Here is a 72,089-nt window from a genome sequence, read left to right on the forward strand (position 1 = left end):
TCCAGGCGAGGGGGAAGAGCTGTTTTCCATCCATTACTTTCCCGGAGTCGGTCTGTGGTTGGCAGTCGACCTGGTTCTACTGTCAGGACCAGGCGACCCCAGGACAGTCGACTGGTCTTCCTCCTTTCTCCCTCGACCGAGCTGAAAAACCCGCTTCTCTGAAAGTGACGCCGGAGGAAAGGGCCCAAGTCTAAGTGTTGGTCGGTCGAGTGGTCGAGCTTGTCCGTGAGGGTGTGACTGGGATGGACCTGCTGGAGGTCTTCCTCCAGAGGCGCATCTAGCCGCTCCAGGCCCGTGACCACCCGATGTGGTTGTACTCTGGCCTCGATGACACCACTCGGATCCACCCGGAGGAGGTCACCGACGAGATGCTGGAGGGGTGGCTGTCGAGCATCACGGGGAACAAGGACAACCCCCGAGGGGCCAGGAGGGTAACTCCACTCAACAACTCGTATGAAGTGGACCACGTATGTCTTTATGCTCCCGACTGAAATCTTGTTTTCTGCATTGGTCTTCTTTGAGTTGGTCGATTGACTTTCGTCTTGTCTATTGCTTTCCAGCCGACCACCGAGATGTACTCGACGCCCAACAGGGCTCAGGAGCCAACTGAGGAAGGGGAGGCGAGCGGAGGTGAGAGTGGGGACGACCAAGGCGAGTGGGAGTCCGACGGCAAAGGAGAGGGAGACGACGCCATCGACTCCAGCGAAGAGGAGGAGGAGGAGGTCGAACCCCCCCCCCCCCGTGCCCAGAGGGGCGGTCCAAGCACACACACGACCCAGCGCGGGAACGTGGCAAGGCGACTGCCTCTGTTGGGTAGTCGTCGAAACGCCCTCGGACCTCTTCTCCTACGCCGACTGGGAAGGTTCCCAAGCACCCACGCACGATGCTGTCCAAGCCGCCCAAGGCTCTGCCCAAGATGAAGATAGCTGTCCCTACCATTTCCGGGTAATAATAAAACTTGTTTTCCTTTGTCGACCGTGGACGGATCCTTGGTCGATCCATTGAGCCAACCGACTGAGTTTCGAGGCTTGCAGTGCTGCTACTTCTGAGGTCTCCGCCAAGGACGATGACCAAGAGATGGAGGATGCTGTTACCTCCAACCCTGGTACGATTACTGACGTTCTGCATTGAGTCGACTGATCATTTATTGCAACTCTGGTCGATTGAACTTTTCCTTTGTAGCCCATCCTCATGTTATCGACCTCCCGGATGACGACGACAACGGTCTGTTGAGAGTGAGGAGGCACAAGAGGGCGTCGGCTGACAAGGCCCCCCAATCCGCTCCGGCGTCCGAGGCCGTGGCTCGGGATGGTGGTGACACCACTCGGGCTTCTGTGACCTTCGCCGTTCCTCTGGCGAGTGCGCGGCCCTCGTCGTCGACTGCAGATTCGTCTTCACTTTTTGCTGCATACCACGTCCCTGAGGACCAAGCGGCTGCTGCGAAAGAGGCTATACGCCAGGCGGGGATCATGATGAAGCAAGTGAAGATGGCTCGGGAGGCTAGCCAAGCAGCCTATGACGCGAGTTCGGCTCTTCAGAGCAACGTCCAGGTCAGTCGACTCAACACTTGGTCTGTTATGATATGCTGTTTGAAGAGTCTCTTTTCCGAAGATCTTTTGTATCTGCATCTGTACACCCACTGGGTGTGTCTTCCAATTCTTGGACGAGTGGGGGCACGCTAAGTGCACCCACTGGGTGTAGTCCCCGAGACTACGGTGGACTGCTGGCAGTCGACTGTAGTCTTTACATTGTGTTGCTGTAGCTGTATTTCTTCACTCGGTTTGGTCGGGCCAGGTCGAGTGGAACTGTATCCGGTCGACTGCGGGCAGTCGACTTTTCTCTTTCTTTTTTTGGTCGAACCAGTGGGGGCACGCTGAGTGCACCCACTGGGTGTAGTCCCCGAGACTACTGTCGAATGTTTTTGATTCGGCTGTGGTCTTAGAAACGTCATCATTGTCTCTTAGTTACTCGGAAGCAACTTATCTTGGACGTCTGTCGACTGATTTTTCTTTTTACAGAAATCTTGCGAACTTGTAGCTCGCTATACTGAGTTGGAGAATCAGCAGATCCAGCTCAACCTTAACTTGAAGCTTGCTCAGGAGAATCTGAAGAAAGCGCAAGAAGAAGCAAAAGGTATGGCTGGTGAGGTTCTCCATTCTTAACGGGTGGCTTTTCTTTCTTGTCCATTCTTGATGTTGGTTCCACTCGACGCGCCGCAGATAAACTGGAGGAAGCTCTGAAGAAGAAGGATCAAGACCTTGCAGAGGCACAGAAGGAGGCCTCGAGCAAAATGAAGCTCGCAGAGGAGAAATTGGCTTCGGTCGGAGCTCTTGAACAGGAGAACTCCAGACTGAAAACTGCTCTCGAGGCAGCTAATCGAGATGCCAGTCGACTAAAGAAGGAGAAGATGGCTCTGCACGACAAGGCGGGCGAGCTGGCGGGGAAGGCAAAAGACCTGGAGGCTTATCTTGGAGGACTCGCCAAGAAGCTGTTCATCATGCTCGAAGGTAATTATTCCAACCCGGCTGTCTTGTAGTTGCCGAGCCCGCGTACGGCCACTGTCTTATTCTTGAATCGTGTTTGCAGAATTCTGCCAGAGCTTCAAAGAGGAAACCAGTCGAGTGGAGCCAGGCTTGGATCCCGCCAATTCTCTCGTGAAGGACGAGGCTGCCATGAACGTGCTCCGACTGGAGTCTCGTGTTACCAGCGTTGTTGATTATCTGGCTCGGCTGAAAGTTGCGATGTCGCAGATCGACACATCACTCTGGCCTGGGACGACGCTTCAGAACGACCTCGAGTCTCTGATGGCTCGACTTAACGAAGTCCTAGGTCGAGTGGCGGAATGGAAGAAATCTTCTGCTAGATGTGGTGCTGATGTCGCTCTGTCCCTGGTCCGCGTCCATTGCAAGGAGGCGCGAGAAGAAAAGCTGGCGGCCATCCAAGTTGCAAATACCAGGAAGCACAACTTTCAAGACTTCATGGAGACTTTCATCGCCGCTGCCACCCGTATTGCCGACGGGATCGACTTGGATGAGTTCGTCGCCCCTTCCAGTCCTCCTCCTAAGGAGTGAAAAACTTTAAATTTACCTCGGAGTGCCGAGTGGATTTGTAACCGTTAAACTCTGCCGAGCCGAGGGCTCGAGTACTTTGAGGTCTGGGACCTTTTAGGCTTTATCTGAAATTGATTTCTCGTTAGATATCTTCATGGTTTGATTCGTCGAGTGGAACTTGATCTTCACTCGGAATGACCTTGTATTTGCGGCGCAGCTCCGAAGGGGGAGTTAGCAGTCGACTCGCGAATTGGGTTGAGTCTTGTACTTAGGTGAGCACTGGGCTGTAGCTAAGCCTCCGAGTGAGAGGTTTGCTCTCCACTCGGTAGGATTTTTAAACACTTAGGCGAGCACTGGGCTGCAGCTAAGCCCCCGAGTGGGAGGTTTGCTCTCCATTCGGTAGGATTTTTAAGCACTTAGGCGAGCACCGGGCTGCAGCTAAGCCCCCGAGTGGGAGGTTTGCTCTCCACTCGGTAGGATTTTTTAAACACTTAGGCGAGCACTGGGCTGCAGCTAAGCCCCCGAGTGGGAGGTTTGCTCTCCACTCGGTAGGATTTTTTCAAACTTAGGCGAGTGCCTGACTGCAGCTAAGTCTCTAAGTGAGAGAACTTAGGTGAGTGCTGGACTGCAGCTAAGCCCCCGAGTGGGAGGATCGCTCTCCACTCGGTAGAATTTTTTCAAACTTAGGCGAGTGCCGGACTGCAGCTAAGTCTCTAAGTGAGAGAGCTTAGGCGAGTGCTGGACCGCAGCTAAGCCCCCGAGTGGGAGGATCGCTCTCCACTCGGTAGGATTTTTTCAAACTTAGGCGAGTGCCTGACTGCAGCTAAGTCTCTAAGTGAGAGAACTTAGGCGAGTGCTAGACTGCAGCTAAGCCCCCGAGTGGGAGGATCGCTCTCCACTCGGTAGGATTTTTTCAAACTTAGGCGAGTGCCGGACTGCAGCTAAGTCTCTAAGTGAGAGAACTTAGGCGAGTGCTGGACTGCAGCTAAGCCCCCGAGTGGGAGGTTTGCTCTCCACTCGGTAGGGTTTTTTCAAACTTAGGCGAGTGCCGGACTGCAACTAAGTCTCTAAGTGAGAGAGCTTAGGCGAGTGCTGGACTGCAGCTAAGCCCCCGAGTGGGAGGATCGCTCTCCACTCGGTAGGATTTTTTCAAACTTAGGCGAGTGCTGGACTGCAGCTAAGCCCCCGAGTGGGAGGATCTATCTCCACTCGGTAGGATTTTTCGAGCTTAGGCGAAACGGATTCGCAGCTAAGTCACCCACTGGGGGATTTCGTAAGCAAACAGAAGTGACAGCAATTATTGGAACACTCTTGTCTTTGATAAAAATAAACTGCAGAAATTTTTCTTATTACATCTCGTCCAAGGGAGAGCTCAAGTGTAAAAGGGGCGGAGTAGTTCCGCATTCCAAGCTCGTGGATCGTCGATTTGGCGATCAACATTGTAGAGGTGATACGCTCCATTGTGGAGGACTCTGGTGATGATGAAGGAGCCTTCCCAAGTAGGAGCAAGCTTGTGTGGTTTCTGTTGATCCACTCGGAGGACCAAATCTCCTTCTTGGAATGCTCGACTCTTCACATTCCGGGCGTGGAATCGACGCAAGTCTTGCTGATAAATGGTCGATCTGATCATGGCCATCTCCCTCTCTTCTTCTAGGAGGTCGACTGCGTCTTGTCGGGCCTGTTCTGCTTCATCTTCGGTGTAAAGCTCGACTCGGGGCGCGTTGTGAAGAAGATCACTTGGCAGAACTGCTTCGGCTCCATAAACCAGAAAGAATGGAGTTCTTCCAGTCGACCGGTTAGGGGTGGTCCTCAATCCCCACAGAACTGACGGAAGCTCGTCGACCCAAGCACCTGCCGCGTGCTTGAGATCACGCATCAGTCGAGGCTTTAGTCCTTTGAGAATCAGACCATTTGCTCTTTCAGCTTGTCCATTCGACTGGGGATGGGCGACCGATGCGTAGTCGACTCGAGTGCCTTGAGAGGCGCAAAAAGCTCTGAACTTGTCCGAATCGAAGTTTGACCCATTGTCAGTGATGATGCTATGCGGGACTCCATATCTGAATGTTAGCCCTCTGACGAAACTGATAGCAGTGCAAGCATCAAGATTCTTGATAGGCTTAGCTTCAATCCATTTGGTAAACTTGTCGACTGCCACAAGCACATGAGTGAAACCACTTCTGCCTGTTCTCAGTGGACCAACCATGTCTAGTCCCCAAACAGCAAAGGGCCAGACGAGTGGAATGGTCTTCAGGGCTGATGCAGGCTTGTGTGACATGTTGGAGTAGAACTGGCACCCTCCACACTTGTCGACTATCTCTTTTGCCATCTCATTTGCTCTAGGCCAGTAAAATCCCGCTCGGTATGCTTTAGCCACAATGGTCCGAGAGGACGCATGGTGACCACAGGTCCCCGAGTGGATATCATCAAGGATTATCCGACCTTCTTCTGGTGTTATGCACTTCTGACCGATTCCAGTCGCGCTTTCTCTATACAACTGCCCCTTTATGACTGTGAAGGCCTTGGATCGGCGGACGATCTGTCGAGCCTCTTCCTCGTCCTCTGGGAGCTCTTTCCTTAGGATATACGCGATGTACGGTATCGTCCAGTCGGGAGTGATTGCCAAGACTTCCATGATTAGGTCGACCACAGCAGGAACTTCGACTTCAGTCGGATCTGTGGCACTTTTCGGTTGTGGGGCTTCTTCTGTGAAAGGATCCTCCTGGACTGACGGCGAGCGGATGTGCTCCAAAAACACATTGCTGGGAATGGCTTCTCTCTTGGAGCCTATCTTTGCCAGATCATCAGCTGCTTGATTTTTCAGTCGGGGGATGTGATGAAGCTCTAACCCCTCGAATTTCTTTTCTAGCTTTCTCACTGCATTGCAATAACCAGTCATAGCCGGACTTCTGACGTCCCACTCCTTCATCACCTGATTAACCACCAAATCTGAGTCGCCATAGACCATGAGGCGACGGACGCCGAGTGAAATGGCCATGCGCAACCCGTACAAAAGTGCTTCATATTCTGCTTCATTATTGGAGGAATCGAAGTGAATCTGGAGAACATATCTGAGCTTATCTCCTCGGGGGGAGACTAGAACTACCCCAGCACCGGAACCATTCAGCATCTTAGATCCATCGAAGAACATGGTCCAGTGCTCCGAGTGAACTTGAGTCGGAAGTTGCTGTTCAATCCACTCGGCGATGAAATCTGCGATTGCTTGGGACTTGATAGCCTTCTTTGCTTCAAACTTGATATCTAAGGGAAGGAGTTCAATCGCCCACTTGGCCACTCGACCAGTTGCATCTCTGTTATGCAGAATCTCTGACAGTGGGGCGTCGCTGACGACTGTAATGGAGTGGTCAGAGAAGTAATGTGCAACCTTCTTCGTGGTCATGTAAATCCCATATACAAGCTTCTGATAGTGAGGGTATCTTTGTTTTGAAGGGGTCAAAACTTCAGACAGATAATAGACTGGGCGCTGAACTCTGAAGGCCTTTCCTTCTTCTTCCCGCTCGACCGTAAGTACTGTACTGACAACTTGTCCTGTGGCTGCAATGTAAAGCAGCAGAGGCTCTTTGCTGATTGGGGCAGCAAGCACCGGCTGGGTGGAGAGCAGAGCTTTGAGCTCTGCAAATGCTGCGTCAGCTTCTGGAGTCCACTCGAACTTGTCAGACTTCTTCATCAGTCGGTAAAGAGGCAACGCCTTTTCACCGAGACGAGAAATGAATCGACTTAGAGCGGCCAAGCAGCCTGTAAGCTTTTGGACATCGTGCACGCGTACAGGACGCTTCATCCGGAGTATGGTGCCAACTTTTTCAGGATTGGCATCGATCCCCCGTTCGGAAACGAGAAAACCGAGTAACTTTCCACCTGGAACTCCGAACGTGCACTTTGATGGATTGAGCTTGATATCATACCTCCTGAGGTTGGCAAAGGTTTCAGCAAGGTCAGCCCGCAGGTCGGAACCTTTCCGTGACTTGACCACAATATCATCCATGTATGCCTCCACATTCCGACTGATTTGAGTGAGTAGACACTTCTGAATCATTCTCATGAACGTGGCTCCGGCGTTCTTGAGGCCGAACGGCATGGTGACGTAACAGAAGCATCCAAATGGAGTGATGAAAGCTGTTTTGATCTCGTCGGGTCCATACAGACGGATCTGATGGTACCCGGAATAGGCATCTAGAAAAGACAATCTCTCGCACCCCGCAGTCGAGTCGACTATTTGGTCGATGCACGGGAGGGGAAAATGATCTTTCGGGCAGGCCCAATTGATATGTTTGAAATCAATACACATGCGAAGTGACTTGTCCTTCTTGGGGACCATGACAACATTGGCGAGCCACTCGGAGTGGTCAATCTCTCGGATGAACTCCGCTACTAAGAGCCGAGCCACCTCCTTACCAATAGCTTTCCTCTTCTGGACGGCGGACCGTCGAAGATGTTCTTTCACGGGCTTGAACTTCGGGTCGACTCGTAGACGGTGCTCAGCCAGCCCCCTGGGAACTCCAGGCATGTCAGAAGGCTTCCATGCGAAGACGTCCCAGTTCTCACGGAGGAACTGGATGAGCGCTTCTTCCTATTTGGAGTCGAGCGTCGTCGAGATGTGAGTCGGAGCAGCGTCGGGGTCGGTCGGGTGAATGTGAGCTGTCTTAGTTTCATCGGACGACTGAAAAGCAGATTCTGAAGCAGGCTTCTTGGCTCGTAGCAATTCACTCGGATCAGCAGTCTTCTGGTACTCTTGCAGCTCAACAACTGCCATCTGAACGTCAGCAATCTTTGATCCTTTCTGAAAACACTCCTCAGCTTTCTTCCTATTGCCGGTAACGGTGATCACACCTCTGGGGCCGGGCATCTTCAACTTGAGATACACGTAGCATGGTCGAGCCATGAAGCGTGCATAAGCCGGCCGGCCCAGGATAGCATGGTAAGCACTTTGGAAGTCCACAACCTCAAATGTCAATTTTTCCTTGCGGTAATTCTTTGAATCACCGAAAACCACGTCGAGAGCAATCTGGCCGAGTGACTCGGCTTTCTTTCCAGGAATGACTCCATGGAAGCTCATGTTGCTGGCACTGAGCCTGGACATCGGAATGCCCATCCCTTTCAATGTTTCAGCATACAATATGTTTAGGCCACTGCCACCATCCATCTGGACTTTGGTCAGTCAAGTGCCTTCGACAACTGGGTCGACCACCAAAGCTTGCCTCCCAGGGGTGGCAATGTGCGTAGGGTGATCGGACTGGTCGAATGTGATGGCAGTCTGAGACCACTTCAGATAACTGGGTGTCGCCGGAGCAACCATATTCACCTCACGGTTAATGACTTTCAGTCGACTTTTGCTTTCGACATCAGCAAAAATCATCAGGGTGGAATTGATTTGGGGGTATCCATCGTCACTGTCTTCCTTGTCCTCGACTCTGTCCGACTCTTTTTCCTTATCCTTGGACTGTTTGCCTTGAAACTGCTGGATTAGGAGCCGGCACTGTCGAGTGGTATGCTTCTGGTAAATAAAATTACCCTCTTCATCTTTCTTGGTGTGGATGTGACATGGCAGATCCAAAACATCGTTTCCATCCTGATCCTTGACTTTCTTGGGCTTCCAGGGGCCTTTGGGTTTTCCCTTGAAGTTTCCCTGGGCTACGGCCAGGGCCTCCCCAGGAGCGGCTGGCTCGGCCTTCCGCTTCTGTTTCCGACTGGAGTTTCCTCCGGTTTCTTGGGCGATTGCCTTATGCTTGCCACTCCGGAGTCGGTCCTCATCTTCACCATTAGCGTACTTGGTGGCAATCTCCATCATCCGATTCAGGGACATCTCTCCAGTTCGACCGAACTTCAGATTCAACTCTCTGTATTTAACGCCTTCCTTGAAGGCACAAACTGCTTGATGGTCTGGCACATTCTCAACCGAGTGATGCAGTGTGATCCACCTCTGGATGTATTCCCTCAGAGTTTCATTCGGCTTCTGCACGCAAGACCGCAACTCTGTAAGGCCTGCAGGTCGCTTGCATGTTCCTTCAAAGGTTCTGATAAACACTCGGGAGAGATCCTCCCAAGTGTAAATGCTGCTGGGTGCCAACTGATTTAGCCACGCTCTGGCTGAGCCCTCTAGCATGAGAGGCAAATGCTTCATGGCCACCTCGTCATTGCCACCGCCAATCTGTACAACCACTCGGTAATCTTCGAGCCAAGTGTCAGGCTTAGACTCACCGGTGAACTTGCTGACTCCAGTCGCCAACCGAAAGTTGGGAGGAATCACCGTGGCCCTGATGGCTTGACTGAAACACTCTGGCCCTGAAACACGTATTCTGCTGCTGGTGGGCGCATCTCTGTTCTGGCCTTCCCGATGAGCCCTGTTCCTGTCAACCAAGCCTTGAACGAGGACAGACCTCGCGTCAAAGCCTGGGTCCCTGGGGTCGACGGGAATCCTCTACCCAACGCTATGAGGGCGTCTGTCATCTCGATGTCGAGGCGCATATGACCCACTCCTCGGGGGGGGGGGAGGGTTGGCACTCGACGTCGATCATCACGATCGGATCGGTGATCATACTGCTCATTCCTTCTGTACTGATCATGCCGGTCGCCACGTCCCTCACGCCTCGGAGGCGACCGCGGGCTGTGAGCCGACTGGACTGTATCTGCTGCAACGGATCGACTGTGGATCCTGTTCTGCGACTGTGAAACGGCGGAATTCTGGTTTCCCGCCGCCCGGAGCAACGCTCTGATCTGCAACAAGCCCCTGCCAGCCTCCGACTGGGAGGGCTGAATTGACTCTGCTATACGGGCCGCAGCGGCCAAATTCTGAACTGGGGTTCGATATACCTGCGTCGGCGGGAAGAGCTGGCGTCGACTAGACTCGGGAGCCCGCTGACGCGCTCGCTCGTCGAGTGCTCGCTGGAGATTCTCCAGTCGAGTGCGCTTGGCTAAATTAGCCAAGCGCGCGTCCTCCAAGGCCGGGCCTCGGGGGACTCTCCGACGATAGGGGTGCGGAGGGCGTCCGTGTTCCGGCGGCGAAGCTCCTCTCGCTGTGATGACGTGAGAGGTTCGGGGAGATACTCATCGTGGGGATGCGACGGGCCGCCCCACCCGCGCCTCCACCAGCGCGAGGGAAACTGGGAGGACTGTGCGTTCCATCGACCGCTAGGACCTCAGCCACGGGGTCGCTGCTGTCGCACTCAGATGCGGTCTCCGCGGAGCCAGTCGACAGGTCGAACAGGCCGCAGAAGGATTCGTCGGGCTCGATTGCCGCGACTTGCGGGGTGGCCGACTGGCGAGCCACGGCGTGCCTCACCCACCTCTGAAGTCTCGACCGACCGGAGCGCTTGCGCCGGTGGGAGACAGAGCGGGGAGACGATACGGGGGCCGACCGATACTGGGTCGACGGCTGCCGCAGGAGGACGCCACAAACGCATGCGCTGAAATGCGTCGCACCGCAGACGGGGAGCGCGTCGACGTCGAGTGGTGCCTCCTGAAGCCAGGCGGAGTCGTCGGCGATGAACGTGAGCGCGCCGAGGCGGATCTCGCGGCCCTCCACCAAAACTCCGCACGAAACCATGATCAAAGGGATCGGAAAAATCGCAACTTCTCCAATCAGGCGCTAAGATTCCTGCCCCACGGTGGGCGCCAACTGTCGTGGTTCTAACTCTGACAGTGATGTAGGGGGGTATGTATGGAGAGGCTAGATCTCAGCTATTGGGAAGTTGTAAACACACCAAGATGTACGAGTTCAGGCCCTTCGCGGAGGAAGTAACAGCCCTACGTCTCGGTGCCCGGAGGCGGTCGACTGGATTACTGGCGTGTGAATAACAGGGGTGCGAACCCTTCATACTGAGGAGGGGGTGGCTTATATAGAGTTCACCGGCCCCCTCCTGCCCTCAGTAATGCAGGGTTTAAGGTACATTTAAGGTTGGGCGTTACTGGTAACGCCCCTAATAAAGTGCTATAATGACCATAAAGACTACTTAACAACTGACCGTTTGCCTGCGGAGCGACTATAGGTCTCCTGGCGGTCGAGTGGTTGGCTTCATGGTCGAGTGATAGCTTCCTGGTCGAGTGTCTTGAGTCCGTCGAGTGGGATACCTTCAAGTCGATTGAAATGTGACTTCTCCTAGGGATGTCCTAGGGTAGGGCTCCTTGGACAGGTCCGTGCCCCTACCCTAGGTACATGTCTTCATCAACGGCCGCCTACAACGACGACGAGTGGTTGCCCAGGGACAAGCCCCTGGCAAAGTCGTAAGTATCCGGATACCATAGCAATTCATGGTATGTTTTATTGCATTGCTTCTCATCACGCTGAACATGATTATGCAGTCCGTCCCGAGCCCATATCGATGTATCCTCGTCGGATGGTTCTTTGGACCCGTCGGATATGAATAATGATTCACTTCTGACCGCCTCCACCCCTCGCCCTACGGAAAACGTCAAAGTGTTGTCTCAGAGGGCATCGAGCCGAGGGGAGGTAGTCCTGGAGACGCCTCGAGGAGACATTCCGGACCCTGGGCGCAAAGGGAGCAAGACTCCCATGGGCTCCGAATTCGGCCTCCAGCCGAACACTGCGCCGGAACCTCCAGTGGTTCCGAACTCTGTCAGGCGACCCCCCATTAAGAGGGGCAAGCCGCCCGTGCCGGTGGCCTCTGTCCATCCAGAGGCACCGGACAACTTGCTGGAAGCGCTTCGCGGCGCTTGCATCGACGAAGAGCACCACACTATCATGAGTGCGGTGATCGAGAAGGTTCAGTCCGCCAAAAGCGGACTAACTGAAGCTTGTGCCAGCCTCCTAACAGGCTTTCAGGTAAGTAATCAAATTATAGGAAGATATTACCGCATAGATAGTAGTCCTTGATGCTCTGTTTGGCGTTCGCGAAGAAAGGCCGAATAGAGGATCAAATAATGACTCAGGAGTCTAATTAGAATATGTCTATGTGCATATGCAGGCTTCACTGCTGGCCGCTGCCGCACGTACTGCGGAGGTCACTGCACTAAAGCAGGACCTTGAGCGGTCCAAGGAAGAGCTCGGCCTTACCAAGAGGCAGCTCAAAGAGAACAAAGGTAAGCGATACCCTGTCTATATATTAAAAAGAAATTTGGTTGTAAAATAATAGGATCATCATGAATTTGCCAGGGGCCACGACCGAAGTGGCGACCCTGAAGAAGGCGCTGTCCGAGCCGAAGACAAATCGGTCAAGGAGCGCATCGAGCGAGAAAAGCAAGAAGCCCGGGTAGGCGAGGTGCAGTAAGAGCTCTAGGCTCTCGCCAAAAAACACGAGTCCTTGGAGCTTGACTCTAAGATGCGAGAGTCCGAGCTTGCGAAGGCCCTCGAAAGCGCACAAAATGCCAAGGCTGAAGCCCACAAGGCCCTCCAGGAGATTGAGGCGGTTAAGAAGATAGCAGCGGGTAAGGCATTCATTTTGCAAAGCAAGCATGTGAAGGAAACTATCCTTTTACTTACCCGAGTTCGGAGCTCTCCAGGAGCATTCGCAGATCTTCCCCGCAGTGTGTTGGACGCCGCAGAGTTTTACCGGGCCGAGAAGGGGAGCTAGAGAAGTTGTTCTGGTCTCAGTATACTGGGACCGAACACGCAATGCCCTTGAGCGACCAGCTGAAGCAACTGGTCGAGCTCCACAAGGCGGTCGAACAGGCCATGAAGGGTCTTATAGTCCGGATGTGGCCTGGCGATCCCCTGCCTGACAGCTATGATACGTCCATTTTGCATCATGCTTTTATATCAATATTTATTGCATTATGGGCTGTTATTTCACGTTATGTCACAATACTTATGGCTATTCTCTCTTATTTTACAAGGTTTACATAAGGAGGGAGAATGCCCGTAGTTGGAATTCTGGGCTGGAAAAGGAGCAAATATTAGAGACCTATTATGCGCAACTCCAAAAGTCCTGAAACTCCACAGAACATCTTAAAATAAATAAAGAAAAATCCTCGCCAAAGATGAAGGCCAAGGGGCCCACACCCTGCTCACGAGGGTGCCCCCCCTTAGGGCGTGCCCCCTACCTCGTGGGCCCCCTGGTGGCTCTCCGATGCCCATCTTCTCCTATATGAAGTCTTTCGATGAGAAAAAATAAGAAGGAACCTTTCGGGATGAGACTCCGCCGCCACGAGGCGGAACCTTGGCGGAACCAATCTAGAGCTCCGACAGAGCTGTTCTGCCGGGGATACTTCCCTCCGGGAGGGGGAAATCATCACCATCGTCATCACCAACGCTCCTCTCATCGGGAGAGGGCAATCTCCATCAACATCTTCACCATCACCATCTCATCTCCAAATCCTAGTTCATCTCTTGTATCCAATTCTTGTCTCCAAGTCCGGGATTGGTGCTAGTAGGTTGCTAGTAGTGTTGATTACTCCTTGTAGTTGACGCTAGTTGGTTTATTTGGTGGAAGATCATATGTTCAGATCCTATATGCATATTATTACCCCTCTGATTATGAACATGAATATGCTTTGTGAGTAGTTACGTTTGTTCCTGAGGACATGGGAGAAGTCTTGCTATTAGTAGTCATGTGAATTTGGTATTCATTCGATATTTTGATGAGATGTATGTTGTCTAGCCTCTAGTGGTGTTATGTGAACATCGACTACATAACACTTCACCATTATTTGGGCCTAGAGGAAGGCATTGGGAAGTAATAAGTAGATGATGGGTTGCTAGAGCGACAGAAGCTTAAACCCTAGTTTATGCGTTGCTTCGTAAGGGGCTGATTTGGATCCCCATGTTTCATGCTATGGTTAGGTTTACCTTAATACTTTTGTTGTAGTTGCGGATGCTTGCAATAGAGGTTAATCATAAGTGGGATGCTTGTTCAAGTAAGAACAGCACCCAAGCGCTGGTCCACCCACATATCAAATTATCAAAGTACCGAACGCGAATCATATGAACGTGATGAAAACTAGCTTGACGATATTCCCATGTGTCCTCGGGAGCGCTTTTCCTTATATAAGAGTTTGTTCTGGCTTGTCCTTTGCTACAAAAAGGATTGAGCCACCTTGCTGCACCTTATTTACTTTTGTTACTTGTTGCTCATTACAATTTACCTTATCACAAAACTATATGTTACCACTTATTTCAGTACTTGCAGAGAATACCTTGCTGAAAACCGCTTATCATTTCCTTCTGCTCCTCGTTGGGTTCGACACTCTTACTTATCAAAAGGACTACGATAGATCCCCTATACTTGTGGGTCATCAAGCTACTTCGGTCTAGTGAGGCGGCTTGTGAATGCCTGCCCATGGCTTGAACTCATAAAGCGGTCTGTCTGCATCGAGGGTGCGCGCATGGCTTTTGCCCGGGCGAAGGTGCACTAGGCGAAGCTGGACGCCGTAAAGCTGGTGAAGGAGGGGCCGCCACAAGGCAAGGAGCATCGCCACCCCGAAATGTATTATGACAGTGTCTTGAAGGGTTCCCGCCTTGTGGCAGAGGAATGTGCTAAAGATGTAATATTTGAATGAACGTACTCATGTGATCCTGTAATGTGAAACGAGTTCATTTGCACTATGCAACGCTTGTTAATTTAAAATATTACCTTCTGTGCGGCCATTTATGAAATCTGAGGGTTGGCCAGTCGTCGGCTTCTGCCCCATGTAACTAGTACTGGGGTGTTCGGGATAAACCTGAACACTCTTTATCCCAATTTTGGGTCCTTCGGAGGAGGTGTTCAGCATAGCGAACCAGGCAATCGGACTATAAAGCTTTATCACCCTCACTTAGCCATAGAAGTCTACAATTTTAAATTTTGGCGAAGCCCCTAGTATTCGGAAGGCCGAATTTGGGGGCGCTATATACGCCTAAGTCGGGCAAGGCCGACTCCTCGCCCGAAGCGGAAAAGTCTTTAAGGACTTGAGACCTCTCGAACAGCGACCAACTCTCGCCTCATCATGACAGTCAGTTTTTGGCTTTCTCTACTGAGGTGCTTGTCCGGAAGAACCGGGACACAATCGCAGTAGTTCTCCCAGCGCTACCTTAGCCGATTTTGCGGAACGTAAGGTACCAAAACATGGGAGCCGGGCAAACCCAACTATTGACCCAAGACATGATTCGGAGCTGATGCATATAATGCTATAAGTTCGGGGTGCCGCACTGTCGAAAGTGTTCGGACTTCTCACGCCGTATTATGGGGTATACTGAAGCCCCTGGCGTACTAGTCATACTAGAATGTACGGGTGCAATCTGTCGTAATTAAGCAGACAAGAGAAAGAAAAAAAATGAAGGGGTAATGCAATAAACGCTACGCATTGTTATTAAATAGTACGTCAAAGCGTACGAATACAATTAGTGTAATAAACAGAAAATAGGACTATTTGACATGTCCTATCCAGGGGCAAGCTGCGTATGGGTATTTAAAACAGGTATTTCGATCGTTATTAGAGACCACCTAGGGATTCCCTTGTACGTCTTAGCTTCTTGCCTCCTTTGTATTTCCTTCCCGTAATGCGTCCAGCAATCAGACTGTCGAAAAGGGCTTCCAGAGAGTAAGGTCTTGAAAGAGAGAAAATTGTAAAGGTATACAGCCCCTGGGGCGGTTGAGCCGCATTGTGGGACGTGTCCTGGCCGTGCCTCCGCCTATGCCCATGGTTTTTGTAGTGCGTAATTATGTAGGCGCAGCGTAAATTTCGTCGCTTGATTGGGACTAGGACGGAGGCCGAATTGCTAGGCGAGCGCTGAACGTGCCAGGCGATCCTGCTGCAGGTTACTCCGGACTCGCTTGAAGCTGTCCAGGGGCTTCATCAACGAATTGGCAGTTTGCCTTAAAAGGCTGCTTTGCGCTTCTGCTGTGAGGGCCGCGGTGTGATCCTCCGTGCGGAGCGAGCATTCTGTGTTTCCATTGACTGTTATAACCCCCCTAGGTCTTGGCATCTTGAGCTTGAGGTATGCATAATGCGGTACCGCATTGAATCTTGCGAATGCGGTTCACCCGAGCAGTGCGTGATAGCCACTGCGGAACGGGACGATATCGAAGATTAACTCCTCGCTTCGGAAGTTGTCCGGAGATCCGAAGACCACTTCCGGTGTGATTGAGCCCGTGCAATTAATGGGCCTCTACACCTGAGATGACGCCTTTAAAGGTGGTTTTGGTGGGTTTGATCCTCGAGGGGTCAATTGAAGGAAATATGCCCTAGAGGCAATAATAAAGTTATTATTTATTTCCTTATTTCATGATAAATGTTTATTATTCATGCTAGAATTGTATTAACCGGAAACATAATACATGTGTGAATACATAGACAAACAGAGTGTCACTAGTATGCCTCTACTTGACTAGCTCGTTAATCAAAGATGGTTATGTTTCCTAACCATAGACAAAGGAGTTGTTATTTGATTAACGGGATCACATCATTAGTTGAATGATCTGATTGACATGACCCATTCCATTAGCTTAGCACCCGATCGTTTAGTATGTTGCTATTGCTTTATTCATGACTTATACATGTTCCTATGACTATGAGATTATGCAACTCCCGTTTGCCGGAGGAACACTTTGGGTGCTACCAAACGTCACAACGTAACTGGGTGATTATAAAGGAGCATTACAGGTGTCTCCAAAGGTAGATGTTGGGTTGGCGTATTTCGAGATTAGGATTTGTCACTCCGATTGTCGGAGAGGTATCTCTGGGCCCTCTCGGTAATGCACATCACTTAAGCCTTGCAAGCATTGCAACTAATGAGTTAGTTGCAGGATGATGTATTACGGAACGAGTAAAGAGACTTGCCGGTAACGAGATTGAACTAGGTATTGGATACCGACGATCGAATCTCGGGCAAGTAACATACCGATGACAAAGGGAACAACGTATGTTGTTATGCGGTCTGACCGATAAAGATCTTCGTAGAATATGTAGGAGCCAATATGGGCATCCAGGTCCCGCTATTGGTTATTGACCGGAGACGTGTCTCGGTCATGTCTACATTGTTCTCGAACCCGTAGGGTCCGCACGCTTAAGGTTACGATGACAGTTATATTATGAGTTTATGCATTTTGATGTACCGAAGGTTGTTCGGAGTCCCGGATGTGATCACGGACATGACGAGGAGTCTCGAAATGGTCGAGACGTAAAGATTGATATATTGGAAGCCTATGTTTGGATATCGGAAGTGTTCCGGGTGAAATCGGGATTTTACCGGAGTACCGGGAGGTTACCGGAACCCCCCGGGAACTATATGGGCCTTAGTGGGCTTTAGTGGAAAGGAGAAAGGGGCAGACCAAGGTGGCTGTGCGCCTCCCCCTTCCCCTAGTCCTATTAGGACTAGGAGAGGTGGCCGGCCCCCTCTCTCTCTTTCCCCCCTCAAGGAATCCTATTCCAACTAGGATTGGGGGGGGGGGGGGAATCCTACTCCCAGAGGGAGTAGGACTCTCCTGGCGCGCCCTCCCTTGGCCGGCCAGACTCCCCCCTCTAGTCCTTTATATACAGAGGCAGGGCACCGCAAAGAACACACAAGTTGATCCTCGTGATCTATTCCTTAGCCGTGTGCGGTTCCCCCAGCCACCATATTCCTCGATAATACTGTAGCGGAGTTTAGGCGAAGCCCTGCTGCTGTAGTACATCAAGATCGTCACCACGCCGTCGTGCTGACGGAACTCTTCCCCGACACTTTTCTGGATCGGAGTCCGGGGATCGTCATCGAGCTGAACGTGTGCTCGAACTCGGAGGTGCCGTAGTTTCGGTGCTTGATCGGTTGGATCGTGAAGACGTACGACTACTTCCTCTATGTTGTGTCAACGCTTCCGCAGTCGGTCTGCGTGGGTACGTAGACAACACTCTCCCCTCTCGTTGCTATGCATCACCATGATCTTGCGTGTGCGTAGGAATTTTTTGAAATTACTACGAAACCCAACAGTGGCATCCGAGCCTAGGTTATTTATGTTGATGTTATATGCACGAGTAGAACACAAGTGAGTTGTGGGCGATATAAGTCATACTGCCTACCAGCATGTCATACTTTGGTTCGGCGGCATTGTTGGACGAGACGACCCGGACCAACATTACGCGTACGCTTACGCGAGACCGGTTCCCCCGACGTGCTTTGCACATAGGTGGCTTGCGGGCGACTGTCTCTCCAACTTTAGTTGAACCAAGTGTGGCTACGCCCGGTCCTTGCGAAGGTTAAAACGGAGTCTATTTGACAAACTATCGTTGTGGTTTTGATGCGTAGGTGAGATTGGTTCTTGCTTAAGCCCGTAGCAGCCACGTAAAACTTGCAACAACAAAGTAGAGGACGTCTAACTTGTTTTTGCAGGGCATGTTGTGATGTGATATGGTCAAGACATGATGCTGAATTTTATTGTATGAGATGATCATGTTTTGTAACCGAGTTATCGGCAACTGGCAGGAGCCTTATGGTTGTCGTTTTATTGTATGCAATGCAATCGCGATGTAATGCTTTACTTTATTACTAAGCGGTAGTGATAGTCGTGGAAGCATAAGATTGGCGAGACGACAACGATGCTACGATGGAGATCAAGGTGTCGCGCCGGTGACGATGGTGATCATGACGGTGCTTCGGAGATGGAGATCACAAGCACAAGATGATGATGGCCATATCATATCACTTATATTGATTGCATGTGATGTTTATCCTTTTATGCATCTTATCTTGCTTTGATTGACGGTAGCATTATAAGATGATCTCTCACTAAATTATCAAGAAGTGTTCTCCCTGAGTATGCACCGTTGCCAAAGTTCGTCGTGCCCAGACACCACGTGATGATCGGGTGTGATAAGCTCTACGTCCATCTACAACGGGTGCAAGCCAGTTTTGCACACGCAGAATACTCAGGTTAAACTTGACGAGCCTAGCATATGCAGATATGGCCTCGGAACACGGAGACCGAAAGGTCGAGCGTGAATCATATAGTAGATATGATCAACATAGCGATTTTCACCATTGAAAACTACTCCATCTCACGTGATGATCGGTTATGGTTTAGTTGATTTGGATCACGTGATCACTTAGAAGATTAGAGGGATGTCTATCTAAGTGGGAGTTCTTAAGTAATATGATTAATTGAACTTAAATTTATCATGAACTTAGTCCTGGTAGTATTTTGCAAATTATGTTGTAGATCAATAGCTTGCGTTGTTGCTTTCATATGTTTATTTTGATATGTTCCTAGAGAAAAATTGTGTTGAAAGATGTTAGTAGCAATGATGCGGATTGGATCCGTGATCTGAGGTTTATCCTCATTGCTGCACAGAAGAATTATGTCCTTGATGCACCGCTAGGTGACAGACCTATTGCAGGAGCAGATGCAGACGTTATGAACGTTTGGCTAGCTCAATATGATGACTACTTGATAGTTTAGTGCACCATGCTTAACGGCTTAGAATCGGGACTTCAAAGACGTTTTGAACGTCATGGACCATATGAGATGTTCCAGGAATTGAAGTTAATATTTCAAGCAAATACCCGAGTTGAGAGATATGAAGTCTCCAACAAGTTCTATAGCTAAAAGATGGAGGAGAATCGCTCAACTAGTGAGCATGTGCTCAGATTGTCTGGGTACTACAATCGCTTGAATCAAGTGGGAGTTAATCTTCCAGATAAAATAGTGATTGACAGAATTCTCTAGTCACCATCACCAAGTTAGTAGAACTTCGTGATGAACTATAATATGCAAGGGATGACTAAAGTGATTCCCAAGCTCTTCGTGATGTTGAAATCGACGAAGGTAGAAATCAAGAAAGAGCATCAAGTGTTGATGGTAGACAAGACCACTAGTTTCAATAAAAGGGCAAAGGGAAGAAGGGGAACTTCAAGAAGAACGGCAAGCAAGTTGCTGCTCAAGTGAAGAAGCCCAAGTCTGGTCCTAAGCCTGAGACTAAGTGTTTCTACTGCAAAGGGACTGGTCACTGGAAGCGGAACTACCCCAAGTGATTGGCAGATAAGAAGGATGGCAAAGTGAACATAAGTATATTTGATATACATGTTATTGATGTGTACTTTACTAGTGTTTATAGCAACCCCTCAGTATTTGATACTAGTTCAGTTGCTAAGATTAGTAACTCGAAACGGGAGTTGCAGAATAAACAGAGACTAGTTAAGGGTGAAGTGACGATGTGTGTTGGAAGTGGTTCCAAGATTGATATGATCATCATCGCACACTCCCCTATACTTTCGGGATTAGTGTTGAACCTAAATAAGTGTTATTTGGTTTTTGCGTTGAGCATGAATATGATTTGATCATGTTTATTGCAATACGGTTATTCATTAAAGTCAGAGAATAATTGTTGTTCTGTTTACATGAATAAAACCTTCGATGGTCATACACCCAATGAAACAAGTTCATTGGATCTCGATCGTAGTGATACACATATTCATAATATTGAAACCAAAAGATGCGAAGTTAATAATGATAGTGCAACTTATTTGTAGCACTGCCGTTTAGGTCATATTGGTGTAAAGCGCATGAAGAAACTCCATGCTGATGGGATTTTGGAATCACTTGATTATGAATCACTTGATGCTTGCGAACCATGCCTCATGGGCAAGATGACTAAGACTCCGTTCTCCGGAGCGAGCAACTGACTTATTGGAAATAATACATACTGATGTATGCGGTCCGATGAGTGTTAAGGCTCACGGCAAGTATCGTTATTTTCTGAACTTCACAGATGATTTGAGCAGATATGGGTATATCTACTTGATGAAACATAAGTCTGAAACATTTGAAAAGTTCAAAGAATTTCAGAGTGAAGTGGAAAATCATCGTGACAAGAAAATAAAGTTTCTACGATCTGATCGCGGAGACAAATATTTGAGTTACGAGTTTGGTCTTCAATTAAAACAATGTGGAATAGTTTCACAAACTCATGCCACATGGAACACCACAGCATAATGGTGTGTCCGAACGTCATAACCGTACTTTATTGGATATAGTGCAATCTATGATGTCTCTTACCGATCTACCACTATCGTTTTGGGGTTATGCATTAGAGACAGCTGCATTCACGTTAAATAGGGCACCATCTAAATCCGTTGAGACGACACCGTGTGAACTATGGTTTGGCAAGAAACCTAAGCTGTCGTTTCTTAAAGTTTGGGGTTGCGATGCTTATATGAAAAAGTTTCATCCTGATAAGCTCAAACTCAAATCGGAGAAGTGCGTCTTCATAGGATATCCAAAGGAAACTATTGGATACACCTTCTATCACAGATCCGAAGGCAAGACTTTTGTTGCTAAATTCGGAAACTTTCTGGAGAAGGAGTTTCTCTCGAAAGAAGTGAGTGGGAGGAAAGTAGAACTTGACGAGGTAACTGTACCTGCTCCCTTATTGGAAAGTAGTACATCACAGAAAACTGTTTCTATGACACCTACACCAGTTAGTGAGGAAGCTAATGATGATGATCATGAAACTTCAGAACAAGATACTACTGAACCTCGTAGATCAACCAGAGTAAGATCTGCGCCAGAGTGGTACGGTAATCCTGTTCTGGAAGTCATGCTACTAGATCATGATGAACCTACGAACTATGAAGAAGCGATGGTGAGCCCAGATTCCGCAAAGTGGCTTGAAGCCATGAAATCTGAGATATGATCCATGTATGAGAACAAAGTATGGACTTTGGTTGACTTGCCCGATGATCGGCAAGCCATAGAAAATAAATGGATCTTCAAGAGGAAGACGGACACTGATAGTAGTGTTACTATCTACAAAGCTAGAATTGTCGCAAAAGGTTTTCGACAAGTTCAAGGTGTTGACTACGATGAGATTTTCTCACTCGTATCTATGCTTAAGTCTGTCCGAATCATGTTAGCAATTGCCGCATTTTATGAAATCTGGCAAATGGATAAACAAAACTGCATTCCTTAATGGATTTACTAAAGAAGAGTTGTATACGATGCAACTAGAAGGTTTTGTTGATCCTAAAGGTGTTAACTAAATATGCAAGCTCCAGCGATCCATCTATGGACTGGTGCAAGAATCTCGGAGTTGGAATATACGCTTTGATAAGTTGATCAAAGCATATAGTTTTATACAGACTTGCGGTGAAGCCTGTATTTACAAGAAAGTGAGTGGGAGCACTACAACATTTCTGATAAGTATATGTGAATGACATATTGTTGATCGGAAATAATGTAGAATTATTCTGCAAAGCATAAAGGAGTGTTTGAAAGGAGTTTTTCAATGAAAGACCTCGGTGAAGCTGCTTACATATTAGGCATAAAGATCTATAGAGATAGATCAAAACGCTTAATTGGACTTTCACAAACAACATACCTTGAAATTTTTTTGAAGAGTTTCAAAATGGATCAAGCAAAGAAAGGATTCTTGCCTGTGTTACAAGGTGTGAAGTTGAGTAAGACTCAAAGCCCGACCACGGTAGAAGATAGAAAGAGAATGAAAGTCATTCCCTATGCCTCAGTCATAGGTTCTATAAAGTATGCCATGATGTATACCAGATCTATTGTATGCCCTACCACTAAGTTTGGCAAGGGAGTACGATAGTGATCTAGGAGTAGATCACTGGACAGCGGTCAGAATTATCCTTAGTGAAATAAGGATATGTTTCTCGATTATGGATGTGACAAAAAGGTTCGCCGTAAAGGGTTACGTCGATGCAAGTTTTGACACTGATCTGGATGACTCTAAGTCTAGATCTAGATACATATTGAAAGTGGGAGCAATTAGCTAGAGTAGCTCCGTGCAGAGCATTGTAGACATAGAAAATTGCAAAATACATAACGGATCTGAATGTGCAAGACCGTTGACTAAGATTCTCTCACAAGCAAAACATGATCACACCTTAGTACTCTTTGGGTGTTAATCGCATAGCGATGTGAACTAGATTACGAATCTAGTAAACCCTTTGGGTGTTGGTCACATGGCGATGTGAACTATGGGTGTTAATCACATGATGATGTGAACTATCGATGTTAATCACATAGTGATGTGATCTAGATTATTGACTCTAGTGCAAGTGGGAGACTGAAGGAAATATGCCCTAGAGGCAATAATAAAGTTATTATTTATTTCCTTATTTCATGATAAATGTTTATTATTCATGCTAGAATTGTATTAACCGGAAACATAATACATGTGTGAATACATAGACAAACAGAGTGTCACTAGTATGCCTCTACTTGACTAGCTCGTTAATCAAAGATGGTTATGTTTCCTAACCATAGACAAAGGAGTTGTTATTTGATTAACGGGATCACATCATTAGTTGAATGATCTGATTGACATGACCCATTCCATTAGCTTAGCACCCGATCGTTTAGTATGTTGCTATTGCTTTCTTCATGACTTATACATGTTCCTATGACTATGAGATTATGCAACTCCCGTTTACCGGAGGAACACTTTGGGTGCTACCAAACGTCACAACGTAACTGGGTGATTATAAAGGAGCATTACAGGTGTCTCCAAAGGTAGATGTTGGGTTGGCGTATTTCGAGATTAGGATTTGTCACTCCGATTGTCGGAGAGGTATCTCTGGGCCCTCTCGGTAATGCACATCACTTAAGCCTTGCAAGCATTGCAACTAATGAGTTAGTTGCGGGATGATGTATTACGGAACGAGTAAAGAGACTTGCCGGTAACGAGATTGAACTAGGTATTGGATACCGACGATCGAATCTCGGGCAAGTAACATACCGATGACAAAGGGAACAACGTATGTTGTTATGCGGTCTGACCGATAAAGATCTTCGTAGAATATGTAGGAGCCAATATGGGCATCCAGGTCCCGCTATTGGTTATTGACCGGAGACGTGTCTCGGTCATGTCTACATTGTTCTCGAACCCGTAGGGTCCGCACGCTTAAGGTTACGATGACAGTTATATTATGAGTTTATGCATTTTGATGTACCGAAGGTTGTTCGGAGTCCCGGATGTGATCACGGACATGACGAGGAGTCTCGAAATGGTCGAGACGTAAAGATTGATATATTGGAAGCCTATGTTTGGATATCGGAAGTGTTCCGGGTGAAATCGGGATTTTACCGGAGTACCGGGAGGTTACCGGAACCCCCCGGGAGCTATATGGGCCTTAGTGGGCTTTAGTGGAAAGGAGAAAGGGGCAGCCCAAGGTGGCTGTGCGCCTCCCCCCTTCCCCTAGTCCTATTAGGACTAGGAGAGGTGGCCGGCCCCCTCTCTCTCTTTCCCCCCTCAAGGAATCCTATTCCAACTAGGATTGGGGGGGGGGAATCCTACTCCCAGAGGGAGTAGGACTCTCCTGGCGCGCCCTCCCTTGGCCGGCCAGCCTCCCCCCTCTAGTCCTTTATATACAGAGGCAGGGCACCCCAAAGAACACACAAGTTGATCCACGTGATCTATTCCTTAGCCGTGTGCGGTGCCCCCAGCCACCATATTCCTCGATAATACTGTAGCGGAGTTTAGGCGAAGCCCTGCTGCTGTAGTACATCAAGATCGTCACCACGCCGTCGTGCTGACGGAACTCTTCCCCGACACTTTGCTGGATCGGAGTCCGAGGATCGTCATCGAGCTGAACGTGTGCTCGAACTCGGAGGTGCCGTAGTTTCGGTGCTTGATCGGTTGGATCGTGAAGATGTACGACTACTTCCTCTATGTTGTGTCAATGCTTCCGCAGTCGGTCTGCGTGGGTACGTAGACAGCACTCTCCCCTCTCGTTGCTATGCATCACCATGATCTTGCGTGTGTGTAGGAATTTTTTTGAAATTACTACGAAACCCAACATCAATACCCATTTTGCGCACTGTATCCTGATAGAGCAGGTTCAGGCTACTGCCGTCGTCCATAAGGACTCGAGTGAGGTGAAATCCGTCAATGATGGGGTCTAGGACTAATGCGGCAAATCCGCCATGACGGATACTAGTGGGGTGGTCCCTACGATCGAAGGTGATTGGACAAGAGGACCATGAGTTGAACTTTGGGGCGACAGGCTCCATCGCATAGATGTCCCTTAGTGCACGCTTCCGTTCCCTCTTGGGAATGTGGGTTGCGTATATCATGTTCACCGTCTTCACTTGTGGGGGGAACCTCTTCTGTCCTCCCGTGTTCGGCGGCCGGGGCTCCTCCTCGTCATCGCTATGCAGCCCCTTGTCCTTGTTTTTGGCATTCAACTTGCCGGCCTGCTTGAACACCCAACATTCTCTGTTGGTGTGATTGGCTGGCTTATCGGGGGTGCCATGGATTTGACACGAGCGATCGAGTATGCGGTCCAAACTGGACGGGCCCGGAGTACTTCTTTTGAATGCCTTTTTCCGCTGACCGGGTTTAGAGCCACTGAATCCGGCATTGACTGCTGTATCTTCGGTGTTATCGCCGTTGTTGCGGCGCTTATGTCTGTTACGACGTGGTCTGCCGTTATTATCTTTGGTATCTGAAGTGCCCGGATTCCTTGATGTGTTGTTACTGCGAGCCAGTCAGCTATCCTCGCCTGCGCAAAAGCGGGTCATGAGTGTCGTGAGGGCTGCCATAGACTTCGGCTTCTCCTGGCCGAGGTGCCAGGTGAGCCACTCGTCACGGATGTTATGCTTGAATGTCGCTAAGGCCTCTGCATCCGGACAATCGACAATTTGGTTTTTCTTAGTTAAGAACCAGGTCCAGAATTGCCTGGACGATTCCCCTGGCTGCTGAGTTCTATGGCTCAAGTCATCAGCATCCGGTGGTCGCACATAAGTGCCCTGGAAGTTGTCAAGGAATGCATCTTCCAAATCCTACCAACTGCCAACGGAGTCTGCTGGCAAGCTATTCAGCCAATGCCGAGCTGGTCCTTTGAGTTTTAGTGGGAGGTACTTGATGGCATGTAGATCATCACTGCGAGCCATGTGGATGTGGAGGAGGAAATCCTCGATCCATACCGCGGGATCTGTTGTACCGTCATATGATTCAATATTTATGGGTTTAAAACCCTCTGGGAATTCGTGATCCATCACTTCATCAGTGAAGCATAGGGGGTGTGCGGCGCCTCTATGCCGGGCTATGTCACGACGCAGTTCATATGAGTCTTGTCTGCTGTATTCGGCCGGCCGGATTTGCTTTTAGTGTATCCGGCATGACGGTCATCGTCCCGCGTTGGTGCTCACCCCCGTGATCTGTAGATCGATCTTGCATGTTTTGCCTTATTTTCCAATACGACTCGCAGGTCCTGTGTGTTGCCCCGGGCCTTGGTATTTTTGTTTGATTGGCGGCGGGGCGTGGGCTGGACTTCGGGCTGAAATGCCTCTCTGTCTCGGCCACAAGGTGGCCGATCAGCTGCATCATATGATGGTGCTGTAGGTTTCAATGCTTCCTCCTCGAGTTGAGGTAGCAACCTGCACTTTGGATAACTCTTGGTTGGGCGCTCGAGTTCGTATTCCTCGGCTGCCAGGACTTCGGTCCATCTATCCGCTAGCAGATCTTGATCAGCTCGAAGCTGTTGTCGCTTTTTCTTCAGGCTATTTGCTGTGGCTATAAGCCGACGCTTGAAGCATTCCTGCTCGATGGGATCCTCAGGCACAACAAATTCTTCATCGTCGAGGCTCACTTCGTCTTCGAAGAGAGGCATGTAATTGTCATCCTCTGATTCTCCGTTTGTTGCTTGTTCCGAAGGGCTAGCTTGTTCATCCTGCCGCTCGAGGTCTGGCTGGAGGGCATTATCGTCGTCTTCGGCACTATCCGGGGCGTTATTGTCTCTTGTGCCGGTATCGCTGCTTTTGCTATGGCGAGACTTAGAGCAGGGCCGCTGACGTCGGTGCTTGGATTGCTTCTTGGAGGGATTATCCTCCGTTGTCTTGTCGTCATCCCCTTCTTTTGGGGTATCCACCTTGTATATATCATATGATGAGGTGGCGGTCCAGCGCCCTGTGGGAAGTGGTTCCTGTTCGTCTCCTGCATCGTCGTCCATACCGTCGATGTCTTCGGAGTCGAAGTCGAGCATGTCGGTTAAATCATCGACAATGGCTACTAAGTGGGTGGTGGGTGGGGAGCGAATTTCTTCGTCGTCCGCATCCCATTCTAGCCGGACATAGTTCGGCCAATGTTCTCCTAACAAGGAGAGAGACCTTAATGAATTTAGCACATCGCCAAAAGGCGAGTGCTGAAAGATATCCGCGGAGGTAAACTCCATGATCGGTGCCCAATTGGATTCGATAGGCACGGACGCAGGCGGCTCGGAGCCCGTGGCCGTGGACGAATCCAATGGTTCGGCAACACGGCTCTCGTAAGGGGTGAAGTCAGTATTCGGCTCTATCGCCACTGAGAGTGCGGCCTCCATGGTGGGGTCTATCCACCCGTCCTCGGATGGCGCAATTTGCTCCGGATTGAGGGACGGAGTAGTTGCAGGTGTGATCTCCTGAACAATGTTCGACGACAGAGTAACGTCATGCTCGTCGTGATTGTGCGGCGCACCCGACATGGGTTCGAATCCGTCGAAGATCAAGTCTCCGCGGATGTCGGCAGTATAGTTCAAGTTTTCGAACCTGATCTGATGGCCAGGGGCGTAGCTCTCGATCTGCTCCAGATGGCCAAGCGAGTTGGCCCGTAGTGCGAAGCCGCCGAATACAAAGATCTGTCCGGGGAGGAAAACCTCACCCTGGATCGCATCGTTGCCGATGACCGAAGGAGCCATCAAGCCTTACGGTGAGGGCAAGTGGAACTCTCAATGAAAGCACCAATGTTGGTGTCAAAGCTAGCGGATCTCGGGTAGGGGGCCCTGAACTATGCGTCTAAGACGGATGGTAACAGGAGGCGAGGGACACGATGTTTACCCAGGTTCGGGCCCTCTCGATGGGGGTAATACCCTACTTCCTGCTTGATTGATCTTGATGATATGAGTATTACAAGAGTTGATCTACCACGAAATCGTAGAGGCTAAACCCTAGAAGCTAGCCTATGGTATGATTGTTGTTGTCCTACGGACTAAACCCTCCGGTTTATATAGACACCGGAGGGGGCTAGGGTTACACAGAGTCGGTTATAAGGTAGGAGATCTACATATCCGTATCGCCAAGCTTGCCTTCCACGCCAAGGAGAGTCCCATCCGGACACAAGACGAAGTCTTCAATCTTGTATCTTCATAGTCCAACAGTCCGGCTAAAGTATATAGTCCGGCCGTCCGAGGACCCCCTAATCCAGGACTCCCTCAGTCACGACGGGGGGGGGGGGGGGGGGTTGCTCACCCGCGTTGAAGGGGAGGCCTGATGCAGGGGAACGCGATGGCGGGGAGGTGGTGCATTGGGGTCGAGTAGGCGATGGGCGGTGCTGGCAAACGACGACGGCGAGGCGGACACCGGGCGCCAGGCGCGATGGCGGAGCACGATGACAATGCGGGAGCGCGGGATCGAGCCCCGCGGCAGCACCAAGGCAGTGCGTGAGCCTGCATCGTGGAGGGCGGCGGGAGGTGTTGGGGCTGAGCCCCAGTTCAGATTGGGGGGGGTGACAGCGAGCAAGAGAGGTGGGGGGTCGTGCGCGGGGCTCTCCCCTGGCGGTGCTGGAGGGAGAGGGTGGAGATCATGGGGGAGTGGGATGGATCGGAGCTAGGGTTCGGGTGGGAGTGGCCTAATAGGCCAGGGGCAGCGGGTGTGGGCCGGCCGGCTGGGCTGATTGGCCCAGTTGGGCCGGGGGATCTTCTTTTGTTTTTTTGTTTGCTTTCTCCTTTTATTTTATTCATTTTTGCTGTTTGATTTAACTTTGAATTTTGAAAACGAACGGGATTGAATCATCATGAGGTTAACAACAGTAAATGCGGTGACGTGGCAACATTAGCATGGGATTACTGTAGCATAACTATCCGGGCGTTACAATTCTCCTCCACTACAAGAAATCTCGTCCCGAGATTTAGGAGGTAGAAGGAAACAAAGCGGGGTATTCATCACGCAGGCGATCCTCGCGTTCCCAGGTGGCTTCGTCTTCAGAGTGATGCGACCACTGGACCTTGAGGAACTTGATCGCCTTCTGACGTGTGCGGCGTTCAGCTTGGTTGAGAATGCGGACTGGATGCTCTTTATAGGAGAGGTCCTGTTGCAACTCAAGCACTTCATGATCCACTGCTCGGATTGGGTCCTTGAAGCAGCGGCGGAGTTGTGACACGTGGAACACATCGTGAACCTAAGAAAGGTTCGACGGAAGCTCCAACTGGTATGCCACTTTTCCACGCCTTTCGAGAATAATGAAAGGACCAATATATTGAGGAGCTAGCTTGCCCTTGATCCCAAAGCGGTGTGCACCCTTCATTGGTGTGACTCGAAGATAGGCCTTTTCACCAGGTTGATAGACCATGTCTTTATGATGACGGTCATAATTACTCTTTTGACGTAATTGAGCAGTCTTGAGATTCTCCCGAATGACGCGGACTTGTTCTTCCGCGTGTTGGATAATATCCAGACCGAAGAGTGGACGTTCCCCAGTTTCTGACCAGTTCAGAGGAGTTCGGCACTTTCGTCCATATAGCACTTCAAATGGGGCCATCTTTAGACTAGCTTGATAGCTATTGTTGTAGGAGAACTCAGCGTACGGGAGAGATTCCTCCCATTTCTTGCCAAAGGAAATGACACAAGCTCGAAGCATGTCTTCGAGAACTTGATTGACACGTTCAACTTGTCCCTGCGACTGAGGGTGAAAAGCAGTACTGAAAGACAGATGAGTTCCCATAGCTTCTTGGAAACTTGCCCAGAATCTTGAAGTGAATAAACTGCCACGGTCTGAGCTGATTACCAGCGGAATACCATGAAGTGAAACAATTCTGGGCATATAGAGAGTTGCCAACTGACTAGCAGTGATCGTTTCTTTGACGGCCAGAAAGTGTGCAACTTTAGAAAGCCGGTCAATGACGACAAGAATAGCATCATTACCTTTCTGTGATTTGGGAAATCCAGTGACGAAGTCCATTTCAACATGGTCCCATTTCCATTCAGGAATAGAGATAGGTTGCAGAGTTCCAGCAGGCCTTTGATGTTCTGCTTTCATACGACGGCAAACGTCACATTCAGCAACATAACGAGCAATGTCTTGCTTCATATTAGACCACCAGAATCTCTAACGAATGTCTTGGTACATCTTGGTACTACCGGGATGAATAGACAACGGAGTGTCATGAGCTTCTTCCATAACCTCCTTAGTCATATCTAGGTTTTTCTCCTTACACGGCACCACTAGGCGGCCTTTGAAGTACAAAGTGCCATCATCAGTAACAGTGAAGAATGAGGGCTTTCCTTTTGCGAGGTAGCGCTTAATCTTCTCAACTTGAGAGTCATAATTCTGCAGTTCCTTGATGCTATCCACGAGATCTGGTTTAGCAACCAGGGTATTGAGAGAACCCTGGGAAACAACGTGGAGGTTCACTTTGCGGTACCCTGGAGGAGGGGGAGCGAGTGCACCCGGAGGAACAATATGGAGGTTCAGCTTCCTGAATTCTTCAACAAGCGAGGGCTGAACTGATTTATTGTCTCGCCGTCTTCGGGGTATCCGTGTCCAATTACTCCGACAATTCCCTTTGTCATCGGTATGTTACTTGCCCGAGATTCGATCGTGGGTATCTTCACACCTAGTTCGATCTCGATACCGACAAGTTTCTTTAGTCGTTCCGTAATACATCATCCTGTAACTAACTCATTAGTCACTTTGCTTGCAAAGCTTCTTATGATGTGCATCGAGAGGGCCCAGAGATACCTCTCCGATACTCGGAGTGACAAATCCTAATCTCGATCTATGCCAACCCAACAAACACCTTTGGAGATACATGTAGAGCATCTTTATAATCACCTAGTTACGTTGTGACGTTTGATAGCACACAAGGTATTCCTCCGGTATCCTTGAGTTGCATAATCTCATAGTTGAAGGAATATGTATTTGACATGAGGAAAGCAATAGCAATAAAACTGAACGATCAATATGCTAAGCTAATGGATGGGTCCTGCCCATCACATCATTCTCCTAATGATGTGATCCCATTATCAAATGACAACTCATGTACATGGTTAGGAAACCTTAACCATCTTTGATCAACGAGCTAGTCAAGTAGAGGCTCACTAGGGACACTGTGTTTTGTCTATGTATCCACACATGTATCAAGTTTCCGGTTAATACAATTCTAGAATGAATAATAAACATTTATCATGATATAAGGAAATATAAAATAACAACTTTATTATTGCCTCTAGGGCATAGTTCCTTCACTATGGATCATGGCAGTAGGCAATTGGTTTGTTCTTCCATGTCTCTCAATCAAAGATCACATGAACTGCCCTACATGATTGTGATCCATCTAATATAATATGTTGGTGTGTTTGTTGTGATATGGTGAATTATCACTTTATGATCAGATTTATACATGAATCTTTTTGAGACCTTTTTGATTTGTTTGTTCATAATTCTTATTCATGTATGCTCTTCGATCTTTCTTTCTTTCTTTGCCCAAGTTTGAGGGGTGATCTACAAGAGGTAGCTGTGTCTGAAGTTGAGTTCAATCTTGTAAGTAATCTACCGTAGTGACACAAAGTGGAAAGGGCTTGTATTGTGTTGTTGCCACTAAGGATAAAAGGATGGTTACATAGTTGTCCTTTGGATATAGGGAGACGACGATATTATAATCTACTTCATTTCATCTTACTTATTTTATTTTACTTAATACTTTAATATGCTTGTAGGAGAGCGGTTTTGGGTGTATTATTAGCTATAGATGCAGTTGAGTAACAGTCTATAACTATTGATACGTGATGCTCATATGTTGATTATTCCATGGATAATCATAGTTGTAAAAACTGTAATTTAATCAATGCACAACCGTAATTTCTTCACCACAGCATGCTTTCTTTTGGAGAGAAACCACCAGTGAACTACATATCCCAGTCCATCTTCTTATTCAACCTCGGTCAAACGCTCTTTTCAATTTTATGCTTTTTGCATTTCCATTGCAATTAAATCTTTCATGTACTCGTGCTTTTAATCCATGTAACTAGCAAAACTAGTAAGACTGACAACCTCGATAGTTTCGTTGGGGGTCAAGTGTTAGAGTTTGTGTCGAATATTGTGTACAAGGTAGGTTACAGTTGGACTATGAGTTGTATTGTGTTTACATAAAATGTGAAGTCGTGTCCTAGTAGGACACCTGTATCCTGGGCCTCTCTTATATAGCGGGGGTAGACACACGATGTAATCTATGCCAACATAATAGCACCGGAACGCAGGGGAAGCCGGCTACATGTGCCGGTGTCCAGGGCGACCGGGTGCGGTATTGTAGCGGTGTCATGGGGAGGAGCGCCCATAGTCAGGCCCCGGGGATGTAGCCATATCGGTGAACCTCGTTAACAAATCTCGGTGTCGTGCTCGTGTGATTGCTTGGTCCTCGAATGATCGACGGTGGCCTCGAATTTATTCTAACAAGTGGTATCATGAGTAAGGTTTGAAGAGGTCATGGAAGTGATCTAGGGGAGGAAAATTTGGCTTGATCGATTGTTCGCTGGAAGGATGTCGCCAACGGAGTGGCATATGCAGATGAGAAATCGATTTGGAAGCGGGCGTGTCACGTAAGCAGAAGCACGCGGAATTCTCGGCGAGATCGAAAGCGGCTGGCGACTGATTGGAGGCAGCAACCTGATTTGACGGTGCACGTGCAGTCAGTCGGTTAGATCGGCTTGGTGGCGGCCGTGCCAGGCATCGAGCGGCAGGACCCCTAGCACTAGCAGGCGAGCGTTGCCAGCGACGGGAGCAGCACACGCAGCAAGCACGCGGTGGATGCAGTGCACTGTGGCATCAGGCCCATGCGGGTCTTATGGAAGCCGCTGAAGCGGACGGGGCTGAGAGATGCGTGTGTGCAAGAGCAAAGTTTGTTGGTCTGACGAGAGGCAATACACCGTGTAAGGATTTGTTTGAGAAAAAAAAGATCTGCATCATGTGGTGTTGACGTCCCTGGGATAGCAACATAGTTAAAGAAATAAGCTTTGGAGGTTATGGAGGCAAAGTTTGGTGCACCCATTGAGACTATCAAGGAAAGTAAATGTTTCTTTTGGAAGTGTTGCTAATTACACACGAGGTTTTACCATGACAATGGCAGATTGGTGATGTGCATACAAGGCTTGTGGAGTCTCGAGCATATCATACAGTCGAACGAGTTCGGCTGGGTCAGACTAGGCAGTCTGACGGATCGACGCAAGTCAGCTGGTACAGAAGATGGTGGTGGGATTGGCGAAGACGATGTAGGGGCGTGATGCTGATGGTGACCGACTTCTGGGGCGTGGGAACACGTGGCGCGGGTCTGAGGGCTTGTGTGGCTTCGACAAGACTATGGCGTGGGGTTGATTCAAGACGGTGTACACACAGAGCTTGGAGTCGACGGGGCGCGGGGTGGCACGTACAACCACCATGGAGTCATGTTGAAGGCGGAGCTGATTGAGGGACTACGGCGTAAGTGCACAGAGAGTCGAAGCCTATTCAGCGGGAAAAGCGAGTGACATGCAGTTTGGACTGGAGCCCAGTGGTCTGATGGAAGCGTGAAACTCGTCACCGGTCGGCGATGATCGGTGGTACCCTGTAGTGGGGGTTGAGTGGTGTGGGTTCGCGACCCTTGAGACTCGACCAGGATAGCGGAGGCTCGACGCGGTAATAGCGGCGAGGTGTGCGGTACGCACGGGGCATGGAGACGGGCCAGGGCTCTGGTGGTCATACATGTGATGAGACAACTGCGAATTTGACTCGGGATGGCTACAAGCAATGGTAACATTCCTTCAAGTTTCAGAAAGGCGGTCAAGAAAGGAGCGGTGATGTTGAGTTCAGGTAACTCTTATGTGTGACACCCAATATGTGAGTTGTTCATTTTCACGCAGGTCAGTGATCAGTGTGTGATGGCATTGGACTGATACTCTGAAAGTTGGGAGCACAAACTAGAATAACAAGGAACTTAATTTTGCTCGAATGTTGACCGTGGTCAAGAAAAGAAGGGACTACAAGTTGCAGGTGGAGTCATATGGAGTCTTTGGAGTAGCAGCGGTGCTCATGGGATAAGCTCAAGTCCAATGTACATGGAAGTTTAACGCATGGACAAATTCAAGGTGGCGGAGAATATTCGCCAAGGTGAAGTTTGTTAGAGTTGTGTCGAATATTGTGTATAAGGTAGGTTACAGTTAGACTATGAGTTGTATTATGTTTACATAGGATGTGGAGTCGTGTCCTAGTAGGACACCTGTATCCTAGGCATCTCTTATATAGCGGGGTAGACACACAATGTAATCTATGCCAACATAATAGCACCGGAATGCAGGGAAAGCCGGCGGCATGTGCCGGTGTCCAGGGTGACCGGGTGCGGTATTGTAGCGGTGTCATGGGGAGGAGCGCCCATAGTCAGGCTCCGAAGATGTAGCCATATCGATGAACCTCGTTAACAAATCTCGGTGTCGTCCTCGTGTGATTTCTTGGTCCTCAGATGATCGATGATGGCCTCGAATTTATTCTAACATCAAGGCAGTTTTGTATGTACATGTGCATGTGTTGACCATTTCCCGCCTTACTAAACTCCTGTTGGTTCTAGGGCACTTAAAGAAAATTGATGTTTGCTACAAACCCTTACACCTAGAGGCCCAACACTTTCCTAGTTGAGAAGAAGCGCACACGAAGAGCCTAGCTGAGAGGAAACGACCGAGTAGACCATTTTTAGTGGACATGGCTAGGTTCGTGTAGGATTAAGATTCTGACACAACATAGTCAATTGGACGAGTCAAAATTGCATTCAGCAGGTCCGACTAAATCTAATGCAAGCAATCAAACATGTCCCTAAATGCGTTAGGTGGGAACAATTCCTTTCTTTTTAGCGTAACGCGGAAACAATTCCTATTCGCTGCTTATTTGCGGCAGATTGTTGTGCCAACCTAATTTGTGCTACACATGTTCCCGGTTTTAGGAACCTTCCAGAATGTTTCAGTTCGGTTTAGTTTTTTTCTCTCCCATTGGTTCTTTTATTGGTTTTCTTATGTTTTTTTTCAAGTTTTACTTATTTTTTTGGAAAAAAATTGAAAATTCTAAAATATCGCGCAGAATTTCAAAGATTTTTGTTGTTTCAGAATTGTTTACAAATTAAAAAAATGTTTGAATTTTCAAAGAATTTTCGTGGTCTAAAAAATCTTTCCAATTTCAAAAAATGTTCGCATTTTTCAAAAATGTTCAGAAATTTCGAACACTGTTCACATTTTCGATAAATGTTCTGAATTTAAAAAATTGTTGTTTTTTCAAAAATGTTATAAATTTCAAAAAGTGGCCGCGTTTTCACAGCAACCTGTTCACAGACTTGAGTTTTATTGTGTTTTCAAAACATGTTCAGTGTTTTCAAGTAATAGTACCCACGCGCTTCTACTACAGTGCCTGCCGATGGGCCGGCCCAGTCAGGCTTCGCTTTGTGCGTCGCACCCTCCTCTCTCTTGCGCGGCGACTAGAGCTGCCTTCCCGCATACGCCTGCCCCCTCTCTCTCTCCCACTTCGCTCCTCTTTCTTTCACTTCCTTCCTCTTCCCCTCCACTCTCGTCGGCGAGCACGGTATCGGCGAACCCTAGCGGCCCCGCCATGGACGCCGCGCCCGTTGCCAACCGCCTCAACAAGTTCCCCCTCGTCGCCGCCTCCCTCGAGGTACCCTACCCGAACCCGATCACGCCTCCCCCCTCGCTGAAATGACGGCGCGCCCAGCTATTCCGTGAACTGGAGCAAGCCACGGTTGTTCTCGATTGTTCGATTGGGTAATGCAGAAACCGCATCGATCATGTTATTATGTTACTGGGACCTTCAATTTAATCTGAATCAAGACAATACTGCACGCTGCCTGAGCACGCCCTTTGCCTTGTTCTGACTTGGTGCTAATCTGTGAGTTACGTGTATTTCCCTTTGTTGTGGTCCAGTTGATTCGCTTATTTTGATGCACATATTTGTTTGATGAAATGCTAGACAAGAGGCCTCATGAAGGAGCAAATTCGTTCCTTCAACTATTTCGTCACCAAAAAAATGCAGAAGATTGTGATGGCAAATAACCGCATCGTAGCACCCCAAGACCCGTCCATCTATCTTAGGCATGCAGCTATCCACTTGTTTACAGTCACTATTTTGTTTTTGTGTGTTTCCAGTCTTGTCTTAGTTTGCTTTGATGCAGATACACTGCAGTGCATCTCGAAATTCCGTTTGCGTGTCCATACTACAGCACTGATATTTTGACACCGCAATTCTGCCGTCTTAATGATCGCACGTAAGTTTGAGAATCTTGTTGATATTGTTAATTTGTGCATTTTGCTACCATCATTACAAGTTCCCCGTTACCAAGATTTTCTTTTCTTCCTTCAGTTATGCTGCCCCCATAAGGGTTGATGTTGAATACACTACATATTTACGGGATAAAACGCTGACGCTACGGGAGGTAACCCATCTAATGTCTGGTTCAAAATTTTCACCCCCACACATAATAGTACTCATTTCCATGCATATGTCAAACGTAATCTTAAGTACCTCTTACAACCTTAGTCGCAAAGAAACTTAATCCCTGTTGTGTCTTGTTTATTTACTCTAGGAAAGTGCCACCATTGGGTACATGCCTATTATGCTCAGAAGCTGTTTTTGTGTTCTGAATGGGAAGGATGAAGATGAACTAGCAAGATATGGTCAGCCTATTTCTGGTCTTGTGACTGTTTATGGGGAAAAACGATTCTTCTTAGATAGAATACCATGTTATAATTTTTTGTTTTGTTTTGAAAGTTTGATTATTGGGCATGTAGGCGAGTGCCCCCTTGATCCTGGCGGCTACTTCATTGTGAAAGGAAATGAGAAGGTAGTTAAATCATCAACTGCTAATAGGATTACAATAGTAACAGTGCCAACTGGGTCTTATTTTTTCATGTGCAGGTCATTCTTATACAAGAAGAATTACCAAAGAATCATATTATTATTGAGACCGATCGTAAAGGAAGGTCATACACTCATACTCCTTCCTTATTATAACTTTTTGTGTCCTTTGTCGACTATTTTGAATTTTGTACCAGCATCCAGTATATCCTTTGTTGTTTTAAGGGTTTGAAAACATGACATCAATTTTGTCAGTTACATGTGTCTGAAGTTACATGTGTCTGACTATTCCTGACTACTTGGTTGGGTAGTTTACTTAAGTGAAATATTTTGATGGATAGACAGCTGTTATAAATAGAAAAGCTGGACACTAATAAAATTTTTGGTGTGAAGATAAAAAAAGAGAACCTATGGAAAAGGAGGAACGATATTCCGCTTTGGCTCATATAACGAGGTGGCCTTTTTTTTCTCATCAGGGTGACTGCGTCGGTTATGAGCAGTGCAGATGGAATAAAAAGCAAGACTCTAGTTGTCATGGACAACAAAAAGATCTATCTAGATTCGAATCAATTCACTAAGATGGTATGCATTTGCTATCCCGTTGGTCTTTTTACCATTTCTTCCATTTAATAATAATATGAATCTTTTTTATTTGTAACCCTTGGTAGTATAGGATGACAGAAAAATTAATGTTGTACTTAATGACTCAGTTCTGTGTCAATTATTTTGAATACTTTACAGTAGTAACTTGTTTGCTGGTGCCCGGTCCATTGGGTTTTGCTAGATTATAATGGTGGACGGGAATGCAATAGGTTGTGGAAGGAGAAAGCTAGATGGACAGCTTTTTATGAGGGTTCAATACCTCTTGAACTTGACCAATAGTGCTGAGATCTAGAAATGAGCCCAAACAATCATTTATGATTAAGCCAATCACGGTAGAATCCATGCTGACACAAATTTAGGAGCGCGGCAAGACGGTGCTAATTGAAAAGTAACATCGGGATGTTATTTTCCAATTGATACATCTTTCTGAATCTAAGCTAATGTTCCCAAATTTTGGAGCGCGACAACACTGTGCTAATGTTCCCAAATTTAAGCAGTCACATCCTTGAATAGGACAGACTCTGAGTAGGGAGTAGCCTTCTATTTTTCCTTGACTACAGACCTGGTAACTTCTTAACAAATGTGCATAAGGCCTTTGATTCCTGTATTGATGTGCAAGGAGTAATTGACATTCATATCTTAATTTCCAAGCTTTGAATTCCGCAGATTCCTATATTGTTGTTTTGAAAGCAATGGGAATGGAAAGTGACCAAGAGGTTGTACAAATGCTTGGACGAGATCCAAGATATGGGGACTTACTATTTTTATCTATTCAGGTAGTTGTTTTCTGAGTTAGTTGAGACCTCAGAAGGACTACATAATTATTTGGTCTTTTAATCTTGTGAAAAGTGTTAAACCTTTCTCTTGTCCTTTTTTCTTGTTCTTTTCTTCTAGAGCTTATGTTTTTTTTACTTAAGGCTATTTAAATGGGTTTTACTTTCTTAGGAATGTGCCTCTGAGGGAATATATACACAACAACAAGCTCTTCAGTACATGGATGGCAAGGTGAAACTTGAACCGATAAGTGTGCCTTACTATCATCCTTAAAGAAACCTTTTGTTGTAGTTTGAATTATACCAAGCAATTTGCAGATCAATAAATAGTGCATGAAGTGCATCATAAGCTTTGCAAGAGTATATCCCTTCATTACTGAGTCATGTATTCTCTGTAATATCCCCCGAGGGAGTGGTAGGAATTTTACTTTTCATTTAGCAGCCTTGGCAATTTCTGCTATGTTCTCATTTCTAGAGGCACTTCCTATCTTTCTAGAAGAATTACATTTTACTTGGTTGGTAAGAAGCAGTTGCACTTATCCTATTTTTCATTGCCAGATGAGGGAGGGATGTATTTCTTTTACCTTTTATCATTACTAAGTTTTATATGTTTTAGTTGCATGTAAATGTGGCTTCATGTACTGAATTTGGCTATTTTTGTAGATGAAGTATCCACACCAAACAACTATGAAGGTATTAACTGAAAGTTCATATTTTCTCTTAATTTTTATGTATGGTTCAGGAAATGTACTGTTAACTATAAGTTTCCAGATTTCTGTCTTAAACTAATTGGTAGAGACTAGCAAACAGAGCTGCAAACTTGTGTTCTTGTTCAGATTAAGTTACTTCATTTCCTTCTATTTGCCACTTTCAGGTCCTACATAATCATTTCCTTGCGCATGTGCCGGTGAGATAAATAATGGGAACTCTACTACCTTGGCTTTGTAGCCGGTCTTCTTTCCTTCTCATGTCAATCGCACCTTCAGGTCAAGAATGGGAACTTGCGAGCAAAGAGCATATACACTGGTGTAATATTAAGGCGCATGATGGAGACAGTCTTGAATGCTGACACTTTTGATGACAAGGCAAGTTCAAAGCTACTCCCTGTATCACTTAAGTGAATGAGTCTTAAAAGAAATCATCTAGCAAAAGCCAGCTTTTCTTGCCTTCGATATTGTTTCGTAAGAAATGAAATCCTTATATTGCAACTCTCTAATTATAGCTTAACACGCATAGTGGCTAACTGATTCTTATAAAACCTGACTGCAGAGTGATCTTGCTTGGTATTGGAATCTCTATTGAAACTTTATCATTTTGAACATTTTGATGGTCATAAATCATCTGGTACAACGCTCTGCATGTTAACTCTGTTTTGCCTGGTCTCTACTCTACCCACCATCGCCACAATCACTTTGTTTTGTGTTAGCTTCTATTCTTAGTCTGCATGAACAAGATTGCAAATATATCCTAACTTCGGATCTGTACACTAACTTGACGAAGTGTTATGTGAACCCCCCCCCCCCCCCTCTCGACACTGGTCAAGTCGGGCCTTATAGTCATCCGTCTCCACCAGTTCGTGGTGTTGTGCGTCAAGAAAGTGAGTTCTCAGGCAGATCGATTCTCCGGGGAGTTCCTTTGAACAGGCAGAAACAGCCACTTTAGGCGGGCACTGACATGTTAGCTATGCTAAGGTCTGCTGCCCCTTAGGGCTCGGCAGGTTAGGAATCCACGGCCTCCCCAGGTTGGCGATCAGCCTCTGGGTTCGCTGGTTATGGAGGATGTATACGGACCCCCAACGCCCTTGGCATGGGCTGGCATGCAATTCAGGAGAGACGAGCAGTGCGTGTTTTGAGCATCCACCAAGATGGTGATGGAATGTCTTCTCTCGTTTGGGAAGACTACTGGATATTGCCATATTGGTGGCAATTCCATCTCTGAGATCGCGCCCAAGATACTCCGTCCTTTTAGTCTTGGGGCGCAATCAGAAGCGCCGTACCGTCGTGGATAGACGATGGGCCTCTGACATTCATGGGGCCCTTAACCTGTTTCAAGACTTACTATAACATCCACTTTCAAGGGTCGGTGGCATCGTCTCTTGAAAGTGAATTGGAGGTCTTGGGCTCCCCCGAGGGTGAAGTTCATCTTGCTGGCATGCCAGGACTGCTGCTGGACAGCAGCAAGGCTCGCCAGGAGGGGCCTGCCGCACTCCCTGTGCTGTGTGCTTTGCGACCAAGCGGGGAGACCATGTGCCACATCTTGACTGGCTGCTCCTTCTCGCGCTCCCTGTGGCACAATGTGCTTTATTGGATCCGATCGACTGTCCACCCCAACTCCAGCGGCACCTAATCAGTGCATCGAGACTCAAAGCGTTTGCATTTAATCTAGAGTAAATATATCCCTGAAATGTAATTGGGGTAATGTTATAAAATTCTAGGGAAGCTTCTACAGTATATTGGCTCCTATGTAACATGCTTAGGTGTGCGAATAGGTGTCAAAGTTGCAGCGTTAAAAGTCGTTCACTCGGGAAGGTAACTGTATCAACTTCAGAGAATTAAAATAACTAAAACATATATAATCTTTTGTTTATTAGGGTGGAATAATAGGAAAATTGCGTATAAGAAATCAACTACTTTTACATAGAAAGAATGAAAATATACTAACTTCCTTAAGCGCACGCAAAACTGTCTTCAGAAATTTGCACGTTTATGACCTGTTGTGAAGTGACCTTTTGTTGAATATCTTGCAGGATTATTTAGGAAATAAGAGGCTGCAACTGTCTGGTGAACTAGTATCCCTGCTCTTCGAGGTGATTAGTTTCTCTAATCATTTCATTAGATGGTTGCATTATGTGGTTTTATCTCCTACAGTGTTTTTCTTTGTGAAGGATCTGTTCAAAAGAATGAATTTGTTGGCTATGGATATTATGGGCAAAACTATGAGCAACAATACAAGTGAAGATCGTGACGGAGTCCTGAATTTTAAGCAGGCACATATTTATGGATGCTAATTTCTGCCCTCCTTTTGCATTTCAATTATTGTAGCTTGTGTTATACCTTGATGATCTTACTAAGTGAAGAAGTATCTTTCTGTTGCTGTTTTATGCTAAGCTCATAAACTCCACATGTGAAAATGCCTTTATAACTACAAAGTTTATTAATCAGATCCATAGAGTATTTATCATCTTGGGTGAAAACAGAGAGCAATTTTTTTGAACCATGGAGTCCCTGCTCCACTGCTTGATGCTGCCCATTTCAACCGTGTCACTAACCTTAACCAGGCTGCTAGTTGCACTTGCACCGTCAAAAAAATGACATGCGCCAGAGGGGTCAGTGTGTATTACCGTTCATGGTTGATCTTGCAACAAAACTTAGAGCCTACAGCTAGTTGGCCTTTTTGAAAGCCGCAAATCAGTACTTATTATGTGCTGCTGTTATTTAGTCCTTCGATAATATAATAGCTTAATTGTCTTCGTGTTTATGATGAAGTAAAGTTTCATTCCTGGAAATGCCACTGCTATGTACTTCCTCCGTTCCGAATTACTTGTCTTGGATTTGTCTAGATATGGATGTATCTAGACTCATTTTAGTGCTAGATACCTCCGTATCTAGACAAATCTAAGACAAGTAATTCAAAACGGAGGGAGTAACATATTGCCTGACTATTGACTTGACAGCCTAATGTGCAATGCACCGGAGAAATGCATTACCTTTTTATTCTTGCTCTGCTCATTATATTGGAATTGGTTTATCATTGGGATGCTCAGACAGCTATCTTACATGTATAACTTCCTTATTTTGCAGATAATAGAGAGGGTTTCTACCATAACCTCTGGTATGGAGTTGGCCATTAACACAGGACAATTTGGTATGAGTAGAAAAGGTGTATCACAGGTATCTGAGTTCCGAGCCCCCTTCTCTAATCTATAGATATTTTGGGATTTAAGTTTTTCTTTTGCTTCTATATATATAGACGCTTTCTAGGCTATCCTATATGGCATCTTTAGGCTACATGACACGCATATCACAAGAATTAGAGAAGACCCGGAAAACAAATGGGCCCCGTGCAATGCACCCTAGTCAGGTGAGGATAGAATGGTAGCTATATTTCTACTTCGTAAAGAAACAACAATATACGTGAAGATCTGAAACCTCAGACCTGTTTCTATTTGCTCCTTGTGAACTATTTTTATGGCAGTGGGGTATGCTTTGCCCATGCGATACTCCCGAAGGAGAACTTTGTGGATTGACAAAAAACTTAGCTTTGTTAACTCACATTACAACAGATCAAGAGGATGATGGCCCACTGACGAAGCTGGTTTGTTTTCTCCTAATTCAGTTATTTTTATTTTTGTTGTCTTTAATGCTTTGTGCCGGACTGCCTGTGTGGGCATGTTCTTGTGTGTATTGAGGTATTGATGAGCTCATATCCAACCATTGCTTGATTCGTGTTGTTTTGGGAATACGACTGCACCCACTATGATTGGGCACCTTTACACACAGAGTGTGCTCAGTGGGAAATCATGTAGGTTGTACGTGAAGTTGTAGATTTATTACTAGCCACCATAGTTTTTTGTGTGCATGTGCCTATGTCTGCATGTTTTCTGCATGATTGCATGCATACTGTTTATAATAATTACTCGAAATAATCTGAGCTGCAACAACACAATTTACTGGTAGTTCCTATAATTAAATAGATTGTACATACTTTGAAAAAAACTAGATTTTACATACTAGCAGAGGCAGAGCACAACTCAGCAGTCACATGTGGTCATTAATCACCTAAATAGGCAGTATGCACCCTATATGCAATTTGATTGTGGTCTAACCTGCTGCATTTTTTTAGTTCTTTACATCCATTGTATAAAGAAGTGCGACAAGTTATGAGCAATCTTATATATTCCACTTTTGTTCATTATGTACCAGTGTTATACTTTGGGTGTGGAAGATTTATCAATTTTATCCACAGAAGAAGTTCACGCATCAGACTCATTTCTGATCATGTTCAATGGATCAATACTGGGGAAACATAGGCAACCTCAGGTCTAGTTTCTTATAAACATTACCTTTGCCTTTTCTTCTTCCTTTCTTAATTTTTCGTTAAGCCACCTGTGATTCTTTTCAGAGATTTGCTGATAATATGAGAAAACTGCGTCGCTTAAGCTCATCTTGGGACTTTGTAAGCATTTTTGTAAATCAGAAGCAGGTATTTTTTTTCTTGATTTCTACTAGCTAGCTTACTATGAATACTGCATCATAATAAAATTGGAAGTATAAGCTGTAACAGTTTTGCAGCACATAATAAAATCATCTGGCGACATACTTGTGTATGTGAGGAAAAAGAATTCTAACAGCTAATTTATCTCCAGGCCTGGGGAAATAGCTCCTTGCCTTCTGGAATCAATTTGATGGATACAGTGATTGTGGCATGTGACACAAATATTTTGAAAATATCAGTAGTGTCGTTTGTGTCCATGTTATCATCGTTTGCAGTGATATGATATTACTGTTACTACTGTTCCATGTTATCTAGGAGGGGCCATATAATTGTATGTGACCCTTGTTGCTGAGTTTATTCTTTTTCCTCCAGAAGTTGTACCAGCCTTTTAACTGTACAAAACTGAAGATATAACCGGGATCTTAAGATTTAGGTTGCTCACATGAAGCAAACCGTGGCTATATGTTCAGTTTCATAATTAGGTGTCTTGGTCAATGAGTACCATGCTATTTCTGTGGATGTACCTGAAATTGCGAAAAATAGCACACAACTCCCTCCGTTCCATAATTCTTGTCGTGGTTTTAGTTAAAATTGAACTAAAACCACTAGAAAAATTATGGAATGGAGGGAGTACTATCTTGTTTGTTGGTTGATTGGTTGCTGTGGTATTTATCTCTTTTTGTTCTCAAAAGGATGATTTGGATCTAATAACTTGTCGACATTTCTAGCGTTGCATTCACATTGCCTCTGATGGCGGTCGCGTTTGTCGTCCACTTTTAATCGCTGATTTGGGAATATCAAGGGTCCAAGACCATCATATGCAGGAACTGAGGGTTAGTGCATCACATGCTGTTTTATCTATTGGTTGTTTTTTGTTATCTAGTTCAGAACTGCTTTTTTCTGTTCTAGGCTGGTCACCTCTCATTTGACGATTTTCTGCGTTTTGGGTTGATTGAATATCTTGATGTCAATGAAGAGAACAATGCATTGGTATAACATGATTCTTTTGACTTTCCCTTTATGGTTTATTTAATTTCTTATAATGTGTTTAAGATCATCCAAACAGATTGCATTGTATGAGCATGAGGATCAAGATGATGTTCAGAGAAGCAGAATCACACACATTGAAATAGAGCCCTTGACTATATTAGGGGTTGTGGCTGGGATTATTCCTTATCCACACCATAACCAATCTACACGTAACACTTACCAGGTAAGGATTTGGGTTATTGTTGCACATAATGATTCATTGCATCTCTCATTTACATTTTTTTCATCTGCAGTGCGCAATGGGTAAGCAAGCAATGGGAAATATTGCGTATAATCAGGTAAGAAGCAGCTTGAGTTGTTTCTGACCATTTAATTATGCATGTGTTTTTGTTTCGTTGCACTCACATCAATGCAGCACGAGTTGGCCTGGTTGGTTGCAACTGCAACCTACACATTTGACTGTTGAAAAGTATCAAAATCACATTCGTATGACATTTAATTTCACTTTACAATGTTGTTATACTCTGGCCCTTGTTCTAAGCTTGTTTCCTTACTGACGTGAAATAATGTTTCTTTGGAATGTGTTCAGTTGTCCCGGGCAGATTCTCTACAATATTTATTAGTGTACGCGCAACGTCCCCTGGTTACAACAAAAACAATCGAGTTGGTTCATCACTTGCCCCCTCCTCTCCCCTCCTCATTTGAAATTTGATGTTACATAGTTTACTACATATCTTTTCAGGTGGGATATGATAAGCTTGGGGCTGGGCAGAATGCAACTGTTGCTGTCATGAGTGATAGTGGATATGATATTGAAGATGCAATTGTATTCAATAAATCATCCCTTGATCGAGGTTTTGGTCATTGCATAAGAATGAAAAGGTAATGCTATGCTTAATAATTCAAATAAAGATGCTCTTCCTTTTATTCTGCTTTGGTTCTTATAGTGTATCTTTGGTTCTTGTTCTAAAGGTACACGGTGGCAATGCAGAAGTATGGGAATAATAGGTCAGAAAAGAATGTTAAACCAGAGAGAGATAAAGATGATATTTTGAAGAAGCAGAATATGCAGGTAGGAAAAGCACCGACCAGTGACTGTTCTGACTTCTGACACTACAAGACCCTTCATTTTTCTCACTTGATTGGCATAGTAGCCAGTTTTAAGTATTTTATTATGAGTTTTTTTCCAGCAGTTTTTGTCTGATTTTTATTATTTCTATATCATTTATAATGGGTGGTATTATTGAAATGGGCTTGCCAGTCCCAATTTGGCTGAAGTTATTCACGTCTTCTTAATTTGTCTACTCGGTATTGGGAATTGGTATTACATTTTTTCTGTATACTCCTAAGTCAGGGAACTTTTGATAGGTTTTGGATAAAGATGGGTATGCCGAGCCAGGTCTAATAATCCGCGATGGTGATATCTATGTGAACAAGAAAACTCCCAAGAATACTGCAAAAAGTCCTGGTGTTACATCAACCGACAGGTGACTATTCTTGTGTTTTTGTGGTTATTATGTTCCATCTTCTATTATTTTGGCTCCAAAGTTTTGCTGTTCAATAACGTTATATGTTCTCAGTCGCTTGAAACATTGCTCATCCAGGGACTATGAAGACTCCCCAGCTATTTACAAAGGTGATGATGATGAGACAACTGTAGTTGATCGTGTAATACTTTCCTCAGATAGTAATGACAACTTGACCATCAAGTGTATTATCCGTCACACTAGGAGGCCAGAGGTATGGCCTATTCGCTGAATCCCTTAAGTTTGATGTACAGAATAATGAAGGTAAATATTTGTGTTCCTGTTTGTGATGCAGGTCGGTGACAAATTTAGTAGCAGACATGGACAGAAAGGTGTTTGTGGTACCATTCTTCAGCAGGAAGACTTCTCCTTCTCTGAGAGAGGAATATGCCCTGATTTAGTTATGAATCCCCATGGATTTCCAAGGTTTTATATTGGCTTTGGTTATATTGTATGCTTTTCCTTTTTTGCTGATTTCTTCTATATCTATCTGTTAGTTGAGTTTGTTCTCTGGAGCCACAACCATTCAGTTGGTTGTTTTCTGTTATTTAGCTCATCTTCAATTTAATACGAAAGATTGGGACTCCTTATTTTGCCGGAGTATACCCATTTTGGTATTCAAATGTGTGTGTAGACATCATGCTCTTTTTCTCTTCTTCTAACTCAATACTACACACATTTAGTATATACCTCCGTCCACTGTCACTGAAATGAGTGAATCTACACACTAAAACGCCTCTAGTTACACTCATTTCAGCGACAGTTAACTCTGGGCGGAGGGAGTATTTGAGAAGAAAGTTGAAGATACTCGCCCTACGGGATTGTGATATTAGACTTGTGAGTTATTGATATTAATGTGACACCTAGAAATAAATCAATCTGCATAATTGTTCCATGCTCTTGGTTGTGATTCTGACACTTGAGGTACAAGAGCTAGACATGTCTAGAAGGACCACCCAGTCTTCCAGTTCATATATACTGGCTATGTGCATGCTTAATATCGCTTACATGATTAAATTCTGTTTGCCTGATATTGTCTATTAGTTATATTGTGTTGCTGGTTACTGTGAAAGTATTTTCACGACATGCTGACTCTCCTTTTGTTCACTAGTGGTATGACGGTAGGACAAATGCTTGAACTTCTTGGCGGAAAGGCTGGTGCATCATGTGAGCAATTTTATTATGGCAGTGCATTTGGTGAACCAAGTGGTAATGCTAATAAAGTTGAAGACATGAGGTAATATTATTCTTTCATGATATTATTTCATCTTGGAATGTTCTCAACTATTCTTCAACATTGCTTTCATTGGTATTAGCTATACTCTTGTCAAGCATGGCTTCAACTATCATGGAAAAGATTTATTGTACTCAGGTGTGTTTCCTAAGAAGTTCTGATGATCTTTATATTTTCATGTTATTCCTAGCCTGTGTTGAATAGATTCGACTGAACTCGAAACCATGATGCTGATGCTAATATGCAAATAAAGTAAGCCATATGAGAACTTAATTTTTTTTCTCAAACATCCTGTGTTTCGTTTGTAGTAGAAGAAGAATATGAGAACTTGATTTGTTTCATTTACCTTGTTGATGGAAAATTTCTACGATTAATCTTGTATGTGCATTATGAAAATATCTACTTTGTGAACTTAGATCGCAAAATATGGGGCTGCCTATGGTTAAACAACTTGCCTACTACAGTTTTTGCTGGTTTTTGGTCAAATGTTCACCTGCCGGTTTCCTGGGCAGTGATTGGTTTTTGGCCTCAAATATGTAGCCATGATGTACTTGTGCTTCTTAGATGCATCTAAAGCTTCAAATCTTGAAAGATTGAAATTCCAAAATTTTCTTGAAATAAAAATTGGTTGAAAACTGTCTGGTTTTCCTGTTATGTGTTACGACAAACTGACTATGGAGCTCCTTGTGCTGAAAAGAGATTCCAAAACCCTCCTTGAATTAGAAAATGGTTTATCATCTTTCTTGTTCTACATTTTTGCCATTTTTACCAATTGCTGGGCATTGACCACATGTTGAATGAGTTTTTGGTGAAAAAGTGTATGCTAAGTTCATACAATGAATGGGAAACTGTTGAGATGATCCCACTGTATGGAAAAGAGTCGAGATGATCCCCTGAACTGTGGGGGCGTGCCAACTCCAGCCTGAACTATTAAACCCTTTAATTGCCCGCAAGGCTGGTCTTCACCACATGGTGGATGCAGAGGCCAGGGCTTATCCTCCTCCCCGAAGGAAAAAAATTAGATTTGTCAGATGTTCTTTCTGCATGGTTCGTGTGCAACATCTGCCTGGTCCCGTCAGGGTTCTTGACCGCTGACTGTTTCACCGTTTTCAGGCACTTTAGGCCACCCTCTTCAGGCATATATCTTCATGGGGCCAATCTACTACCAGAAATTGAAGCACATGGTAGGCACAGTCTTTGTTTTTTGGTTATGATCTATTTTGCTTGTCCTTAAAATATGTTATGTTTTCTACTGCTACTATTTGTCCACTATGCCTTGGTGTACAGTAATATCTTAAGGGTTGATAATGACAATATAGATTTTAGTTCTTAGAGATGTGTTGCAAGATGGTCTAATTTGGCACAGAACGAAGATACCTTGAACTTTTCCGGGTTGGAATAGGTTGTAATATCTTGAATTTGATATGATTGTTTTTATTGATCCCTTTCAGCTTGCTTGATATTTTATTTCTAATTTATTATCTAGCTTCATATATATGAATTCTTCAGGTTCTTGATAAGATGCATGCTCGAGCTTCTGGACCACGAGTTGCATTGACCAGGCAACCTACTGGAGGGCGAAACAGCAATAGAGGTTTTTCATCTCCCTTTACATATGCTGCGCTTAAATGACTGAAGCTTCATATCTTTTCCTGTTAACAATCCTGTTGTTCGCCTTAAAAATGTTTTTTTTTTGCACAGGCCTGCGTCTTGGTGAGATGGAGCGTGATTGTTTAATTGCGCATGGTGCCAGTATGGTGATACTTGAACGTCTATTACTGTCGAGTGATCCATATCAAGCGCAGGTAATCTTTGAAGTAGATTCTGATACTTCCAGTAGGCTGGACAGATGGTATCATGCAGGAAGCATAAATGTGCATGTTGTTTTTGTTGTCGTAGGATTGGTAGTCGCATATGAAACATGTCAACCTTGTAGCATTGGTTAATCTAGCACTCAAATCAAATAATTTTTGTATCCGTCAACTCTGAAAGATTGTCAGTGTTATCTGTTCTGCTGCTCTTTTAAATATATTTCACTGAATTTTGGCTGCTGTTTTTCCTTCTGGGCGGGGCGGGATGGCTATGGAGGTTTAAAGTTTATACAGAAGAATATATTTAAATAATTTTAACCTATTCCATGGTTGGAGTCTTTGGAAATGATATAAAGATGGGTTGCCGTTTGTCTGACCATATAGATGGTTCTAGCATTAAGTTTTTTCTACATGTGTTACAAAATTGCTGCAACATTTTATCTTCTGAGTAAATGCGTGCATATGCTTATTTACATGTTTAGGCGATTTCGAACTGCTTAGTTGCAAAAAATGCAACATTTTGTATGCAGGATGCAAGTATAGGAAATGAGATAACACGAGTTTTAGGCAACCTAATGTTAGGCATATATGGTTGTTCATGTTCTCCAGGTTTGCAGAAAATGTGGTTTGTTAGGCTACTACAACCACAGACTCAAGACCTCCTTCTGTTCATTTTGCAAAAGTGGAGAAAATATGCAGCAACTGATGATGCCCTATGTTTGCAAGCTATTGTTTCAGGTACTGCAGAAGGGAGGGAGTGAAAATGACAATGTTAAGTGACACAGATTAATTGTTTTCTTGAGATATTCCGCATGCTCTCCTAATCCAGGGCCTGAAGCTGAATTGTGTGCCTAGTTTTGGTTGCTTGGATACCCTCAGTTTCATTCAAGTTACGTATTGTCTGGCTATCTTTTCCAGGAACTGACAGCGATGAACGTCGTTCCAAGGTTAAAGCTAACCGAAGGATAACTTGTAACGTGGTGCACCGATGATCTGGGAAGGATAATAGGAGCGTCTGAGGTGAAGTGAAGCCATTCTGTTCTTGAAGCCTGATGTGTTACGCTGGGTTGTTGTAAAAAAGAATTTGCATATATGTGATGGGGAGTTCTTGTGTGATATAAAGAGGAAGTGAAATATGTTGTTGGTTCCAAGAAAAGGAGAAGGGAGTGATTCCCCTGGTGCCTCGTTTTTTGCAACGGGACTGTTTTATTTTGGGCGCAAATACAGACAGAGCGACCGTGCTCGTTATAATCTTCCCTGAGCGTGCTAGAAATTTTGGCCGTGACTTAGGCCGAGTGCGCAAAGCGAGCAAGCAGAGCTAGGTCTAGCGCTAGCGGGAGGAAACCCAGAAAAAACTGGGCCTGTCCTACTGAAATGTAAAACATACTACTACTAGCATATCAACGTAACCACATAAATGTACTTTACTGTTTTTTAGATATAAGCGGGGGTTTTATTGAGCAACTGCCACTGGAAAACTTCTGATATCATGGTGTACTATCTCTGTCCCGGTTTATTAGTCTCCTTGTATTTTATGCCAAATTTTGACTTTTGATTTAACCGGCAAACTATAAGTTATATGCCATAAAAATAATATTATTAGAAACCTCTCTCGAATATGAATCCAAAAATGTAAATTTTGTTACATACTCTCTCCCTCCCATAATGTAAGACGTTTTTGCAAACTATGTCTTGCAAAAGTGTCTTACATTATGGGACGTAGTACAACTTATATTTTGATCTACGGTCAAAATTAGACACAAAATACGAACATGACCAATAAATTTGGATGGAGGTAGTATTAGACAAAAAATCCTATCACAATTGGGGTCGTCGTCTCACTAAACTACAATTTTCAAAACTTAGACCAAAAACTATCAATTTTTATATTTTGTGTCTAAAAGCTACCGAAAACGATTGAGGACCGTTTTGGATGATTTAAACATGTCTACGATAAGCAGGACCAACTCGTCAGGGCTGACGTGGCATGAAAGTCAACTATGTTAGTTTTTTTCAAGAATACGCCAATGATGTACCATATTTTTATAGAAGAAAGAGTGTTAATTACAAGAATCCCGTCTCCGATGCGAACAATGGCGTACTATGTTAGGTTTGACCGTTAAGTTGACCATTATGACAGGTGAGGCCCACATGTCATCATCAACCCACTTCTCCCTGAAAATGCTTTCTCTCTGGGAAATTTACTCAAGCACCTTGCATGCCTGCCGGAGCTCGGGCTGGATGAGCTGTGCGGGTTGCAAAGGCGGCCAGCCCTGCCGTCGTTGTCCGTCAGCATGCTGGTGCTTGGCCTCGCAAGTGCAAGCTGGGGTGCAGGCAAGCAGGAGCAGCCGGGAGCTCGGCCTCGTAGGAACGACCGGGCATGGCGAGCGGGATGTGGCCAGCTCTATCCCTGTTATGACCCCGTGAGAGATCGAACATGAAGGGGGAGGAGATCAAGGAGAAGGGATTGTTGGGGAACGTTGCAGAAAACAAAAAATTTCCTACGGTTTCACCAAGATCCATCTATGAGTTCATCTAGCAACGAGTGATTGGATGCATCTACGTACCTTGTAGATCGCGAGTGGAAGCGTTCAAAGAATGGGGATGAGGGAGTCGTACTCGACGTGATCCAAATCACCGGAGATCCTAGCGCCGAACGGACGGCACCTCCGCGTTCAACACACATACGGTCAGCGTAACGTCTCCTCCTTCTTGATCCAGCAAGGGGAAAGGAGAGGTTGAGGAAGATGGCTCCAGCAGCAGCACAACGACGTGGTGGTGGTGGAGCTGCAGTACTCCGGCAGGGCTTCGCCAAGCTCTATGGAGGAGGAGGAGGTGTTGGAGAGGGAGAGGGAGGCACCAAAGGCGTGAGTGTGAGGCCCTTCCTCCCCCCACTATATATAGGGGGCCTAGGGGGGGGCGGCCAAGGGGTGGGGGGCTTGCCCCCCAAGCAAGGGGGCGCCCCCCTTTAGGGTTTCCCCACCCTAGGCGCATGGGCCCTAGGGGGAAGTAGCGCCCCAGCCCACTTTGGGCTGGATCCCTTCCCACTTCAGCCCATGGGGCCCTCCGGGATAGGTGGCCCCACCCGGTGGACCCCCGGGACCCTTCCGGTGGTCCCGGTACAATACCGGTGACCCCGAAACTTGTCCCGATGGCCGAAATAGCACTTCCTATATATAATTCTTTACCTCCGGACCATTCCGAAACTCCTCGTGACGTCCGGGATCTCATCCGGGACTCCGAACAACATTCGGGTTACTGCATATACATATCCCTACAACCCTAGCGTCACCGAACCTTAAGTGTGTAGGCCCTACAGGTTCGGGAGACATGTAGACATGACCGAGATTGCTCTCCGGTCAATAACCAACAGCGGGATCTGGATACCCATGTTGGCTCCCACATGCTCCTCGATGATCTCATCGGATGAACCACGATGTTGAGGATTCAAGCAACCCCGTATACAATTCCCTTTGTCAATCGGTATGTTACTTGCCTGAGATTCAATCGTCGGTATCCCAATACCTCGTTCAATCTCGTTACTGGCAAGTCACTTTACTCGTACCGTAATGCATGATCCCGTGACCAGACACTTGGTCACTTTGAGCTCATAATGATGATGCATTACCGAGTGGGCCCAATGATACCTCTCCATCATACGGAGTGACAAATCCCAGTCTTGATCCGTGTCAACCCAACAGACACTTTCGGAGATACCCGTAGTATACCTTTATAGTCACCCAGTTACGTTGTGACGTTTGGTATACCCAAAGTACTCCTACGGTATCCGGGAGTTACACGATCTCATGGTCTAAGGAAAAGATACTTGACATTGGAAAACTCTAGCAAACGAACTATACGATCTTGTGCTATGTTTAGGATTGGGTCTTGTCCATCACATCATTCTCCTAATGATGTGATCTCGTTATCAATGACATCTAATGTCCATAGTTAGGAAACCATGACTATCTGTTGATCAACGAGCTAGTCAACTAGAGGCTTACTAGGGACATGTTGGTGTCTATTATTCACACATGTATTACGATTTCCGGATAACACAATTATAGCATGAATAAAAGACAATTATCATGAACAAGGAAATATAATAATAATGCTTTTATTATTGCCTCTAGGGCATATTTCCAACAGTCTCCCACTTGCACTAGAGTCAATAATCTAGTTACATTGTGATGAATCGAACACCCATGGAATTCTGGCGTTGATCATGTTTTGCTCTAGGGAGAGGTTTAGTCAACGGATCTGCTACATTCAGGTCCGTATGTACTTTACAAATATCTATGTCTCCATCTTGAACATTTTCACGAATGGAGTTGAAGCAACGCTTGATGTGCCTGGTCTTCTTGTGAAACCTGGGCTCCTTGGCAAGTGCAATAGCTCCAGTGTTGTCACAGAAGAGTTTGATTGGCCCCGACGCATTGGGTATGACTCCTAGGTCGGTGATGAACTCCTTCACCCAAATTGCTTCATGTGCTGCCTCCGAGGCTGCCATGTACTCCGCTTCACATGTAGATCCCGCCACGATGCTCTGCTTGCAACTGCACCAGCTTACTGCCCCACCATTCAAAATATACACGTATCCGGTTTGTGACTTAGAGTCATCCAGATCTGTGTCGAAGCTAGCGTCGACGTAACCCTTTACGACGAGCTCTTCGTCACCTCCATAAACGAGAAACATTTCCTTAGTCCTTTCCAGGTACTTCAGGATATTTTTGACCGCTGTCCAGTGTTCCTTGCCGGGATTACTTTGGTACCTACCTACCAAACTTACGACAAGGTTTACATCAGGTCTGGTACACAGCATGGCATACATAATAGAACCTATGGCTGAGGCATAGGGGATGACGCTCATCTCTTCTATATCTTCTGCCGTGGTCGGACATTGAGCTGAGCTCAATTTCACACCTTGCAACACAGGCAAGAACCCCTTCTTAGATTGATCCATATTGAACTTCTTCAATATCTTATCAAGGTATGTGCTTTGTGAAATACCTATGAGGCGTCTTGATCTATCTCTATAGATCTTGATGCCTAATATATATGCAGCTTCTCCAAGGTCCTTCATTGAAAAACTCTTATTCAAGTAGGCCTTAATGCTGTCCAAGAGTTCTATATCATTTCCCATCAAAAGTATGTCATCTACATATAATATGAGAAATGCTACAGAGCTCCCACTCACTTTCTTGTAAACGCAGGCTTCTCCATAAGTCTGCGTAAACCCAAACGCTTTGATCATCTCATCAAAGCGAATGTTCCAACTCCGAGATGCTTGCACCAGCCCATAAATCGAGCGTTGGAGCTTGCACACCTTGTTAGCATTCTTAGGATCGACAAAACCTTCCGGCTGCATCATATACAATTATTCCTTAAGGAAACCATTAAGGAATGCTGTTTTGACGTCCATTTGCCATATCTCATAATCATGAAATGCGGCAATTGCTAACATGATTCGGACGGACTTTAGCTTCGCTACCGGTGAGAAAGTCTCATCGTAGTCAACCCCTTGAACTTGTCGATAACCCTTAGCGACAAGCCGAGCTTTATAGATGGTCACATTACCATCCGCGTCTGTCTTCTTCTTAAAGATCCATTTATTTTCTATGGCTCGCCGCTCAACGGGCAAGTCAGTCAAAGTCCATACTTCGTTTTCATACATGGATCCTATCTCGGATTTCATGGCTTCTAGCCATTTGTCGGAATCCGGGCCCGCCATCGCTTCTTCATAGTTTGAAGGTTCACCGTTGTCTAACAACATGATTTCCAAGACAGGGTTGCCGTACCACTCTGGTGCGGAACGTGTCCTTGTGGACCTACGAAGTTCAGTAGCAACTTGATCTGAAGTTTCATGATCATCATCATTAACTTCCTCTCTAGTCGGTGCAGGCACCTCAGGAACATTTTCTTGAGTTGCGCCATTTTCCGGTTCAAGAGGTAATACTTCATCAAGTTCTACTTTCCTCCCACTTACTTCTTTCGAGAGAAACTCTTTCTCTAGAAAGGACCCATTCTTGGCAACAAAGATCTTGCCTTCGGATCTGAGGTAGAAGGTATACCCAATAGTTTCTTTAGGGTATCCTATGAAGACGCATTTTTCCGATTTGGGTTCGAGCTTTTCAGGTTGAAGTTTCTTGACATAAGCATCGCATCCCCAAACTTTTAGAAACGACAGCTTAGGTTTCTTCCCAAACCATAATTCATACGGTGTCGTCTCAACGGATTTCGACGGAGCCCTATTTAAAGTGAATGCGGCAGTCTCTAAAGCATAGCCCCAAAAAGATAGCGGTAAATCGGTAAGAGACATCATAGATCGCACCATATCTAATAGAGTGCGATTACGACGTTCGGACACACCATTACGCTGAGGTGTTCCAGGCGGCGTGAGTTGTGAAACTATTCCACATTTTCTTAAGTGTGTGCCAAATTCGTGACTCAAGTATTCTCCTCCACGATCTGATCGCAGGAACTTGATTTTCCTGTCACGTTGATTTTCAACCTCACTCTGAAATTCCTTGAACTTTTCAAAGGTCTCAGACTTGTGTTTCATTAAATAGATATACCCATATCTACTCAAGTCATCAGTGAGGGTGAGAACATAACGATAGCCACCGCGAGCCTCAACACTCATTGGACCGCACACATCAGTATGTATGATTTCCAATAAGTTGGTTGCTCGCTCCATTGTTCCTGAGAACGGAGTCTTGGTCATTTTACCCATGAGGCATGGTTCGCACGTGTCAAATGATTCGTAATCAAGAGACTCTAAAAGTCCATCTGCATGGAGCTTCTTCATGCGTTTGACACCTATGTGACCAAGGCGGCAGTGCCACAAGTATGTGGGACTATCATTATCAATCTTACATCTTTTGGTATTCACACTATGAATATGTGTAGCATTACGCTCGAGATTCATTAAGAATAAACCATTCACCATCGGAGCATGACCATAAAACATATCTCTCATATAAATAGAACAACCATTATTCTCGGATTTAAATGAGTAGCCATCTCGTATTAAACGAGATCCTGATACAATGTTCATGCTCAAACTTGGCACTAAATAACAATTATTGAGGTTCAAAACTAATCCCGTAGGTAAATGTAGAGGTAGCGTGCCGACGGCGATCACATCGACCTTGGAACCATTCCCGACGCGCATCGTCACCTCGTCCTTCGCCAGTCTCCGCTTATTCCGCAGCTCCTGCTTTGAGTTACAAATATGAGCAACTGCACCGGTATCAAATACCCAAGAGCTACTACGAGTACTGGTAAGGTACACATCAATTACATGTATATCACATATACCTTTCGTGATGCCGGCCTTCTTGTCCGCTAAGTATTTGGGGCAGTTCCGCTTCCAGTGACCACTTCCCTTGCAATAAAAACACTCAGTCTCGGGCTTGGGTCCATTCTTTGGCTTCTTCCCGCAGCTTGCTTGCCGGGCGCGGCAACTCCCTTGCCGTCCTTCTTGAAGGTTTTCTTACCCTTGCCTTTCTTGAACTTAGTGGTTTTATTCACCATCAACACTTGATGTTCCTTTTTGACTTCTACCTCTGCTGATTTCAGCATTGCAAATACTTCAGGAATGGTCTTTTCCATCCCCTGCATATTGAAGTTCATCACAAAGCTCTTGTAGCTCGATGGAAGCGACTGAAGGATTCTGTCAATGACCGCGTCATCCGGGAGATTAACTCCCAGCTGAGTCAAGCGGTTATGCGACCCAGACATAGTGAGTATGTGCTCACTGACAGAACTGTTTTCCTCCATCTTACAGCTGAAGAATTTGTCGGAGACTTGATATCTCTCGACCCGGGCATGAGCTTGGAAAACCATTTTCAGCTCTTCGAACATCTCATATGCTCCGTGTCTCTCAAAACGTTTTTGGAGCCCCGGCTCTAAGCTGTAAAGCATGCCGCACTGAACGAGGGAGTAGTCATCAGTACGTGCCTGCCAAGCGTTCATAACATCTTATTTTGAAGGGAGAACAGGTGCGTCACCTAGCGGTGCTTGTAGGACATAATCTTTCTTGGCAGCTATGAGGATGATCCTCAGGTTCCGGACCCAGTCCGTGTAGTTGCTGCCATCGATCGTCTTTCAGCTTGGTTTTCTCTAGGAACGCGTTGAAGTTGAGGACTATGTTGGCCATTTGATCTACAAGACATATTGCAAATATTTTAGACTAAGTTCATGATAATTAAGTTCATCTAATCAAATTATTCAATGAACTCCCACTCAGATAGACATCCCTCCAGTCATCTAAGTATAACATGATCCGAGTTAACTAGGCCGTGTCCGATCATCACGTGAGACGGACTAGTCAACGTCGGTGAACATCTTCATGTTGATCGTATCTTCTATACGACTCATGCTCTACCTTTCGGTCTTCTGTGTTCTGAGGCCATGTCTGTACATGCTAGGCTCGTCAAGTCAACCTAAGTGTTTGCATGTGTAAATCTGTCTTACACCCGTTGTATGTGAACGTTGGAATCTATCACACCCGATCATCACGTGGTGCTTCGAAACAACGAACTGTCGCAATGGTGCACAGTTAGGGGAACACTTTCTTGAAATTATTATGAGGGATCATCTTATTTACTACCGTAGTTCTAAGTAAACAAGATGCAAAAACATGATAAACATCACATGCAATCAAATAATAATAGTGACATGATATGGCCAATATCACATAGCTCCTTTGATCTCCATCTTGGGGCTCCATGATCATCTTGTCACCGGCATGACACCATGATCTCCATCATCATGATCTCCATCATCGTGTCTCCATGAAGTTGCTCGCCAAATATTACTTCTACTACTATGGCTAACGCGTTTAGCAATAAAGTAAAGTAATTTACATGGCGTTTCTCAATGACACGCAGGTCATACAAAAAATAAAGACAACTCCTATGGCTCCAGCCGGTTGTCATACTCATCGACATGCAAGTCGTGATTCCTATTACAATAGCATGAACATCTCATACATCACATATATATCATTCATCATTCATCACAACTTTGGCCATATCACATCACAAAACACTTGCTGCAAAAACAAGTTAGACGTCCTCTAATTGTTGTTGCAAGTTTTACGTGGCTGCAATAGGGTTCTAGCAAGAACGCTTTCTTACCTATGTGAAGCTACAACGTGATTTGTCAACTTCTATTTACCCTTCATAAGGATCCTTTTCATCGAATCCGCTCCAACTAAAGTGGGAGAGACAGACACCCGCCAGCCATCTTATGCAACTAGTGCATGTTAGTCGGTGGAACCGGTCTCACGTAAGCGTACGTGTAAGGTTGGTCCGGGCCGCTTCATCCCACAATACCGTTGAAGCAAAATAAGACTAGTAGCGGCAAGAAAGTTCACAACATCTACGCCCACAACAAATTGTGTTCTACTCGTGCAAAGAGAACTAGACATAGACCTAGCTCATGATGCCACTGTTGGGCATCGTTGCAGAAAACAAAAAAATTTCTACGGTTTCACCAAGATCCATCTATGAGTTCATCTAGCAACGAGTGATTGGATGCATCTACGTACCTTGTAGATCGCGAGCGGAAGCGTTCAAAGAACGGGGATGAGGGAGTCGTACTCGACGTGATCCAAATCACCGGAGATCCTAGCGCCGAACGGACGGCACCTCCGCGTTCAACACACGTACGGTCAGCGTAACATCTCCTCCTTTCTTGATCCAGCAAGGGGGAAGGAGAGGTTGAGGAACATGGCTCCAGCAGCAGCACGACGGCGTGGTGGTGGTGGAGCTGCAGTACTCCGGCAGGGCTTCGCCAAGCTCTATGGAGGAGGAGGTGTTGGAGAGGGAGAGGGAGGCACCAAAGGCGTGGGTGTGAGGCCCTTCCTCCCCCCCACTATATATAGGGGGCCTGGGGGGTGAAGGAAATATGCCCTAGAGGCAATAATAAAGTTATTATTTATTTCCTTATATCATGATAAATGTTTATTATTCATGCTAGAATTGTATTAACCGGAAACATGATACTTGTATGAATACATAGACAAACAGAGTGTCACTAGTATGCCTCTACTTGACTAGCTCGTTAATCAAAGATGGTTATGTTTCCTAACCATGAACAAAAGAGTTGTTATTTGATTAACGAGATCACATCATTAGTTGAATGATCTGATTGACATGACCCATTCCATTAGCTTAGCACCCGATCGTTTAGTATGTTGCTATTGCTTTCTTCATGACTTATACATGTTCCTATGACTATGAGATTATGCAACTCCCATTTGCCGGAGGAACACTTTGGGTGCTACCAAACGTCACAACGTAACTGGGTGATTATAAAGGAGCATTACAGGTGTCTCCAAAGGTACATGTTGGGTTGGCGTATTTCGAGATTAGGATTTGTCACTCCGATTGTCGGAGAGGTATCTCTAGGCCCTCTCGGTAATGCACATCACATAAGCCTTGCAAGCATTACAACTAAAATGTTAGTTGTGAGATGATGTATTATGAAACGAGTAAAGAGACTTGCCGGTAACGAGATTGAACTAGGTATTGGATACCGACGATCGAATCTCGGGCAAGTAACATACCGATGACAAAAGGAACAACATATGTTGTTATGCGGTCTGACCGATAAAGATCTTCGTAGAATATGTAGGAGCCAATATGGGCATCCAGGTCCCGCTATTGGTTATTGACCGGATACGTGTCTCGGTCATGTCTACATTGTTCTCGAACCGTAGGGTCCGCATGCTTAAAGTTACGATGACAGTTATTATGAATTTATGCATTTTGATGTACCGAAGTTAGTTCGGAGTCCCAGATGTGATCACGGACATGACGAGGAGTCTCGAAATGGTCGCGACATAAAGATTGATATATTGGATGACTATATTCGGACACCGGAAGGGTTCCGGAGAAGTTTCGGATAAAACCGGAGTGCCGGAGGGGTTACCGGTACCCCCCGGGGGTTAATGGGCCTTATGGGCCTAATGTGGAGAAGAGGAAGGGGCTGCCAGGGTAGGCCGCGCGCCCCCTCTCCCCCTAGTCCGAATTGGACAAGGAGGGAGGGGCGGCGCCCCCCCTTTCCTATTCTCCCTCCACCTCTCCTAGTTGGACAAGGAACGGGGAGGGGAGTCCTACTCCCGGTAGGAGTAGGACTCCTCCTGCGCCCTCCTCTAGGCCGGCGCACCACCCCCCTTGGATCCTTTATATAAGGAGGCAGGGGGCACCCTAGGACACACAAGTTGATCCTCGTGATCGTTCCTTAGCCGTGTGCGGTGCCCCCTGCCACCATATTCCACCTCGGTCATATCGTTGTAGTGCTTAGGCGAAGCCCTGCGTCGGTGGAACATCATCATCGTCACCACGCCATTGTGCTGACGGAACTCATCCCCGAAGCTTTGCTGGATCGGAGCCCGGGGAGCGTCATCGAGCTGTACGTGTGCTAAGAACTCGGAGGTGCCGGAGTAACGGTGCTTGGATCGGTCGGATCGGGAAGAAGACGTATGACTACTTCCTCTACGTTGTGTCAACGCTTCCGTTGCGATCTACAAGGGTACGTAGATCATACTCTCCCCTCTCGTTGCTATGCATCACCATGATCTTGCGTGTGCGTAGGAATTTTTTTGAAATTACTGCGTTCCCCAACAGTGGCATCCGAGCCTAGGTTTTATGGTTTGATGTTATATGCACGAGTAGAACACAAGTGAGTTGTGGGCGATATAAGTCATACTGCCTACCAGCATGTCATACTTTGGTTCGGCGGTATTGTTGGACGAGACGATCCGGACCGACATTACGCGTACGCTTACGCGAGATCGGTTCTCCCGACGTGCTTTGCACATAGGTGGCTTGCGGGCGATAGTCTCTCCAACTTTAGTTGAACCAAGTGTGGCTACGCCCGGTCCTTGCGAAGGTTAAAATGGAGTCAAATTGACAAACTATCGTTGTGGTTTTGATGCGTAGGTGAGATTGGTTCTTGCTTAAGCCCGTAGCAGCCACGTAAAACTTGCAACAACAAAGTAGAGGACGTCTAACTTGTTTTTGCAGGGCATGTTGTGATGTGATATGGCCAAGACATGATGCTAAATTTTATTGTATGAGATGATCATGTTTTGTAACCGAGTTATCGGCAACTGGCAGGAGCCATATGGTTGTCGCTTTATTGTATGCAATGCAATCGCGATGTAATGCTTTACTTTATTACTAAGCGGTAGTGATAGTCGTGGAAGCATAAGATTGGCGAGACGACAACGATGCTACGATGGAGATCAAGGTGTCACGCCGGTGACGATGGTGATCATGATGGTGCTTCGGAGATGGAGATCACAGGCACAAGATGATGATGGCCATATCATATCACTTATATTGATTGCATGTGATGTTTATCTTTTATGCATCTTATCTTGCTTTGATTGACGGTAGCATTATAAGATGATCTCTCACTAAATTATCAAGAAGTGTTCTCCCTGAGTATGCACCGTTGCGAAAGTTCTTCGTGCTGAGACACCACGTGATGATCGGGTGTGATAGGCTCTACGTTCAAATACAACGGGTGCAAAACAGTTGCACACGCGGAATACTCAGGTTATACTTGACGAGCGAAGCATATACAGATATGGCCTCGGAACACGGAGACCGAAAGGTCGAGCGTGAATCATATAGTAGATATGATCAACATAGTGATGTTCACCAATGAAACTACTCCATCTCACGTGATGATCGGACATGGTTTAGTTGATTTGGATCACGTGATCACTTAGAAGATTAGAGGGATGTCTATCTAAGTGGGAGTTCTTAAGTAATATGATTAATTGAACTTAAATTTATCATGAACTTAGTCCCTGATAGTATCTTGCTTGTTTATGTTGATTGTAGATAGATGGCTCGTGCTGTTGTTCCGTTGAATTTTAATGCGTTCCTTGAGAAAGCAAAGTTGAAAGATGATGGTAGCAATTACACGGACTGGGTCCGTAACTTGAGGATTATCCTCATTGCTGCACAGAAGAATTACGTCCTGGAAGCACCGCTGGGTGCCAGGCCTGCTGCTGGAGCAACACCAGATGTTATGAACGTCTGGCAGAGCAAAGCTGATGACTACTCGATAGTTCAGTGTGCCATGCTTTACGGCTTAGAATCGGGACTTCAACGACGTTTTGAACGTCATGGAGCATATGAGATGTTTCAGGAGTTGAAGTTAATATTTCAAGCAAATGCCCGAATTGAGAGATATGAAGTCTCCAATAAGTTCTACAGCTGCAAGATGGAGGAGAACAGTTCTGTCAGTGAGCATATACTCAAAATGTCTGGGTATAATAATCACTTGATTCAATTGGGAGTTAATCTTCCAGATGATTGCGTCATTGACAGAATTCTCCAATCACTGCCACCAAGCTACAAGAGCTTCGTGATGAACTATAATATGCAAGGGATGAACAAGACTATTCCCGAGCTCTTCGCAATGCTGAAAGCTGCGGAGGTAGAAATCAAGAAGGAGCATCAAGTGTTGATGGTCAATAAGACCACTAGTTTCAAGAAAAAGGGCAAAGGGAAGAAGAAGGGGAACTTCAAGAAGAATGGCAAGCAAGTTGCTGCTCAAGAGAAGAAACCCAAGTCTGGACCTAAGCCTGAAACTGAGTGCTTCTACTGCAAGCAGACTGGTCACTGGAAGCGGAACTGCCCCAAGTATTTGGCGGATAAGAAGGATGGCAAGGTGAACAAAGGTATATGTGATATACATGTTATTGATGTGTACCTTACCAATGCTTGCAGTAGCACCTGGGTATTTGATACTGGTTCTGTTGCTAATATTTGCAACTCAAACAGGGACTACGGATTAAGCGAAGATTGGCTAAGGACGAGGTGACGATGCGCGTGGGAAACGGTTCCAAAGTCGATGTGATTGCGGTCGGCACGGTACCTCTACATCTACCTTCGGGATTAGTATTAGACCTAAATAATTGTTATTTGGTGCCAGCGTTGAGCATGAACATTATATCTGGATCTTGTTTAATGCGAGACGGTTATTCATTTAAATCAGAGAATAATGGTTGTTCTATTTATATGAGTAATATCTTTTATGGTCATGCACCCTTGAAGAGTGGCCTATTCTTATTGAATCTCGAGAGTATTCATAATATTGAAGCCAAAAGATGCAGAGTTGATAATGATAGTGCAACTTATTTGTGGCACTGCCGTTTAGGTCATATCGGTGTAAAGCGCATGAAGAAACTACATACTGATGGGCTTTTGGAACCACTTGATTATGGATCGCTTGGTACTTGCGAACCGTGCCTCATGGGCAAGATGACTAAAACACCATTCTCCGGTACTATGGAGAGAGCAACAGATTTGTTGGAAATCATACATACAGATGTATGTGGTCCGATGAATATTGAAGCTCGTGGCGGATATCGTTATTTTCTCACCTTCACAGATGATTTAAGCAGATACGGGTATATCTACTTAATGAAACATAAGTCTGAAACATTTGAAAAGTTCAAAGAATTTCAGAGTGAAGTGGAAAATCATCGTAACAAGAAAATAAAGTTTCTACGATCTGATCGTGGAGGAGAATATTTGAGTTACGAGTTTGGTGTACATTTGAAACAATGCGGAATAGTTTCGCAGCTCACGCCACCCGGAACACCACAGCGTAATGGTGTGTCCGAACGTCGTAATCGTACTTTACTAGATATGGTGCGATCTATGATGTCTCTTACTGATTTACCGCTATCGTTTTGGGGATACGCTCTAGAGACGTCCGCATTCACGTTAAATAGGGCACCATCAAAATCCGTTGAGACGACGCCTTATGAACTGTGGTTTGGCAAGAAACCAAAGTTGTCATTTCTGAAAGTTTGGGGCTGCGATGCTTATGTGAAAAAGCTTCAACCTGATAAGCTCGAACCCAAATCGGAGAAATGTGTCTTCATAGGATATCCAAAGGAAACTATTGGATACACCTTCTATCACAGATCCGAAGGCAGGACTTTTGTTGCTAAATTCGGGAACTTTCTGAAGGAGTTTCTCTCGAAAGAAGTGAGTGGGAGGAAAGTAGAACTTGACGAGGTAACTGTACCTACTCCCTTATTGGAAAGTAGTGCATCACAGAAAACTGTTTCAGTGACACCTACACCAATTAGAGAGGAAGCTAATGATGATGATCATGAAACTTTAGATCAAGATACTACTGAACCTCGTAGATCAACCAGAGTGAGATCCGCACCAGAGTGGTATGGTAATCCTGTTCTGGAAGTCATGCTACTAGATCATGATGAACCTACGAACTATGAAGAAGCGATGGTGAGCCCAGATTCCACAAAATGGCTTGAAGCCATGAAATCTGAGATGGGATCCATGTATGAGAACAAAGTATGGACTTTGGTTGACTTGCCCGCTGATCGGCAAGCAATTGAGAATAAGTAGATCTTCAAGAAGAAGACTGACGCTGACGGTAATATTACTGTCTACAAAGCTCGACTTGTCACAAAAGGTTTTCGGCAAGTTCAAGGGATTGACTACGATGAGACCTTCTCACCCGTAGCGATGCTTAAGTCTGTCCGAATCATGTTAGCAATTGCCGCATTTTATGATTATGAAATTTGGCAGATGGATGTCAAAACTGCATTCCTGAATGGATTTCTGGAAGAAGAGTTGTATATGATGCAACCAGAAGGTTTTGTCGATCCAAAGGGAGCTAACAAAGTGTGCAAGCTCCAGCGATCCATTTATGGACTGGTGCAAGCCTCTCGGAGTTGGAATAAACGCTTTGATAGTGTGATCAAAGCATTTGGTTTTATACAGACTTTTGGAGAAGCCTGTATTTACAAGAAAGTGAGTGGGAGCTCTGTAGCATTTCTGATATTATATGTGGATGACATATTACTGATTGGAAATGATATAGAATTTCTGGATAGCATAAAGGGATACTTGAATAAGAGTTTTTCAATGAAAGACCTCGGTGAAGCTGCTTACATATTAGGCATAAAGATCTATAGAGATAGATCAAGACGCCTAATTGGACTTTCACAAAGCACATACCTTGACAAGATTTTGAAAAAGTTCAAAATGGATCAAGCAAAGAAAGGGTTCTTGCCTGTGTTACAAGGTGTGAAGTTGAGTAAGACTCAATGCCCGACCACTGCAGAAGATAGAGAGAAAATGAAAGATGTTCCCTATGCTTCAGCCATAGGCTCTATCATGTATGCAATGCTGTGTACCAGACCTGATGTGTGCCTTGCTATAAGTTTAGCAGGGAGGTACCAAAGTAATCCAGGAGTGGATCACTGGACAGCGGTCAAGAACATCCTGAAATACCTGAAAAGGACTAAGGATATGTTTCTCATATATGGAGGTGACAAAGAGCTCATCGTAAAAGGTTACGTTGATGCAAGCTTTGACACTCATCCGGACGATTCTAAATCGCAAACCGGATACGTGTTTACATTAAACGGTGGAGCTGTCAGTTGGAGCAGTTCTAAACAAAGCGTCGTAGCGGGATCTACATGTGAAGCGGAATACATAGCTGCTTCGGAAGCAGCAAATGAAGGAGTCTGGATGAAGGAGTTCATATCCGATCTAGGTGTCATACCTAGTGCACCGGGTCCAATGAAAATCTTTTGTGACAATACTGGTGCAATTGCCTTGGCAAAGGAATCCAGATTTCACAAGAGAACCAAGCACATCAAGAGACGCTTCAATTCCATCCGGGATTTAGTCCAGGTGGGAGACATAGAGATTTGCAAGATACATACGGATCTGAATGTTGCAGACCCGTTGACTAAGCCTCTTCCACGAGCAAAACATGATCAGCACCAAGGCTCCATGGGTGTTAGAATCATTACTGTGTAATCTAGATTATTGACTCTAGTGCAAGTGGGAGACTGAAGGAAATATGCCCTAGAGGCAATAATAAAGTTATTATTTATTTCCTTATATCATGATAAATGTTTATTATTCATGCTAGAATTGTATTAACCGGAAACATGATACATGTGTGAATACATAGACAAACAGAGTGTCACTAGTATGCCTCTACTTGACTAGCTCGTTAATCAAAGATGGTTATGTTTCCTAACCATGAACAAAGAGTTGTTATTTGATTAACGAGATCACATCATTAGTTGAATGATCTGATTGACATGACCCATTCCATTAGCTTAGCACCCGATCGTTTAGTATGTTGCTATTGCTTTCTTCATGACTTATACATGTTCCTATGACTATGAGATTATGCAACTCCCGTTTGCCGGAGGAACACTTTGGGTGCTACCAAACGTCACAACGTAACTGGGTGATTATAAAGGAGCATTACAGGTGTCTCCAAAGGTACATGTTGGGTTGGCGTATTTCGAGATTAGGATTTGTCACTCCGATTGTCGGAGAGGTATCTCTGGGCCCTCTCGGTAATGCACATCACATAAGCCTTGCAAGCATTACAACTAAAATGTTAGTTGTGAGATGATGTATTACAGAACAAGTAAAGAGACTTGCCGGTAACGAGATTGAACTAGGTATTGGATACCGATGATCGAATCTCGGGCAAGTAACATACCAATGACAAAAGGAACAATGTATGTTGTTATGCGGTCTGACCGATAAAGATCTTCGTAGAATATGTAGGAGCCAATATGGGCATCCAGGTCCCGCTATTGGTTATTGACCGGATACGTGTCTCGGTCATGTCTACATTGTTCTCGAACCGTAGGGTCCGCACGCTTAAAGTTACGATGACAGTTATTATGAGTTTATGCATTTTGATGTACCGAAGTTAGTTCAGAGTCCCAGATGTGATCACGGACATGACGAGGAGTCTCGGAATGGTCAAGACATCAAGATTGATATATTGGATGACTATATTCGGACACCGGAAGGGTTCCGGAGAAGTTTCGGATAAAACCGGAGTGCCGGAGGGGTTACCGGAACCCCCCAGGGGTTAATGGGCCTTATGGGCCTAATGTGGAGAAGAGGAAGGGGCTGCCAGGGCAGGCTGCGCGCCCCCTCTCCCCCTAGTCCGAATTGGACAAGGAGGGAGGGGCGGCGCCCCCCCTTTCCTATTCTCCCTCCACCTCTCCTAGTTGGACAAGGAACGGGGAGGGGAGTCCTACTCCCGGTAGGAGTAGGACTCCTCCTGCGCCCTCCTCTAGGCCGGTGCACCCCCCCTTGGATCCTTTATATACGGAGGCAGGGGGCACCCTAGGACACACAAGTTGATCCTCGTGATCGTTCCTTAGCCGTGTGCGGTGCCCACTGCCACCATATTCCACCTCGGTCATATCGTTGTAGTGCTTAGGCGAAGCCCTGCGTCGGTGGAACATCATCATCGTCACCACGCCGTTGTGCTGACGGGACTCATCCCCGAAGCTTTGCTGGATCAGAGCCCGGGGAGCGTCATCGAGCTGTACGTGTGCTAAGAACTCAGAGGTGCCGGAGTAACGGTGCTTGGATCGGTCGGATCGGGAAGAAGACGTACGACTACTTCCTCTACGTTGTGTCAACGCTTCCGTTGCGATCTACAAGGGTACGTAGATCATACTCTCCCCTCTCGTTGCTATGCATCACCATGATCTTGCGTGTGCGTAGGAAATTTTTTGAAATTACTGCGTTCCCCAACAGGGGGGGGGCGGCCCTAGGAGATGCAATCTCCTAGGGGGGCGGCGGCCAAGGGGTGGGGGGCTTGCCCCCCAAGCAAGGGGGCGCCCCCCTTTAGGGTTTCCCCACCCTAGGCGCATGGGCCCTAGGGGGAAGTAGCGCCCCAGCCCACTTTGGGCTGGATCCCTTCCCACTTCAGCACTTGGGGCCCTCCGGGATAGGTGGCCCCACCCGGTGGACCCCCGGGACCCTTCCGGTGGTCCCGGTACAATACCGGTGACCCCGAAACTTGTCCCGATGGCCGAAATAGCACTTCCTATATATAATTCTTTACCTCCGGACCATTCCGAAACTCCTCGTGACGTCCGAGATCTCATCCGGGACTCCGAACAACATTCGGGTTATTGCATATACATATCCCTACAACCCTAGCGTCGCCGAACCTTACGTGTGTAGACCCTACGGGTTCAGGAGACATGTAGACATGACCGAGATTGCTCTCCGGTCAATAACCAACAGCGGGATCTGGATACCCATGTTGGCTCCCACATGCTCCTCGATGATCTCATCGGATGAACCACGATGTCGAGGATTCAAGCAACCCCGTATACAATTCCCTTTGTCAATCGGTATGTTACTTGCCCGAGATTCGACCGTCGGTATCTCAATACCTCGTTCAATCTCGTTACTGGAAAGTCACTTTACTCGTACCGTAATGCATGATCCCGTGACCAGACACTTGGTCACTTTGAGCTCATAATGATGATGCATTACCGAGTGGGCCCAGTGATACCTCTCCGTCATACGGAGTGACAAATCCCAGTCTTGATCCGTGTCAACCCAACAGACACTTTCGGAGATACCCGTAGTATACCTTTATAGTCACCCAGTTACATTGTGCCGTTTGGTATACCGAAAGTACTCCTACGGTATCCGGGATCTACACGATCTCATGGTCTAAGGAAAAGATACTTGACATTGGAAAACTCTAGCAAACGAACTATACGATCTTGTGCTATGTTTAGGATTGGGTCTTGTCCATCACATCATTCTCCTAATGATGTGATCTCGTTATCAATGACATCTAATGTCCATAGTCAGGAAACCATGACTATCTGTTGATCAATGAGCTAGTCAACTAGAGGCTTACTAGGGACATGTTGGTGTCTATTATTCACACATGTATTACGATTTCCGAATAACACAATTATAGCATGAATAAAAGACAATTATCATGAACAAAGAAATATAATAATAATGCTTTTATTATTGCCTCTAGGGCATATTTCCAACAAGGATGAGATCCAGAGGTAGGAGAAGGGGTAGGTGAGAAGAGAGTTGAGGATGAGAAGGAATCTGAATTATCTCAATGACAACATGCCTACACTGTCATCACGGCTACACCTTTAACGCCACAGCCTGGCTCAGGCCCACATGTCATACTCACTCTCCTAGTGACGACTATTCCACTGGCTCCTCCTATGGGTCCAGTTCTTCTTCTCCTTCAAGTTCCTGTTGCTGCACTTGTGCCTCTCTGTCCGCCTCTGCTTCAGTCTGGGGTGTGATTGGAGTGGAGGGCGTGGCATTCTCCCCTCCCTGAAACAGAGCCCCTGCTCCGAGGTCCATCGTCGGAAATGTTGCTGGAGGACATTAAAATTTTCCCAAGTGGCACAAGTACCCGAGGCACTGCTGTGTTACTTGCTTGACCAAGCGACGCTCCAGAATCGCCTCGGGTATCAGATCACCAATGGTGAGGTCTGGTGGGGCTGGCAACTGGTTGACCACCGGAGTGTAGTCGGCTGTGAATGGCTTCAATTGAGAAACGTGAAATACCGGATGAATCTTACTTTCGTGAGGCAAGTCGAGCTTGTATGCGAGGGTTCCGACACAGCTGATGACCTTCTACGGCCCAAAGTATTTGTACGCAAGCTTTGGACATGGTCTGCTCATCACGGAAGACTACACATAGGGTTGCAGCTTGAGCAAGACTTGGTCTCCTACTTGAAATTCCATGTTGGTGCGCTTGCGGTCCACTTGATGTTTCATTCGATGTTGTGCATGCAGCAGATGAGTTTTCAGCATCTCGGTGAACTGTTGGTGCTCTGCCGCCAGCTAATGCAGCGATTCTGGTGTCTTGGTGATGAATAGGTTGGGAAGAGCACCAAAATTTGGTTTCACTCCATACAGAGCCTTGAATGGCGAACAGTTGATGGCACTATGATGGCTTGAATTATACTAGAACTCTGCCATTGGCAGCCAGCGCTTCCAGCGGTGAGGAGTGTCGTGGACGGCACAACGCAAATAGTGCTCAAGGCACTGATTCACCCTTTCACTCTGCCCGTTCATCTAAGGATGGTACGCCGTGGTGTAGAGAAGTTTCGTGCCCACCAGTGCAAAAAGCTCATGCCAGAATGCACTTGTGAAGATCTTGTCGCCATCAGAGACGATCGAGAGAGGGACCCCATAAAGCTTGACAATATTGTCGAGGAAAGCGCAGGCCACCTGAGTTGTAGTGAATGGGTGATGGAGAGGAATGAAATGCATGTACTTGGAGAGACGGTCGACTACCACTAGAATGACATCAGCACCGTCGAAGCATGGCAACCCCTCGATAAAATCCATTGTCACCTTGCTCCAGGCGCGCTCTGGAATTGGCAATGGCTGTAGGGTACCGACCAGGTGTGTGTGCTCATGCTTGGTCTGTTGACATGTCTGGCATTGCTTGACAAATTCTTCTACTTGCAGCTTCATACCGGGCCAGTAGAACAAATTTTTCAGTCTTAGATATGTAGGACGTATGCCGGAGTGACCCCCAACAGCTGCTGCATGTAGTTCTGTGATTAACTTGGTCTGTAAGGCTGCATTGTTCCCAATCCACAAGCGACCTTTATACTTAATCATTCCTCTGTCCAGTTCATGTCCTTGATCATCCGGACTGTATACTGCTAGATCCTGGAGCAACTCTATGGTCTTGGCGTCCGTGGCGTACAAGTTGCGCACTTCCTGAATCCATAATGGCTGACAAGTGGAGGTAGCCGTAATGGTCAACAAATGGCCTACTCGAGAGAGTGAGTCCCCAGCTGTGTTCTCGGCGCCACGCCTGTACTTGAATTTAAACTGAAGACCACTGAGCTTGGCCATTGCCTTGCGTTGCAACTCTGAACCCAGATGTTGTTCCCCCAGTGTGCATAAACTTTTGTGGTCCATCAGTATTGTGAATTCTCCTCGCTGCAAATATGGACGCCAACGATCGATCGCCATCATTACTGCCAAGAACTCCTTCTCATACATAGATAACTTGCTGTTGTTGAGTCCCAACGCGCGACTGAGAAACGCGATTGGATGTCCCTATTGCATCAAGACAGTGCCAATGCCGGTGTCACATGCGTCAGTTTCGACAGTGAAAGGCAGTGTAAAATCCGGCAATGCCAACACAGGCATGGTCATCATGGCCTGCTTGAGTTGCTCAAATGCTTCTGAGGCTGCCGCTGACCAGAGAAATCCCTTTTTGTTAGCAACAGAGTCAATGGTTTTGCTATGATGCTGTAATTTTTGACGAATTTGCGGTAGTATCCCGCCAGTCCTAAGAAAACCCTTAGTTCTGTTGGTGAGGATGGTTGTGGCCACTTCTAAATTGCATCGGTCTTCTCTGTTTTTGTTGCCACCCCTTCCGCAGAAATGACATGCCCAAGATAATTGAGCGATGGCTGCGCAAACGAACACTTTGATAGCTTGGCGTATAATTGATTCTGACGCAGAGTGGTGAAAACCTGACGAAGATGCTGTAAATGTTCATCGAAGGAAGGACTGTAAGTCAAAATGTCATCCAGGAACACAATGACATACTTGCGCGTTGCCGGGGCAAAAACTGAATTTATCAGGCACTGGCAGGTGGGAGGACCTTCGACACTCCAAATGGCATCACCCGAAACTGAAAATGGCCGTGGTGGGTCTTGAAGGCTGTTTTGTCCTCATCCACAGGGCACATCCTTATTTGGTGGTAACCAGAGCGCAGATCAAGTTTGGAAAAGAAGCGAGCACCAGCCAACTCGTCAAGCAATTCATCGATAATGGGCAAGGGAAACTTATTCTTGATGGTGATGTCATTTAGACAACGATAATCAACACAGAAATGCCATGTATCGTCTTTCTTTTTGACTAGCCAAACTGGAGCCGCGAAGGGGCTTATACTGGTGGTGATCAAACCGGCCTGAAGCATTTCTGCAACATGGCGCTCTAACACATCCTTCTGCAGTGGAGAATAGTGGTACCGTCGGACGTTATGTGGAGTAGCTCCGGGTTCCAAATGAATTGCATGATCAAAAGTGTGGTGAGGGGGCAGAGTCGTTGGCTCCTGAAACACATCAACAAACTCATCAAGCAGCACTTGCACTTGTGATGGCACGGGCTCCTTGGTTTCTGATGCCGATTCAGTTGTGTGAATCACTGCTAGACCCCAAACCTCATTGCCCTGTATCTATTTGGACAGTTGCTCTACTCTGATTTCTGTCAGTGTCGGCTCTGTCAGCGCGCGCACTCCTTGTAGCTTAATGTTAGTACTGCCATGACGAAACTACAATG

At 46.1% G+C, this 72,089-nt stretch overlaps 1 protein-coding gene across 1 annotated transcript; it reads left to right on the top strand.

Moving 5' to 3' along the window:
- The first annotated feature begins 35,397 nt into the window (after positions 1-35,397).
- LOC123101782 (DNA-directed RNA polymerase III subunit 2) lies at positions 35,398-50,075 on the top strand. Its single transcript, XM_044523075.1, has 38 exons — positions 35,398-35,579; positions 35,892-36,013; positions 36,094-36,186; positions 36,282-36,354; positions 36,505-36,595; positions 36,710-36,762; positions 36,837-36,901; positions 37,253-37,358; positions 37,561-37,588; positions 38,046-38,155; positions 38,325-38,384; positions 38,816-38,845; positions 39,027-39,059; positions 39,139-39,237; positions 40,899-40,958; positions 41,037-41,138; positions 41,953-42,042; positions 42,122-42,232; positions 42,347-42,466; positions 43,075-43,191; positions 43,274-43,354; positions 44,095-44,199; positions 44,276-44,356; positions 44,433-44,579; positions 44,650-44,694; positions 44,946-45,041; positions 45,075-45,238; positions 45,329-45,428; positions 45,725-45,843; positions 45,961-46,096; positions 46,178-46,308; positions 46,994-47,119; positions 47,199-47,254; positions 48,230-48,300; positions 48,626-48,710; positions 48,818-48,921; positions 49,537-49,665; positions 49,846-50,075. The coding sequence occupies exons 1-38, from the start codon at positions 35,517-35,519 to the stop codon at positions 49,894-49,896; spliced, it is 3,453 nt and encodes a 1,150-aa protein (XP_044379010.1). The 5' UTR covers positions 35,398-35,516; the 3' UTR covers positions 49,897-50,075.
- Positions 50,076-72,089: the final 22,014 nt, after the last annotated feature.

The sequence above is a fragment of the Triticum aestivum genome, chromosome 5A, assembly GCF_018294505.1.
Source record: "Triticum aestivum cultivar Chinese Spring chromosome 5A, IWGSC CS RefSeq v2.1, whole genome shotgun sequence".
NCBI lineage: Eukaryota > Viridiplantae > Streptophyta > Magnoliopsida > Poales > Poaceae > Triticum > Triticum aestivum.

What these genes read in the sequence shown, in the direction of transcription:
- LOC123101782 (XM_044523075.1), top strand. Translation starts at nt 35,517, where the DNA reads ATGGACGCCGCGCCCGTTGCCAACCGCCTCAACAAGTTCCCCCTCGTC. An exon ending in ATCATATGCAGGAACTGAGG is followed by an intron (nt 44,200 to 44,275) that starts GTTAGTGCATCA and finishes TTTCTGTTCTAG; the next exon opens with GCTGGTCACCTCTCATTTGA. An exon ending in TGGTTCATCACTTGCCCCCT is followed by an intron (nt 45,042 to 45,074) that starts CCTCTCCCCTCC and finishes ATTTGATGTTAC; the next exon opens with ATAGTTTACTACATATCTTT.